At 38.9% G+C, this 72,089-nt stretch overlaps 1 protein-coding gene across 2 annotated transcripts; it reads left to right on the forward strand.

The window, feature by feature from the left end:
• Positions 1-8,128: 8,128 nt before the first annotated feature.
• Positions 8,129-54,102, forward strand: NDFIP2 (Nedd4 family interacting protein 2). 2 transcript variants are annotated; one of them, XM_054271435.1, is made up of 9 exons: positions 8,129-8,298; positions 27,207-27,363; positions 28,810-28,937; positions 32,675-32,734; positions 35,780-35,867; positions 44,232-44,356; positions 47,396-47,462; positions 50,578-50,683; positions 52,551-54,102. In XM_054271435.1, exons 1-8 carry the CDS (start codon positions 8,263-8,265, stop codon positions 50,679-50,681), a joined length of 765 nt encoding a protein of 254 aa, XP_054127410.1. In that variant the 5' UTR covers positions 8,129-8,262; the 3' UTR covers positions 50,682-50,683; positions 52,551-54,102. The 2 variants fall into 2 exon arrangements, with proteins under 2 accessions (XP_054127410.1, XP_054127411.1); XM_054271436.1 differs by lacking the exon at positions 32,675-32,734.
• Positions 54,103-72,089: the final 17,987 nt, after the last annotated feature.

The following is a 72,089-nucleotide window of genomic DNA, read 5'->3' on the forward strand; positions in this document are numbered from 1 at the left end:
TTGGAATTTAAACCAGCTCTCCTGGAACCTCCTTCTATCTAGGGTCAAGGGTCAGAACCTATGGGATTATTCCAAGAAGTTCTCTGAAGAAGTTGGAGTCTGAGCTCCCAAAATGTAGTCTTGTAGTCCTGACTTTTTCCCTTGTCCCTCCTCTCAGGATATTCTTCCCCCTGTATCCTTCAGAATCCTGTTACTCCAGTGGTGATATGCCACTGCAAGTAACGCTGCTCCAACTTTCATATCCCTGACCAAGTATTCCTTGTTTATAACTATAAAGTTAAGAAAAGCACCTTTCATTGTTGGCTCCTTGAGGAGGCTGAGAGAGTTGGGCACAGAGAAGAAAGGCTGAAGGGAATTCCACCCATGTGTAAAAACACCTGCAGGGAGGGAATGAAGAAAAGGTGGCCACACATTTTCCAGCAGTGGCCAGTGACAAGACCAGGAGTACGTATCTTAGAATGAGATTAATTACATCATGAAAGTGCCTTTTTTCCTCCACTCACCCAGATATCTGGATCCAATGCAGCCATCTGTGACAGAAACATCTAAATTCAGGTGAGCTAATTGCTCTGTAGTACAATAAATCAGGGCAACACAGCTGACAAATATTTCAAGATAAGTGTTCCTCCTTTCAATTAGCACATGTGGGATCAGACCCTTACTGAGCTGCTTGGTTTAGAGCCCTTCTGCATATTACCAGCAGCATTTAAGGCTTTCAACCATAGCACTGCTTTCTTTGTCTCCAAATTGACAGGAATGCTGAAATATCATGCCTGAAGCTACCTACACATACCACACAATGGAACAAAAGCTAGCTTCAGTGGAAATCTCCATTGAAGATTATTTCTCAACATTTATTTTTCCTTTCTGCCACTGCAGCCCTGGGTCAAATCAGATGTTGATGGAGACTTCCACTCAGATTCACCAAAGGAAGCATTTTTTCCGGAGCTACATACTTCTCAAAACAAGAGTATGCAAAAGACCTGAGCAACTTTTATGTGTTTGCAGATTACTAATTCCTGAGCAGTGACTGAATAAAATTTAGGCAAGTGTATCTGAAATAGCAGTGTGTATTCTGGCAATGGGACACAATGTTGTTTGACTGTCAGCATGCTGGAGCAGTGAAAAAGAGCATTTTTCTCCATGTTTAAGAAATTATCTGTTGAGGTAAGTGGTCGTATTCACATGCTACCAAAGCTTATGTGGTAAATAATAGGTAAAATCTACGTACATCAGAAATCCTCTGAAAGTCATTTGAGGAGTCATCTGAACGAAGAAACCGAATGCTTACTCAATAGGAAACTCGAGGCATGGGGCCTTAGCCAGAATTTAGGCTGAGTTAGCACTTGCTGGCTAGGTCTGGTTGATGATCTGGTGGTTAACAACACTTCTGTTTTATTCTGCTCTATTTCTGTTTGTATTCTGCCTTATGTTCAAAGGAGACTAAGCTGGCATTACAAGGAGCCACTTTAACAGCTCAACAGCTCTGAAACCACTGTGCGGTTTTTAATGCAGTTGCATTACAAACACACAATACAAGGGGGGGAGTTCATAATAGAAGATGTTTATAATTTATGTGCAGCTGTATTTTATGTAGAAGAAAATCAATTTGGGCACAAAGCCTGCTCAAGAGCTGGATTTATGGAGAACATAAACAGTGATGAACAACTAAATGTTATTTAGAAAAACTCACTAACAGTGCTGTGCGGGGTAGTGTTACAGCACATCTGATTTGAATAGTCAGCATCATTTAGATAACTGAAGAGATCATTTTCATCTTATAGCTTTTTCAAATAGATCTTTATATTGTGTTGTAAGCATTAGGAGAAATGCCAACACTTCAGACTTAACTGATCTAGCAGTAAATTATTGTGAATATATATCCAGCTTCCTTCTGTTCCTGTAGGACAGAGACTATGCTTTACAGTTAATACTTACAGCAACGTTGGTACTACAAGAGCAAGGAGTTACTTGTGTATCTATTGCTTAGTCTATCCTTTTCTAGTTGTATAAGAAAATGATTTTCAGACAACATCAAGTCCTTAACTGATTGGATTTTGCTTTGCATACAGCCAATTTAATATCAAAGTAGCTTTCAGATAACTGGATTAACAAATATTTGAATATTTTTTCCTACAGAATATATGCTAAAACTGTTTTCTACTTAAATTCATGCCATATTGATGTTACAACAATAAAAAGTATTGCCAAGACCAGAATAGAAATATCTTGTCCAAATAAGACTTCACAACAGCATTGGATTTCTTCTTGTAGCATGCATCTATATTGACTTCTGATGCACTAAGCCTACAGCTGTCTGTATTTTCTACCATTTCCTCCTTTTTTTTCCCCCCAACAAATTTCAAGGGTTTGGGGATTGGTTTGTTGTTCATTGGTTTCCAGCTGGAGGTCTTTTCTCACATATTTCCCACATTCCTTCACAGTTTGGTGCATATTTACATCCTTTATTCTGTATTTCAAATTTACTGTGATCAGTTTTATCAACTCTGACCAACTTCTGCACATTCTGTTCAACCTCACTTGTTAAATGAAAACTTCAAAGCCATAGAGGGATTTTTTGTTTGCTAAACATTGTGTATTTACATAATAGCACATGTTGGCAACTGTCAACATCAGGTTTTTAACATCAGATCTGTGGCTGAAAACAAACTGAAAAGCTAGGCCATATAAATTTTAGAAAATTCTAGTTCTTTCTCAGCTTTTGACATATGTGGTTTGTTTAGGTAGTGTCCACCATCAGTGTTCATCACACACAAATATTTAAATTATTATATTCTATTGCAAGGGATTAAAAAATAGTTATAAACTATTTTTTTAAGAGAGAATCTAGTTTTAAAGTGAAAAACTTCAAACTGGCACACACTCATGTGTCTATTCCTGTGATTCTCCTGCTTTAAACTGATTTCTCTCATGTACATGTGCCTCTCCAGAAAGGTGGGACTTGCCAGGTCCTTTTTTCTCATCGTTAGACCCTCTCCTATCACCTGTGTGAAACACCAGCAGCCTTTTCATTCATTCTTCATTCTCAGTGTGCCATATTATATGGAAATATGACTTTTAAGAAGAATCTGCTCTGAAAGACAAGCACACACTGCCTCACACTTTATTTATGGACCCTGTACCATTTCCTCTAGACTCATAGCTTACTGCATGAACTGGCTCAGCAATCATTTTGCAGTGGCATCTCATTATGCTTTTTCTTCTCCTTGCAAAACCATTGAGCTATACTGAAGAAGCTGTACTGCTGCTGACGTGAGCATTGGCTCCCTGAACTTGTCTGAAACTTATAAAAAGATGGTTTTCCTTCACTTCTGTGGTATCCTGCTTTAACTGTGCAGCGAAGTCAGCAAAGGTAATTGATGTAGGCTGCAAGGGAGACAACAGAGATGTAGGGATTTATCCATGCTACCAGCTTAGACAAAGTACAGCTGTGCAACACACAGCTGTGTGGAGCTCGTCAGAATACAGCTGAGCTAGGTCAGAACTGTCTCTGTGACTTAGCAGGAAATAGCTGCAGCAGTAAAGAGATCCATGCAGGCTGCAAAATCTGTCCCAGACCAAGGCAAATACTTGAGATATTTCCCAGCCTGAGCTCTGTGTTGCAGTAATGACTTTTAGACCTGGTTTAGACACACCTGCATGGTATTTGGACATATCCAAAGGCCAGGTTTGAAGGGCTGTACCCATGTATAAACACACTGAACACAGATGATGACAGTGCAATTAAAAATCTACATTGGGCTACAAAATCTTAAAAGTAACCCAGTGTTCCTGCTAGTGCTGGCTCTGGCATTGCCTATGTTGCCTAAAAAAAGGAGAAGAAAACATGAAGAAAACCAAGCCAAAGTCCTGCTGTTTCTTTCTAAGAAATTCAGTCCCAGTGGTTTGTTTAAGCCAACTTCCTGCTTAAAGTAACTATCTAACCCCATACAGGGATCACAAATTTTGTGCAGTTTACATAACCAGGAAAATAGAACTAAAACCAAAGAGCTTATAAAAGGAGCTTGAAAATACAGAGGAAAACAAATACAGTCAATAAATTCACAGCTTGCTTTAGGATCAGTCCATGAGTAAGTTAAGTACATTAATTTCATTAGATTTACATTTGGGAAAAAATATTTATTTCTCACTGACATTATCTGTATTAGACATTTAAAAACACATGCTAAAGGCATAAAACAAAGCTATAAAACATGAAATTTTATTTGTTTCCCAGGTTTTGGAAAGGCATGTACAGCTTTTATTCTTAAATTTTTAAATTATTTATATGGTACAGCAAGTAAACTACTATAGTAACTGCAATATTTACTTAAAATAGTACAAAATTATGTACTATAAGTGTAATATATATATTTGTATATAACCAATATAAGTATTTATTTATGTATCTTTATTAAGATAAAATTAACTTAGTTCTGAAACCTACCTACTCTGTAAGTTCCATAAGAAACCTTAAAAATTTGAATGAAGAAATGAAGATAAATACTGAAGAAGAAACTGGTGAATAAATGTAAAGATAAATACTGTGCCTTTTTATTTGCTGGCCATTGATTGAATAATGAAGGAAAAATACGATTAAAATTTCTAACAGTCCTTGCCTTTGTGCAGTTCAGACTTGTCTGAATTCAGATGCCATCCTTCAAGACAACTTTTCACAGAACTGGGCTTGCAAGAGCTGTTGTTACCAAGAATCTTTTCTTGGCTCATTTTCATGGTGGAACAAAGTTTAAACTATTGTAAGTTTGCTGACTAACAGCAATTAAGTTTTTTTTTCCTAAAAAAAACTGTCTGAAGCAATACTTCCTTTTAAATGTAAATTTGAAACTATTTTGATTACATGCTATTTAGAGCACTATTTCTATTTCTTTAAATACAGTTCTTTGACAGAAAAACAATATTTTAAGGATCCAAAATATAGTCCTAACCATTACTGTCATTGCAGGCCTGCTAAAGTTTAAGGAGGTCAAAACAAAAAAGTAAATTTTAAAACTAGCATTCAAGGGTTTTAGTCAATAGGACAGTCCACATGATTTGTTCATCTAAGTAATAAAGTCCTAGCACTTCTGAAAGACACATTTCCTACATTCAACATGTATTCTGTACAAGAGAGTACAGAAGAAATATGGACTTATGGCAGAGAGTCCAGCAAAGAGCCACAAGCGCGATGAATGGACTGGAACATCATTTCTGTGAAGAAGGTCTTTGAGACGTGGGGCCCTGCAGCCTGGAGCAGAAATGCCTCACGAGGGATCCCATCAATTTACACAAATACCTGAAGGGAACTGCTTAGCAGATGGAGCCAGGCTCTTCTCAGCAGTGCTCTGTGTCAAAACCAGCACAATGGGCCCACACAGAAACACTGGAGGCTCCCTCTGAACATCAGGAGTTTTTGTTACTGTGAGAGTGACTGAGCGCTGACAAGCTGTCACGAAGACTTGTGGAGACTCCATTCTCAGGGATATTCAAAAACCCTCTGGTCCTGGGCAGCCTGCTCCAGGTATCCCAGCTTGAGCAGATGGCCTCCAGAGGTCCCTTCCAACCCCAACCATTCCGTGGTTCTGTGATTTTAAGGAACCCTAGTGTTTGCCAATTTGTTTGCATTATAGATTAATATTATGCCATGGTAAAAAACCTCTGGAATCAGACAATTAAATGAAAATATACAGATAACACTTTTTTGAAAATACACAGATCTGAAAGAAATCCATGATCTGTTTTTATATTTTGATGTTCCAGAAAGAATGAGAATCAAAAGAAGTATATTTAAAGCCCAAATTGGTCACATGGCCTGCTTTTATAAGTCCCATAACGACACTTATATTCCTGAAGTAAAGGAAGTTTGGTCTCTGTATATAAGTTAGACCATCCATCCAAAATTTGTCCCTAAATATGAAATTCCCTCTCCACTCACAACTGTATTATCTCTTCTGAATCTGCTCCTGCCTCTGCTGACTCTTTTCCCAAGCACTATGGAATATTTTCCAAATTTCCTATTAAATGCACTTTTGTTCTCACCTATTGTCCTTTCTTCCCTTAAAAGACATAAATTGCACGAGTTCAAAACTGAAGGTTTCATCTTAATAAATGGGTTACTCAATTTTATTCCGGCATTTGCAGTGTCAAATTCCAGTTTCTAGGATTGTACGGCAGAGCTGAGACACAACACTTAAAAAGCCATGGAGATCAGGTGACAACTTCTTGAGCTGAGATGTCACATGCAGCACTTCAGAAAAGTTTGCTTTGGAGAAAATTGTTGCTAACGGCAGAGAAGATGTTAAACTAATTACACCAATGGTTCAATTTCCATGTCCTGTGAAATCTGGAAATATAATTGAGAGGGTTTGGAAACTGAAACACGCTGCAATACTCTGTACAAACTTTCTTAAACTCAAGATGACCTTTACTAATAACTGTTCCTTAAAGGACAGAATAATTAAACGTTTATTATGTATAATGAAGGAATAGGAGAAAATCCTGTTAGGAAAATAATATTAATTCATTTCTTACCTATAGAATCCCATCCATTTCTAACCAGCTTTGTTTCCTAACTGCTGATGCTTTTGGTGTGCAACACAGTTGTACAAGAAACAAAACAAATGCAACCAACAGAATAGGCCTGCACTTTCCAAACAGGTTTTTCTTTTCATTTGGATAGCTTTAGTAACTGCTGCGTTAGCCAGGTATGGGCTGCAAGCAAGGTCCCAGGCACACATACAACGTCTCACGCTTCCACCTCCTCCTCCCCTATAATCCTGCCTATCTTCACTCCCACCCCATCTAGAGACAGAGCTCCAACAATGGAGCTCGCTCCACTTCCCCGCCCTCCCACACGCACGCAGTGGCGCTTCACCCCGCTCCCCGGGGATGGCAGCCTGCACAGGGACACTCACCCTGCTGCTCAGGGATGGCAGCCTGCACAGGGACACTCACCCCGCTCCCCGGGGATGGCAGCCTGCACAGGGACACTCACCCCGCTGCTCAGGGATGGCAGCCTGCACAGGGACACTCACCCCGCTCCCCGGGGATGGCAGCCTGCACAGGGACACTCACCCCGCTCCCCGGGGATGGCAGCCTGCACAGGGACACTCACCCTGCTGTTCAGGTCAGCAGCCTGCACAGGGACACTCACCCCGCTCCCCGGGGATGGCAGCCTGCACAGGGACACTCACCCTGCTGTTCAGGTCAGCAGCCTACACAGGGACACTCACCCTGCTGCTCAGGGATGGCAGCCAGCTGCCGAAAGGTGCTGATGACCTGAGCTGCAGGATGAGGTCTGCATGCCGGCCATCAGTGACAGCCAGCTCTGCGAGGGCATTTGCCTTGCACATCGGCTATAGAGCAGCACTCGCGAACGCTCCTCTCCGCTGCAGCCGAGAGATGAATCTCCGGCTATTTGAAGTTGCTGCATGCCGCAGGTGCACATCTGGCGGTTCGGGAACCTAGAAATGAGCCAGCCACATCCCATATACCTTTATGGGCGCGGGCGTTTTTAACTGGTTTTACATCCAGGAGGTCATAAACATCTGTATATTTAATTTTAGGAGGAAGAGAGAGGAGGAAAATCACATTTCCTTGCCACAGAACGGTGCTTTGCCTTCACAAGAGCAGCAGGCAAACGGGCTCAGCATTCTTAATCACTTTAGGTAGATGCCAATTCAAAATCGCTGTCCCGGTCCCCAGTATGTCTTCCGTGCCATATTGTACTTCTTCTTGCCCCACGGTGATCAATAGCGATAAATACCCAGGCAAGGCCTGGGCTGGGCAAGTAACAGCCTCACTGCTGCCGAGCGAAGAGCGGCGAAAGATGAAGACCCGCTACCGGCAGCCGCGGTAGAAGCGCCCCGAGCTGAGCGCGGCCGGGGCAGCGGCCGAGGGCGGAGGGCACACTCGCCGAGCCCCGGGCCGAGCCAGCCCCCCGGGCCGAGCCAGCCCCCCGGGCCGAGCCAGCCCCCCGGGCCGAGCCAGCCCCCCGGGCCGAGCCAGCCCCCCGGGCCGAGCCAGCCCCCCGGGCCGAGCCAGCGCGGCTCCCGGCGGGGCGGGGCCTGGGCCGCTCCGCCGCCGCGGGGGCGGGCAGGGGGCGGCCGCAGCAGGGCAGGGCAGGGCCGGGCCGGGCGGCGGCGGCGCCGGGCGAGCGGGCGGGGGAAGGAAGGAAGGAAGAAGGGAAGGACGGACCGAGCGAGCGACGCGGCGCCAGGTCGGAGGAGCTGCGGCCGCGCCCGTGCGTGTCGGCGGGCGGCCAGGATGGATCACCACCAGCCCGTCAGCCGCTACCAAGTGGTGAGTGCGGCGTCTCCGGTGAGGCCCCGCTCGCCTCCCCCCGCCCCTCGGGCCGGCGCGGCGGGCACGGTGCGACCGGGGCGCCCTTCCCCCGCCCCCGCTTCTCGGCTCCTACGGGCGAGGGTCTGGCAGGGACCAGCACCGGGCCGGGGCCGAGCGCGGGCCGTCCCACGGAGGGGCTCTGACAGCCGGGCCTTGCTCGGGCGGCGGGGTCTGCCTCCCTCGGCCCCCGGCAGCCCCGGCCTCGGAGGAGGCGGCTGCCCGGCCTGCTCGGGAAGCTGCCTTTGCCCGCCTCCTTCTCCCCTCCCGCCGGCTCCGCGGCCGCCGGTCCCGGCCCAGGCTCGGCGGATTTTCCCGGGCGCCTCCCCCGGCCGGGAGCGGGTGGCGGCTCCCGGGAGAGCGCGGCCGGGGAGGAGCGGCCGGGGAGGAAGGGACACGGGTCCTTGTCTGTGCTCAGTACGTGCCGCGGAGCGAACCGCTGGAACCTTGAGGTTTCTAAAAGCCCGTAAAGGTCTGGCACGGGGATGGAGTGCAAGGCCTGTGTGAAGATTAGAGGGAGGGAGGGAAGTGTGAAATGCAGGAAGAAGACTGACCTTCAGTGTGTTTGTGTGTGTCTGTGTCTGTGTGTATGCACACGCACGAACAGGCTCTTCTCAAGAACGGTCTGCAGCTTTGTGGGTCACTGAGACCAGTTTTTCTTTTGTTCCTGAACTTAATCATGGAAGTAATCATTTACAATACAAAGATTTTCAACCTGCCCGAATTGATTGTCTTGTCTGTTTCTTGCAGTCATCAGTTTAATGTCATTTACATAAATCTTGCAGTCATTAGCTTAAGGTCAGTTATACTCAAAATATGTAAACTTTGCTGATTATTGGGTGTAAAAATGACTTAGGTGCAGTCATTCTCCTCAAAAGTTTAAATTTTATCCTTAAACTCCTTGTACTTAATAGCTTTGCTATGAATATAAAGATAAAGGAGTCTGAAATCTTTGTTACTCTCTATTCAAATTTCTGCTGCAGTCTTCTAGCTAAATTCTAAATTATTTATCTTAGTGTTTATGTTTTACAGCTTGAGTAGTGAAAAGAATGTCTGCAGAAGTAATCACACTTATGTCTGTCCATATGTAAATAGTGGTATTTATATTCAGATTGTTCCTAGGTTATGATTTAAGAAAAAATAATAGGAAACACTTTTATTGTATTTGGAATATTTATTTTGATATTCTTACAGCACTGTACATTTCTGTGTGCTTTTGGGCACTTAGATACAGGGATTGTCACAGAGGTGATGGACTCACCACACGCCCTGTGACGTATTCCTTTAGGGCGGTAGTTGGTCACCAGCTGCTTTTTTTCTGGCACTGTGCTTCCAAACTTGGAATCAGTAGAAGTCCTAAAGTCATTTCTTCTTCTCTGCAACAGAGAGGAAAAATGCTGGCAGAGCATTTTCTTGAGAGCCTACAAACACTATCTTCCTCGAGGCCTGAGGTAACCTGGGCATGTTTTAAAAGGCCTTGAAAGAGCATATGGTATTAGAGGTCAGACAGGTAGAAGGGAAACTTTAACTTAGTTACTCAAAGGAGTAAAAAAAAAAACCCAATACATGAAGAAATAATTTGTCTCTGTAATATTTTTATCTTATGCTTGTTAGGAGTTTCCAGTGATGGTGCCGATGCCCAGCTTTGGGTAAAAACTATTTGGTGTGGCCTTCCAGAAGGGCTTAGCTTAATGTTTGTCTGCATGAGTTGGCCTCCTCAGTTTGCTGTGTACATTAAATTGTGTAGTCATTTGTTATAAATCAGTCTGCTGTGCTGCAGAGTTTAAAATACAGCCTTACTGATTACTGCCCCATAGGAAGGAGCATATTGTTTTAGTTTCTTTGTTATATCTGACTACTGAAGACTGAGATTTTTGTAATGTTGTTTACTTACTGCTTTGGGTCAGAGAAAGGAAGGACCGAGGCAATTGCAGATATACTTAATTAGCAGCTGATTATTCAAGCATGTGATCTCAAGTGTTGTGATGTATTTGCTTACATAATGGCTATGATAGGTACTGAGCAATAGATTATTGCAGATTTTATGGTTGTGTCCTAGTTTTTAAAGACAAAATGTAGGGAAAAAAGATGACTTAATATGGATAATACCACATTTTATAAATGTTTTATGAATTTAGTTTTGTGAGCTCTGGCCAGTTCTGCTGTGTTCACTATTTTTTTATTTGTTTTGGGTTTTTTTTCTTTCTTCCATGATTAGTAATAAATACTTTTTGGCCCTGCTTGTACCTATTCTGCCTTTACTTCTAGCTAATCTGTTTGAGTCTATTCAGGGCAAGTTCTCTTCTAAATAGAAGGATTTCTAGGTGTGTTTTATTATCAAAAAGTTACTAACTTGTGTTTCCTGGCAGTAGCACTTCAGCGAAGTTGAAGGAGCTATCTTTCTCTTCTTATTTGTGGTTTCTTCAAGTTAGTTAAATTAAAAGACTTTAGATTGGCAGGCAGTTTAGTTTTGAGTTTTAGCACAAAAAGCCAGTTCTGTGACATTTTCTTATGAAACAGAAAATGTCTCATCATAAAGCTAGCCCTCCGCTTTTCGTATTTTTATCTCTGTTGGAAATAGCTCTAAAGCTTCATTCTGTATCTTGTTCTTCTTTGTGTGTCTGCATTTTATTTACCAAGCAGTTCAGAAGTGTTCAAACCGGGCAGCTGTTAAAGGTTGGTGGTTGGAATTGCAGCAAAGTGAGTGTTGTGAGCAAAGAGCAGGCAGAACGTCAGCATTACGTAACTCTGTGCCGCGGGCATGTGTGATTTGTATTGCTTTCTGGCTCTCCTGTTTTGTCTCTCTTCGTAGGGCAAAAAGACAAATAATTGATGGGTAAGAATTTGTCATGCTTCCCTGCAGGAGTATGACATTAGAAGTAAATTAGCCAACCTTTGTTGTCTTGCTTTACTTCCTTTTTTCTTTTCCTTAGTCACTTGAATGACTGCATTCCTGTTGATGAATGTGTCTTAAATTTTACATTTGACATTCCTTGCAGGTAAAAGTCAGTTACAGCTGTATCATTTACTTATTGTTATATTTTTTTCTATTTCTTTCCCTATTCTGCTCTTTGTTGGATAAGGCATCAAGTTTAGGAAAATTATATTAAAAATTCTTCAGTAATCATTCCCCTGATTGTTTTTACCTTCTAATTCTTTGTCATCTGTCCTTAATAGCATTACTATCTTGTCTGAAACGTTTGCTTCTAGTCCAGCCTGTTTGCAGAAAAAGTGATTGGAATGATGCTTTGTGATTCTGTACTGGAACAAAGAGGAGGAATTGCAGCTGTTTTCTGCAGCACGTAAAACTGAGAGAGCAGCTAGGCTTTAAAGCTCAAGGTTGCCTGTTTTACTTAGAAATGTGGCTTTCCAGCTAACTGAGTCATCAGGGAAGACTTCGTGTGCATGTGAGTGATTTAGGCACAGAAATTGTATTGAAGGCTGCAGGACTTACAAGCTGTACTGCTTATGAATTATAATAACCAGTCTTTCTTGATTAAAGTTTGGGGTCAGGTAGTCTTGAGTCTTTGACTTAGGGTTTAGTCAGAGCTAAACAAGTAAATGCTAAAATGGGAAGGTAACAAATCGATTTGGGTGGGGCGAAAGGCAGCTCTCCACAATGTCACTTCAGCTGTTACTGAACTTGCCATGCCACTGTAGCACTTGGTTTTGGTGGGATTTGTAAGTGATGGTTGAGGTAAGACTGATGGCAGCCTCCTGTTGTATGGCACTATGCAGGGGTAAAGAAATTCTGTTTTTTTAAAAGGGATCTTAGTCTTGTATAAGTTGTGTGTACTTATAGAAATGGGGCTAAGAGATGAAAATTTGTTCTGTAAACACTATAGCAAAAAACAATCTAAGATAAGGCTTTATTTTCTGTATCTGTTACCTCTATTGTTGCTGACTCTTTACTGTCCCAATGTTACTTAGTTAAAAACCTTGATCAAAGTCAAGTTGTCTTTGTAACTCTCATGAAAGTCAACCTACGCAGGAAATGTTAACAAAGAGGAATCTCTTCCTTCTGTCTCTTCCGGAGACCAAGCCTAATAGTGATTAGCAAATAAACTCCCAAATGGAGGTAATTCTATGGCTTTGATGGAAGACTGCTAGCTTATATCTGTATATCTACTGTGTTTTCTACAGTATTTATTGTCTTAGGAAAATTCTTATGTAATCGGTGTTACTGAACAGCTTAAGCTAGCTTAGGGAAATTCTGCTGCTTTCCACAGATATGGTGTGGTGTCATAACTGGAAGATAAAATTCTGCATCTGGAGCACTAAGTTGATAATACTGAAAAATACTGAGGAAAGATGCATTAACTGATAAGTGTTACAGTTGTTTCCTTGTGATAGTTGCACAGATATTTTTAGAGGTAGTAGCCTCAATCATAAGAGGATACAGTTTTTCATTGCACTGACTTTTTGCACGTGCAAATACCTAGATTAAACTTTTAATGGCTTAAAAAGCAAATGAGACTCTCCTGAAATGAAATAAATTATGCCTTCAGACAATGGTCTATCCTTGCATCTTAGTAGTTGTTTGGGCTGTAATATTAGCCATTTAAATTTTTAAAATTATTTTTGTAGCACTTACCTGTTAGAAATTTGTCTATTAAACAGTAGTTTCTCTCTTGAATGAACAGCTTTAATATTTTTGTAAACATTTTTTGCTATTTTTTACAGAAGATTCCTGCTACAAACAAGAAAGATTATAACTGTTGAAACATTCACAGATACAGTAGGGATGCAGTTAATACTTAAAGGACTACATTTTACTTTTTTTTCACTTTTTATTTGAATTTATAAGTACTTTCTCATTTTATATGGACAAGGAAATAAATTTCAAGTCTCTCAGTATGAGGCTTCTAAGTAAAGGTGCTGAGGTACTGAACAAATACAGTATTTTTTGTATACATTTAAAGCAGGGCTGTTTAACTGTGTTTTGCTGTTACTGTCTGATTTTTCAATCTCTTGGAGGGCCACAGACATATCACCCTGCTCTGCAGCTGATTCATAGGAGGAAGCCCTGGCTCACTGGTGCCCAGGGATATCAGTGGTTACAATAACTTTCTGGGTTTTTACGTGGGCAGTGACCTTTCATTTTGATGTGGGCATAGAATGACCTAAGCAATTTTGCACACAAATTGGCTTAGTTTCACAAGTTTTACCATACTGAGCAAAAAAAAAAAAAAAAAAAAAAAAAAAAGAGTAAAGGCAGCAAAGTGTACCTGGTTGCTCCACTCTGGTTTTTCACCAAAGGTCTTGGTAGGCCAGAGTCTAAGGTTGGATCTGTGCAAAGATAGCACAGGAGGAGAGGCTGGGAGCAGAACTGGCCTTTCTAGTGGCAGCGAGATCTTGGTGTGGCTGAGCCCATCTTGTGAAACTGGGGGATTTTTAGGTTCTTGGAAGATGAAGCCTGAAAAAAGAGGTACCTGATTTGTGCAGTGACATGAAGTCACATAATGCAAAAAGGCAGCTTCAGGCTGTGGTGTGCATGTCAAATCTAGTAAGTTTTCTAATCATATTAGAAAAGTTCAGTAACGTGAATAAAATTACTTCAAATAGCAGGGTTCTGAGCAGGAGTCAGCTGTGTTATGGCCAAACTAGATGTTCTTTCTGAGGTACTTGAAAAAGGAGAAGCTGTAAGCCTTCTCTCAGCTCATTTGTATCTGAAAAATGTAGTAGGGACCGCATCAGGATAACCTCAGAAATCAAGCACTGCATTAATACAAAATGTTCGTAGTAGTCTTCTAGATGGGGAAAATGAGTTAATTTTGACAAATGGCTAATTACAGGCATATTTTGAAATTTTCTTCCCTGTGACAGTGTGGACAAAACAAGGAAGATGTGGCAACCGGTAATGTTGTCACACCTAACTTTGTGAGACCTCAGTGTTCAACTTAGTCATAGATTCCAGTGTTTTCTGAAGTTTCATAGCCTCAATTCTCCCTCTAGATATCTAGCTATTTTGAAAAAGGGAATGAACATACACCAGTACACTCAAATCAGGGAAGCCATTTTCAAATGAAGAAAAGCAATCCTAAGAGATTGAGTAAAAAAAGAATGAAAAAAATTGGCAACTTATAAAGTTGGAGAGGCACTGCCAACTTTTCCTACTGAAACTGAACTACTGCAGAGCCAAGGCTGTGGGTTTGAGCTGCCTCAGCCTTGGGTCTCCCACTTCCTGGGCAAGTACTGTCACAAGTAGCTGATTTTAGTAAATTGGGCACCCCCTTCACCAGCTGTGTTTTTTAATGAGAATGACTAACTTTTTCTGGTTTGTGCTTAAGTCTTGTCAGGCACAGAGCATGTCTGATTTACAGTGAAAGTGAAAAATAAATTTCCATTCTAACATGTAACTCTTTATTCCACTTACAATACTTTGATATTGTTTCCATTATCGTAGGCTAAGATTAGCCTAAAACTGAGATTGTCTAACTTACTCCTCAACCACTCCATAGCCAAAACATTAGATATTGAGTCATGCCCCCCAGCCTCATCCGTGGTTGTGCCTCCAGCTGTGTTTGGAATGCACAGAACAATTTAAAAAAAGTCCTCTGATCTTTGAGTGGTGTAGATGAAATAATATCTTCAATAAGCTGTATATTGCTTTTTCTTTGTAAACCCCTCTTTATATTTCTTTAGTTATTAGGTGCTTGGCAACACCTTCTTACTTATAAAATGTGCATGTCTTGTAAAAAAATGAAGAAAAAGTTGGTCTCCCCACTATTGCAGCGCAACTTAACATATTCACCAACATGATTTGTCCATTTTAGCTTTGAGCGATATTTACCTCTTGAAAGTAATCTTATAAATGTTCACTGATTGTTCTTGTAGGGGAGGTCAGAGTCATGTCCTTGGTAAAGATGTATATGTCGCTTCAGCTATTGAACATACTTTTGCTTTTCCCTGATCAATCTGAAAAGATTATGTAGGAAAGGGCCTTGAGGAGAGGTTATTGAAAAGAGGGTACTTATAGTAGCAGTTCTTTCCTTTCTGCAGGAAAGAAGTTTAGGGTTCTTTTGAAGTGGTGCAGGCTGGTGGATAAACATTGCTTTGGCAATGGTTAGTTTAATTAATGCTTGTCATCTTTGAGGAATAAGTGATGCCTTTGGTAAAACATGAAACAATTGGATTTGGAGTCTTGGCCGATACTGAGGTCAATTGTCCATTTTGATCGTGGTACTTATGAATCAATTGTTGTATCTTGAAATTTACCAGAAACAGTCCTTAAGGTATTTTTCAAGAAATGTACCGAAGCATTAAGGCTCTTAATTGAATCTCCAGAGTTGTGGTCATAAAATTGACTTGCATCAAATACATGGAATAAATGGTTAGGAAAAAAGACTTGCACAAGCTGTTTGCTCCTTAAAATCTGTTCCAAATTCCAGAACAAGTGCATAATTCAAATAAAGGAGCTGGCCACTAAATCCCTGCAGTGCTGGGCCACAGCTGATGTTGAACACTGGGACAATGGCTTATGTTCCATTCTTGTGTGCCTCTTGTGTGCTTTGTTTTGTTTAGCTGCCTTATAATCAACCAACCTGCTGGAAAGTGCCTGCTTTCAGGTGTGTGCATTATCTTGCTGGCAATGGAGAGGTCCAGAGAATTGTCCTTTGTGCCACATATTTTGTTGGATTGCTTTGAAATGCTCAGTCAGCACTCTAACAGTAGTGTTGAAAAAATTCCTAACTACCTGTTGAGACCTAAACATGCTTTTTTTTTTTTTTAAAGGAAGGACCCTGAATGTTTATAAGTGTTGTGTGAGTTGTAAATCAAAATGAAAATATTTTCACAAGAACTTGTTCTTGAAATTCAGTGTGTTCAGCTGGTGTTGTGTATGTGTGTTTTTTAAGCTGTCGAAATTTGTCTGTATTATCTCTGTAAGTTGAGGAGCTCAACTACTCCATTTCTGTTACTAAGAAAATGGGTTCTACTCAAAAAGTCAAGCATGACTGACCTGCTAATAAGAATAGAGTTTGCTCTTATTGATTAATACTGTCCTCTGATTTATATATTTTTTTTAATTAATGATTTCATGTTGGGCTACTGAGCCATATTGTTGAGTAGGAAACTCTTTTGCTAGGCTGGCTTTATTTGAGTACACATACTAATGTGTAATACATAATATTCCTGGTTTGTCAATAATCTTGAGACTTTTTAAGTTCTTCATATTTTTTCTGAAAAATTTTCAACAACACTTATGCATGGTACAGGAGACAGACACTTGAGTCCTTTTTTCCCCTACTTCTTTCACATCAGAGGCTTGAGGTGAAACTGTATGCTGCTTCTGCAGTTCAGTTTCCATAATACATTTCCAGGAAGAAAGTCTTCTTCATCTTTGTTATTCCCTCTTAAAATAAATTTATCATGTTAACATCGTCCTGCATCGTCTTTAAGAAGTTTTTGTTCTTAAGCTCTCTCATTGTACTTTAACTGAAATATGTATGACATTTAGAGTAATATTCAGCATTTTCAATCAACATTGAATTTTGCAGCCCAAATGAATGTAAGCTAAAATGGAAATTGAACTAATTGTTGAATATTGAGTCTGCTCTTGGTGATGTTTCCTGATTTTACAGGCTGCTCCCTCTACTTTTACAGTTTTCATGTATGTTCTGTGTGACTTAAGAGTGACCAGGATCTACTTTCTGTACTGATTCTATAAAGCTGCTGCTGAGTCAAGACATGACCTGTGACTGGTGGTTTGCTGAAGCTGTTGGTTAGTGGCAGCTGCCAGCAAATCCTGATGCAGCACTGTCCATCATTAGGGAGTACAGGGAGAATGAACAGAAAGTTTTGTATGAGACACAAGACCTGCCCTTGTGTTTGGTACTGTCCACAGTTTTGGTTGCTCACAAGGGGAGCTACAGAAAGGAAGGGGAAGTGGACTTCTTAAAAGTGCTCTGAAATAAGTGGTGGGAATTGAAGTGACCAACACCTGCAGAGTCACCAAGGCAGTGGGTAAAAGCATTTGGGGAGCTGTTATTCACCAAATTGTGCAATATTAAAACTGTAGAGTGTTCACTGAGGTTTGATTTAGAAAAGAAAGTACACAGGAGAAGCAAACACAAGATTATACAGGCAGATGGTACCAGCAGATTCAAGAAAACAAACTCTCATGCGTCAAATCTGTAAGAGATGCAAGTGGAATAGGCAGAGGTGTACACTTCACCAGCTGTAATGGAACTGCTGTGCACACTGGGGAATCTGAGGAAAATGGATGTCAGAGAAGTGATTAAAGCTCATGTGCTGATGATGGTGTTGGAGACAGAACACACCCTTAGACTGACCTCGGGTCTCGGTAGCGTGCTTCTGTTTTGTTACTGAGTTTCTTCTATCTAGAAAGTGTTCAAGGAGGAAAGCCTCATTTTATACTTTGTTTATAGAATTAAACCAGTTCCTCAAGCTATTCTCAAGTTACTATTTGACAAGCAGAAGGCTACATGATAGGTGGTAATGTTTTTAGTAGCTTCTACATTCTGGAGAAGGTCAGAGTTGCAATACCTCATTCTGTACAAGCTTTAGAGTAAGCTTTTAACAACTTCTTTTTCCTAGAATTTTTTTATATCATGTGTGAAGATTTGAAAATGTTGGTCCTGGACATTGTTTTTATTAGTATTTAGTCATATCAGCTTTTTGTCAGCACATTTCTCTGTTAATTCCTATAACTATGTAATACAAAGAACACTAGGAAACAATGCCCAGTTTATAATTTTACAATGAATGTGAAGCATGTATCTATTGGGATCATACCAAAATTCCAGTATTCAAAATTATTGTGGCATTATTCTTTAGTAGACAAGAAACATTCAAGAAAAGGGGATAGAAATGGATATACTTTGAAGAATAACCATACTTTTAGCATGATTAGTCTTAGAACATTTATTTTTCCAGAAGAGTTCTCACATTCACACCAGATATGTTCTCATATTCACTAATACCTCTACTTTTACTGTTAATGGGAGGGATTAGGAGGAATACATCCCAATAAAAGCCATAGGGAATGAATGCAGCTGTGTATGTCGTGCTTCTAAATGTGTAATTAATTGGTTAAATCTGAATTATAATACATTTAAAATGTTACGTGTGAGGTAGTTGTTGGGATATACAGAGAGACACGTCTGTGTAGATCTATCTACGCACACATTATAATGTTTTTATTTTCTTTTCCTTCACAAAGTCCTGATCACCATTGTTTTATTTGGTTTGTGGGGTTTTTTTTAATCAGATTTATAAGACTCTTTTAAAAAACCTTGAAAAATTCAATAGCCTAAAGATCCCTAGCTAAAAGAGTACTAAGATAATTTAAGAGTTGCTTAAATACATGTGAAGCATTTTCACTTGCTACAGATTAGTTAATTTTTGCACAAGGAAGTTCACTGTGGTAGAAAAGCCATTCTTTTGGCAAGTTATTTTCCAACAACATTCAGTATAAATCTTTCAGTTGAAGTTTGCCTCCAGAGGTTCTGGGTTTCCATGGTATCTAATCCCTGTTTAACAGACACACTTGGTATTTCTACACAGCTGTGGAATGGCAGCAATGGACTTCTGTCAGCTTTCCTGCTTCTAGTGCAGATTTACACCTTTGACCTTCTGACATATTAACTACTGTTGAAAACTTTCTGCAGAGATGCCTCGTAAAAAAAAAAAAAACCAACAAAAAACCCCCCAAAAAACCCAAAAACCCAACAGAAACAAACAACATGCCAACCCACTTGGTTATCATGAAGGGGGTGCTGCTAGATCTGGGTGTTGGATGGCTGATGCTTGCCAAGTGATGGGATGGTGAGGAAAAGAAAATTATGTACATCTGTTCTGTGCAGTCAAGAATTCTAATCAGATTTGATCACTTAGTTTTGAATACATAAAAGGAAAAAGTAGCTGAAAATTTCCATACTTCTGCATTTTACTGAAATGCTTTATAAGTTTAATGGTGTAGTAGTTCAGTGTGTATTGATCTCGGGGTTCACCAGTCTTTAGAGGATGGTGTTTCTCTGGAGGGCTTGTGGCTGTGGCCAGGACTATATTGCAGCAGAGCATGCATTTGGTAGAGAACTGGAAATAGTTGCCTTCCTGCTAGCTGGTCTGCATGGGTTCATGGGAGATTGGTGTTAAAACACACATCCGAAGAAAAAAAACATGTAAACTACCGTATTTGTGGAGAAAAAAACCCTGATACTGTGGAGAAAGCTAGTAAGTTAAAGTACAATGTGGTTTGTTTGGCCTATTTTCTCAGTAATCCTTGTATTCTGGAAAACTGTGAAATATTACTTTCAAAAAGCTGTTGTGGGTATGTTTTTTTTTTTCCAAATAAACAAGAAGATGAAAGCATTTATTTTGCAGAAAGACTTATTTTGCTCTTCTGCTCTTAAAATTATTCTCTAAGTGTAATTACAGATTATTTGGTTTAGTTTTGATTTTTCAGTGGCTACTAGTGACCTAAATCAGAGCTAATTGATCTTAGCACTTGCCTTCAGCAAGTTTGCTGGTGACACCAAGCTGTGTGGTGTGGTTGACATGCTGGAGGGAAGGGATGCCACTCAGAAGGACCTTGAGAGGTGGTGGGTGCAAACATCATGAATTTCAACAAGGCCCAGTGTGTAAGGTCCTGTGCCTGGGCTGGGGCAATCCCAAGCACAAGCACAGGCTGGGGATGAACAGATGGAGAGCAGCCCTGCTGAGAAGGGCTTGGGGGTGCTGGTGGGTGAGGGGCTGGGCATGACCCAGCCATGGGCACTCACAGCCCAGAGAGCCAAACGTGCCCTGGGCTGCATCCAGAGCAGCGTGGGCAGCAGGGACAGGGAGGGGATTCTGCCCCTCTGCTCTGACCCCACCTGCAGGGCTGCATCAGCTCTGGGTGGGGTTAGGGTTCGGGTGCCAGCAAAGGAAGGACATGGACCTGTTGGAGTGAGTCTGGAGGAGAGACACCAAAATAATCAGAGGGATGGAGCTGCTCTTCTGTGTGGAAAAGCTGTGTGAGTTTGGATTGTTCAGTCTGGAGAAGGGAAGGCTCCAGGGAGTCCTTTTGGCAGCCTTACAGTGCCTAAAGGGGCTGTGCAAGAAAGCCAGAGAGGGTCTTCTTACAAGGAGATGCAGTGATAGGACAAGGGAGAATGGAGGAGGGTAGGCTTGGGTTAGATATAGGAAGAAATGGTTTCCTGTGAAGGGTGTGAGGCACTGGAACATGTTGTGTGGAGAAGCTGAGAGCACCCCATGTGAGGAAGTGTTGAAGGCCAGGGTGGAGTGGGCTCTGAGCAGCCTGGCCTAGTGGAAGGTGTCCTTGTCCCTGGTGGGGCAATTTAGAACTACGTTATCTTTAAGCTCCCTTCCAACACAGACCATTCTGTGATTCTATTCTTGGTGATTATGGTTTAATGATATCGGTTTTATGTGTTTTTCTAAAAATAAAAAAATAGTAGCTGATAGTATGACCTATTGATATGATTAGGTGGCATTCAGAAAACAGAAGCATCACGAAGTGTTTTTCTAATAGGTTCAATATCAAATTTTATTGCAAGATCTTTTTTTTGCCTTGAAAATCCCAAGATTAAGATTTTGCTATTTACATTTAAATAAATCTAATTTTTAGACTAGTAAAGCTGAAAAATGCAGTATGTGGTTATAAAACAAGCATTAAATTTGCAGCCTGTATTTGTTGAAGTTATTTTTATGTAGCAAGAGATCTCTGCTTTCATGCCTCATTTGTAGAGAGCAGTTTATTGCAGACTTAGTAATCACTACCAGTAGGCAAGTGTAAAAGGACTTGAATTTTTCAGCAAATGAAAGCATCAGTTGAAACACAGATGTGAAAAGCTCCCTGTTAGCTTATTGAAGAGGATAGCTTTTATTTTAACCCGCTGTTTGTTGCACCTATCATATTTATAATGTTATGGTTTCTGTGGAATAAATGTGTGTACCAGTATGGAATATGTCATGAAGCTAATGCAGAAATGTCAGAGTTCTTTTTGTGCACTACACTGGCAATCTTGAGTCTGTCATGCCTTTCCCTCCAATGCTAGAAGCTGCAATACATGGATATTTTTGATTGACCTCTTGTCATAATGTGAATAATTGATAAGAAGACCAAAGTAGCTTCTACCAAGTGAAGATAAATCTTAGTTGCTAAGAGTGTTTCTTTTTGTGAAGAAAATGCATCAATGGACTGTTTTGCATACAAAGGTTGAACTTAGATGATCTACTTGGCTATCTCCACAGTTTTATTTGAAACAAAGTTTTAGGTGCAACATCATGGAATTTCTGTGTATTGTATTAGTTTCAATACAGTTTGGAAGAACCCATGAACTCGCCCTGTAAGGTCAAAACTGGACAAGTCAAAGCTTCCTTGAAAATGTGATTTCATTTGAAAGATAGAAAGAAGGATATGTTTAAAGTGCTTTGTAATTTTTGATTGCTAATGAGAATTTTGTGTAGCTCTGTAGTGCCCCAGACAGAGCCATCACTGTGAAAATTTACCTAAAAGTCACATTTTGACAAGATGAGCTGGTAATAAAGGTATTAAAAGAAACAGGACAAGAAAGCTGGCTAGTTGTTTGAGATTTTGTTTTGTTTTTAACTTGTATGGCAGTATCCCCTGCATAATTTTTTGCTACACTAAAGAAATTATATAAGCAGAGGGAAAAAGAATGTTTATAAGAAAAAGGATTTTAAAAATATGTGCAATATGCTGTTGAAATTAATTGTGTTGCAATAATTTTATAATATACTGATTTCCATAATCATATTTTATGAAAGGAGTAAAGAACAGCTTTTGAAAAGCAAAATCAGGTAAGAAATTGAGTGGTGTTTGTACACTGTGACTAGAATTAGCTTGTGCTGCTTCAATGCACTTCATCAGAGACCATCATTCTGATCTTGTGCATTTTTGGTACAGGTGATAACAGACATCTTATTATATCCTTTTCCTCTGTTTTTTTATTTTGTAATTTAATAACTTGCTTATACCACCACTCTTGTACAATCAGTCAGTTCATCAGAAATGAAGCAAACTCTGTTTAGCCTGGAAAGCAAACATCTGTAGGTCAGATCAAGTTGCTATCTGTAGATAGATAAAAAGTGTTAAGTAGATAATGAGATCTTCCACTTTTAGTTTTTATTTTGATAAGCCTAAACACTTAAAGTATCTGAATCCATCCCCTCAGTAAAAGCTTTTGTTCTAAGCACTTTCTCGTGGATCGTGTTTCTTCGTAAGCTGTCACCTGACTTCAGATACTGCATCTGATCACTTAGGAAATAATTATACAAAATAACAGATTTAAGGAAATCAATTGTAGAAGGAATAGTTGTGTACATTGTATAAGAATAATTTCTTTTAAAAATTAATGCAAAAGTAGAAAATAAATATAAGTGTATTTTATACAATATTTTGGTGCTGAAAGGTCTGGCATTGATTTTAACTTCTGAAATGAAATAGTGAATCACTGTTTTGTAGATCTTTTCTGGAAAGGAAACTGAAGATAGTGTAAGGTAAAAATCATATGAAGGAAACTATTATGTTTTCCTGTGTTGTTCACCCTTTTGTAGCTACCCTGAGACTGAGTCATGGTTGGCAGAACAGCTGTTGCTCCTCAGCTGGTCTTTGAATTCTACGTGTCCTATCATAGATGCTTTTTGAGAATATAAGCCTGTAATGTACTGTAGTTTGAGGGCTGCAAAAGCAGGGATTGAAATACTGGCATTAACAGTTTAAGAGTAATGTGTCTAATAGCAAAGTTCTCACTTTTTCTTTTTATAGTGAAGCTTCATGTAGTCAGCCAGATACCCCAAGTACAGACTAAACCATGAAGGAAAAAAATTTCAGTGTCACCCACTTTTGAAATGTGAGGGAGGGAATAGGGGAAGGTACTAATTTACAGTTCTCTGTGGTTTAATAGGTCTTGGTAATTGTTTTGATCATAATGTTCACAACAGCAACTGTATTGCCTACTACCAAATTATGGTTCATTGGAGGCATGGGAGGGGCTGAGATAATGAACTGCGAGTTCTCCTCAGTCCCTAAATTAAATGTTTGGTGAAACATTCTTACTATTGGAAAAAGAAAATCTTGGATACTATTTACGTACTTTCAATGTAAAATGCTGCTTCAGGTGACATTTGAGTACATAGCATAAGTAATGCCTTGAAACAGACATTTTCTGTTCATTTTTGGGTGTTTTTAGCTTGGTTTCTATGGCAATGAAGCCTATGAAGAGTGTCAGGCCTCTTCTTCCCCTGTCTCCAAAAATAACTTCTAAATTTACCTCCAGTAGAAGCTAAAATAAAATGTGAAGGGGGAGGCTCAAAGGTAGTCAGATTCCTACTGGTTTCAAGCAAGCTGGTGACTCCAGAGAGTCAGTGTGCTGTGAAGACAAGGCAGAGTTGCTACAGGACAAAATGATATAATCACTGCTGTCTGCCCTGCTGGTGTGGGCAGAATTTCCAGTTTACTGGGGCAAGTTCTGCTGCAGTTGGGGGGTTTGGTTTTGGTGTTTTTTTGGGTTTTTTTTGCCCTAGTGAAGTAGTCCTCTGAAAGAAACTGAAGTTACTGAGGAGAGAGTAGGATACAGGACACTTGAACAAGAACTAACAAAAGCTAGTTTGTGTTCATGGAACAACTTGTGTTTATTATTCTAGCTGTAAACACTCAAGCTACTTTATCCTGTTATTGTGCGGTTGTTGTTGTTTTATTTGATGGTGCCTTTTTTTTAATAAAAGGGGTGAATATTTCTTTTTAAGTTGCTGCTTTAGGGTAACCTTGGTGCTTTTCAGAATTTCTGAGAGGCCTCTATGATAAAAGAGAGGATAAATAGAAATATGATTCCTAAGTATAAGTCTTACAAAATAAAGGCACTTTGAGCAGCACTTAAGGGTATAACATGCCTCTATTATATGGAACCCTTAGGATGGGATTTTTCCATTTCCTAATTGCAGTTGCTATAACCATTGAATGACTCATTAACTTTGTCTTTGAAGGCAAGAAGTCTCATGTACATTTTTCTTGTCTGATCTTCATGTTAACTCCATCATCTACTAAAGTACTCCACTGTTAGTATATTACAGATAATTTGGAGTAAAGCAGCTTTCAAGAAAGCATGTAGAAGTTGTAAAATTAAATTTCTGAGGAATGGCAAAGTTTTTTTGTTTTGTTTGTTGGTTTGTTTTTTTTTTTAGGAGTAATATGCTCTTGGACTAATGATGTGCTTGTGGATCTCTGTATCTTCAGAATAGTGACAGCATTTACTGTGGTGTAGTAAGGAAAAAAGTTGCAATGATTGAAGAGGAAATAGGGCAGGAGGGAAAGAATGGAAGTAACAGAGATCCATTTAAGTTTGCTTTAGGTTTTCCCCTGCCCAAAGACCAGGTTGTTTTGGTGGGATAGTCAGAACTACACACACATCCCAAATGAGTGTGAGTATGCCAGCCATTAGTGTAAGAACTATACCAGTAGTGTTTTGTTCTTTATACTTTAAATAATCAAATTCCTTTTATTTAAGAATGGGCTTATTTTGACTATATCCTTTGCAACACTAGATTTTTCTTGTGAATTATTGTACTTAATTTAGAACCATAACATTTATAGCTCTCAGCTTGCTTTTCTGATCTGATCGACCTTTTTACAGTTGTCTGGTTTGTGTTCTCACTTGCTTTCTGTATCCTGGAATATATTAGGTTATTTTGAAGTGCTTTTGTTTTCTTTGGCTTTAACCACTCAAAATGGCTAAAAATATTTCTCATATTGCTGCTACTTCTGGATCGCTGATTAGGCATTAAATGACCTGATTGCTCAGGACCCAGAAACCCTCAAAAACACCTATCATTTTATTTGAAGGTGACCTCTGAGTATCAGGAAACTTTTTTTTCCCCCTTATTTTTAGTAATGTGAAGGTGACTGAGCCTGGAAACATGTTTTCTGTATAGCTCATGTAGTCTCTGTCCTTGAAGGTATTCAAAAGATATTTGGATGTGGTCTCGTACATCCAGCTGTAGATACTTTTCCTTGAGCAGAGAGGTTTAACTAGATGGGCTCAGAGGTCCCTTTCAAGATCAACCATTCTGTGAACTTTGATATAATCTGCATTTTAAAGCAATTTTTGTGTCAGTGTTACAGTGCTTAATAAGAAATTTAGTGTTCTTCTTAGAAGGCACTTTTCCCAGTAACCTGATTGTACTGTGCCTAATAGAAAATAATTGTAGTTATATTCTTAATATGTGTTACTGAAATAATATTTTGCTGTAGGGTGTTTGTAAAAAGTACCAACTTGAGGTTATAGAATTCTTCTTTTAGATATATTTAATAATCTTATTTTTTGTTCTGGGTTTTACATGTGGTGCTTTAGCTGCTGCCTTCTAGGAATCTTATCTTGCAGTTCACACTACTGGGAACTAGCACTTCTCTAATTCTAGTACTATTTCTTTTTAAAAGCTTGATACGTTCTAAGTACTATCAAGTTAGCTAAAATAATAAAAAATATCTTCTCTAAGAAAAGATATTAGCAGCTGGATCTGAATTCCACAGTTTCAATCAGCATTCTTCCTTTATCCAAATTCTTATTTCTATATATGCTTCAGTGGACATGTCTTTTTAAAACTGCATCTTAATTAAGGAAAAAAAATCAAACCAACAACTTGAAGCTTTGTAGGGAAAGGATTGTTTCTAGAGTGTAAAGAAAAGGAGAATATTTGAAGTCTTAGAATTTGCATGGAGAAGCTCTTTGACAAGATGCAAGAGAATGAAGGTCCCAGCTACAGAAGTAGATGTGTGTCTTAATTCTTTTTCTTCAAGATAAATACAATAAATAATAGTATTTCTTACCTGATATGTGTTGTAGCGTGCTGTGTTGGTATGTTCTGTTTCTCCCCTATTCTGTTTTGATGGTTCTGCCCTCCCAGTTTTCCCCGCCTTAGTTTCTGCCTATCAGCTAGTTGCCATGGTTTTCTTTATGTTATATAATTCCTCCTCTCACCCTTTCCAAATATGTATAGTTTTGTCTCCTCCCTGGGCCCAGTCAATCACTCCCCACCACTCCCAGTTTTCTAGAATGTTCACCTCTGTGGGAGCAGTGACTGGCTGTGGTCCCGGGGCCCCTCCTTTACAATGTATCAATTGGTTCTCCCTTCCAGTCTATTATGTTAAGCTCATCCCCTGTTCTCCTGATTGGGTTTCTGTAAATCCCTCCCCCAGTTACCACCTCCCTTTATAATCTCGTGCTCTACCACTGTTTTCGGTCATTCCCTGCTGGTCGCGCCCCGGGCATTAAACCCGTTTGGACCCCAGGAAGTGTCCGACTCTCATTTGCTTCGTCCAATCCTTGCAGCTCTCCACCGAGACCTCGTCCCGCAGGCACAGCCCAAGGCCTCCGCCGCCGAGGGGTGCCTGAAGCTGTCACCCCTGGGGCCCTGCCACCGGGACTGACACCCCCATCTGCCGTGGGCTGTTGGCCGCCCTCTCAGCTAGCCAGGTCATCAGGTTTCAGGCCGCGGACCACCGCTGCAGATATGCTTTAAAATATGCTGATACATTTTATGACTGTACATAAGAATAAAAATTTAATGGTATTAAAATATTAATATAATAGTATTTTGCCATATAGTAAACATGGAAAACTCCAGATTTTTAAGATTGCCTGAAAAATCACTGAGAAGAAGAACATTCCGGGGAAAAAAAGGGCAAGGCATCTAACATGATCTTTGACTGATTGCCTAAAAGAATTTAGCTGGACTACTTGAAGTGGTCACATGCTGTTTTGTAAATAATTTGTTTTGTTGATGAGAGTGATCTTGTCTCTCTTTGAACATGTCTCTGCACGTATTAGGTTGTCATGGGAAGTATTCCCTGAATGCCTCTGAAATGTGTGTGTTTTTCTCCTAAGCTTCACAATGAGGATGACCCCCCAGAGTCTTCAGCAGCTGAGCAGCCATCCACGTCCGCGGAGACTCCGCAGGCTCCGCAGCCAGCAGCCTCACCTGAGGCAGAGACTTCCCCTCCTCCTTACTGTAGCATAGCTGTGGAAGCAGCTGCAACCTCAGGTATTTTTCTCAAATAGCAGCTTGTCAGGGATGAGCATGTATGAATCAGCTCTTGGTTCAAAGTGGAATGATGCTGCCATGTAGGTTTTCTTTTCCATGCACACAATTGCAGTAAAAAGCTGCCCTTTGATGTGCAGCCCTTTGGTTTGTTCAGAAGCAGCACTCTTGTAAATTACGCTGATTGTTCCAAATTGCTAGGCGAAATGGATGGTCATTAATTAGCTTAATAGGTTTTATTCAAGTCTGCTTATAGTTCATTTCCACATTTAATCTACATCTTTGAGTAGTGCTCCATTATTAGAACTCATTAGCAAGTTTCATTGCCTCTTCATAAAAAACTCTTCAGACTTCTTTCGTGTGTGACATGGTTTGGTGAAAATATTGCCGTGAAAAGGTTAATTTTGCTCGAAAGGCTCTTGATAAAACTTCTCATCCAAGATGAGTAATGGGTCTCTTTATTCATTTATTCACTGCTCCTTTTCTTAGGAGATTGTGGCTTTTCTTGGGAATATGGGAGATTTAGCAGCAGGCAACATTGAAGTTCCTGTTTAAGTAAAGTTACATGGATTTGTGTCTCTCATGTGCCAAATAAATGTTTTAGGAGTAGCTGCCAACCTAATTTTTTTAAGTGTTTGTTAAAAGAACAGTTTCCTGTCCCTGTTCTTTGAGACAGTGTTTGCAAGTATAATACATAGCTGTGTGGAATTATCCCTATATATAACATCCTTGTGTTGGTGTGTTGACAAATCTGTTGACCATGTGACTTGTGCTGACAAATCTTTATCATGTAAACAGCCTTTTAACGAGCTACTGCTGGCTGTAGGAGGAAGCTCATGGCATTTTTTAAGTACTTTCAATTAATATTGTTAATAATTCTATTCTGTGTGGTGATGTCTTACTGTTGCAATGCAGAAGAATGAAGTCTGTGGTCCATTTTGATGGAAGAAACAATTTTTAAAAGAATGTGTTGAAATTGACATCTTGGAAAAATTGATTTTCAGAGAGCAACCAGAGTTGGCAACAAGGCCACACTAATTATACAGCATGGCTATTACTGGACTGAAGTAATAGATTGAGGCTGATACTTCAAAACATTTAAAAAAAAAGATTTTTGTGTGTATATCTTTTGTATAGTTAGATAAAAAGCATTTGGTTGGAATGCCTGGGGATATAACTAACTAAATATGATTTTTTTTCTTCATGAATTTGTTGATTTCTTGCCAGCTTCTGTGTTAAGGTTTCTGCCTTGGGTAGCAGCTCAAAGTACCATCGAACTGTTAAAAGTTTTTCTTTTAAAAAGATTTTTAAGAACTTCAAATGCAAATATCCTCAGTTTTAGCCTCTGTAAAAAATATTCTTTAGAGGTAAATAATTATGTGCAAGTGAAAGTTAATATTCTTGACACTTTTCTGGTTTAAAAATTAATAACTTCTTTATTTTGAACAGACACACAGAATGAGTTTTATCCTGTGCCACCTCCATACAGTGTAGCTACCTCTCTTCCTACATACGATGAAGCGGAGAAGGCCAAAGCTGCAGCCATGGCAGCTGCAGCAGCTGAAGTTGCCCAACGAGTAAGTGATACAGTTCTGCTCTGTTTCGGTTTTGTGAAATGTGTTAGGCTACTTATTGGTCACAATTTGGCCCATTTTATGACCCATGACCATAATAATGGTGGATTGATGATTTAAATATTTTGGATGTTTAGGAATATTTGGATGTTTATATCGATAGTGTAAGTTACTTGTGAATACTATAAAAAGCACATCATATTCAGTCTTTTGAAAGACATAGCTGTCTAAACAGCTTTAAAAGCCAATTTTTACCCTGTTTTACTATTTTATCCAGAATTTTGTAAACTCTTAATCAGGTATCCCCTACTAATATTACTTTGTAGAGTTATCACTAATGTGTACTGTTGTGGATGGTAAAAATGAAAGAATTACCAAATACCTTTAGAGAGTAAGAGAGAATTTCAACAGTCTGGAAGAGATATGACCCAAAATCGTGTAGGTAGCTTTTAAAAAGAAAGGTTCCTGTTGTTTGATCTATGGAAACTTAAATACTGAAGTTCAAAGAAATGTTCCGAGTACTTAAAAAAGCCGCTACGTGAGTTGTGGTAAACAATTAATAGGCATATATCCAGTGTCTCTAGTTTTGTAAGAATTAATCTTATGAAGAATACAGTCTTCAAAATAGAAGATTGGTATTTGTAGTTAGTGGTAAATGTTAGTTTTGTAAGCAAGTTTCATCTTTTCTCTGAAGTTCTGGGTTGTGGAAATTCAGCTACTATTGACCATAATATACTATACTCAAAAAGGCCTTCCAGTGCTTTCACTAAAAATGTCTTCCTTGAGGTCAAATGTGATTATATTTGATACACATTCAAAATCTTAGTGTCTGTGATGTGCTTGTGACTGGGAAAAAACCTTTACTTACCCAGCAGGAGGCAGGTCCTTCCTTGACTGCTTCACAGTGCACAACACTCACTTTGAGATATGCACAGCTGATGTTAAAGTAGGTTTCTGTAACATCACCAGTGATGATGTCACACAAAGCTGTTTGATTGAATTCAGTAGGAAACCATGGTGATTTGACTTGCCAAGTTTTAGTAGTGAGGGGATGATCTCCATTGTCACATTTTATCTGCTCTAACAGGAGCATGGATTCTTTATAGTCTGTCCTTACTGCTTGTCATATAAGTAAAACTTTTGCTGAAATACTGGTCTGATTCAAGTCCTTATTCTGAAATTACAAATTTGGAGCATTAAAAACCCAAACTCTAACTTGTAGAGTATCTGTGACACTGCAGACAGGATGTGCATCTCTTGCAAGATTTTTGCTCTCACATCTAGAACCCTATGATGCACAAATTTCAGACATACAAGAAATCTCCCTTGACAACTCAGCCTGAGGTTCAGGCAATTTCCAGAATAAAGCTAAGCAAAACAAATGAAACCCCAAAACAAGAGAGCAAGTATTTTTAGTCTTGTCATTTTAAACTTTTATTTACTCTTTCTTAAAAGTTCAGGTCACTGTAACAGAAACATCTTTTGCCCTTCCTCAAGCAGTCTGCCTGCCTCTGGTCAAACCACATATTTTTGAAAAATTAGTTTCCTCAGTTGATAAATACAGCTTCAAGTTTTGTAAATGCACGGAGATGGTCTTGCATGAGAAAGTTTAGGCTGCTCATAGTTCTGAAGGGGATGGGACTTCAGAGGTGCTGTTCCTGGAGAACATTCTAAATGTTCTGTATCAGAGTAGAATTACAGAACTAAAAGTAGATACAACTTTTGGCTGCTCTTTCCTGCTTTTGGTGAAAACATTGGACCTGAGAAATAGCAGTTTTTGGTGTTCCTTGAAGCAGATTTATTATTCATGGCCTTCAGTTAGAAGGGAAGGGGAAAGCCACTATATTCTGCTCTCTTCAGTGGTGGGTGGGGGGGAAGAAGGACAATTGGGGCTGACCCTGTGAAACTTAGATGTTGTGGGAAGAGAAGTCGTGTTTTGATTGAGTAGGGAGGTAGCTAGAAGGGAGCAGAGTTTAAGTCAAAATAGGAAAAGGCAAGGATGAATGGAAGGCAATGGTATGGACAAGGTAGAAGGACTTAAATGAGAGACAGAAGGGAAAGGGCTTAACTGAGATGGGAGGAGAAAGGAACCCAAGTGGGGACAAAATGTAGTACTAGGAAAGGAACTGAAGCTGGTGTGTGAGAAAAGAGGACCAGGGAGGGAAAAGGAGTCTGGAGATAAGAGGCGAGAGAGTTGGATACAGTGATGAAGTGAGAAATCAACTTTTTCACAGTCTGCTTTGCTAGAGCACACAGGGGATCTTGAAATTCAAGAACTACGTGACACCACAAGAATTTCACTTATGAAAAATCAGTAGGAACACATCATTCCCCCAGTGCAGAGATGGACTAAAAGATTCTAGACTTAATGGCAATACTAAGTTAGTATCAGAACTGTATCTGAAAGTCACATTCTTGCTGACTGCTGAAGAGCTCACGTTTATCAGTAATTCTGCTTAGTTTGCTTCTGGTTTTTGGGTTTTTTTCCCCTCTTTCTTTTTCTTTTTTTAGCAAATGCATGCACACACACAAGCTGTGTTTGAGAAACAGCATTAAGATTGCAAAGTTGGGATTTGGGGAAAAAGTAAGAAATGCTGAAGCTGAGTTTCAGCTTTGTAGATAATATGAAAATTAAGTGCCAGTGCAGTTTTAATCACTGCTGTTTTAATTATCTTACCACGTGATGCTTCCACAAAATCCTTACCTTATTTAATACCTCTGGACTTACGCTGAGATAGACTAAGACTGTGTAATAAGGGTGTCTTAATGTGGCAGGCGGCTGGAATAAGAAAGAAGGCTCTTGTTATAGTTTGAGTGGTGCTTTGCCCTCTTTAGGGGAAGGATTTAGCTCTGAATACCCATGGAAGAACAGATAAGTAACTTAATTATGTAACAGTAGTGCAAAGTTCAATTGTTTTCTCACTTTCACAAGTGACAGCTGCAGACATTATCTGACCTGCATGTTACACACTTTGCAAAACAGACAAATGATGTAACATATAGATTTTTCAGTTTTTATTTTCAGCCTTATGAAATGAGTGCTCTTACAAATGCGAACTCTGCTGTGTTCTAAGCTTCTGGTTTCTTCCTTGTAAATGAGGATATATTGCCTCTTTACAGCAATAATGTAAACAATTGGAAAAAGTTGAATGTCCTTTTGTTACCTTGAGCAATGTGTGAGGGTGATCACTTTCATGGTGTACTCCAAAGTGTGCAATGAAGGTTTAAATCTACTCATTAAGCAAAAGAGTAGAAAATGACATGGAAGGGCAGCACACTTATTACACAGCTTTCAAATTTTTTCCCCCAAATCATGTAGGCCACCTCAAAATATCTTTAATGTGATCATATGAAATATTTCATCATGGGCCTGTATTAACAGATAATACGAAAATTCCAAACTTAACATTTACTGAAACTTTCAATAACTTTACAAAATTCTTTGTGTAGCTTGTCTTGCAGGAGTAGATTGTGTAAAAACGTGTGTTCCTTTCAAATGCTCCCAGAGATCTCATTTTTTTCAAAGAAATTGTACTAGCCCTGTGTCACCAGTGGTGATAGCATTAGTTATCCTGGCTTTTTCTTTTCAAATCCTCAAGGTCAGTTTTGAAAGGGCAATTTAAATGGACAAAAATGCTGCTAACAGTTTAATGACTTTGTTTGTATGTTGCAATGAATGGCTTTTACTTAATGCTTTTCAGTTGCATTTGTCTTATGTTTTTCTGTTTTTACATGCTTAGCACGCCCAGTTTAGGGAATCTAGGAGTCTGTTTGATGAAATATTCCTCAGTCGTCCAGAGGTATGGTATAGTTCTCTCTAGTTTAGACTTTGCTATGAATTTTCCTGCTGGCAAACAAATGCTTCTGGGGTTAATTGTGCCTTTTTTCCCCATTATTAATTTCTCCCTATTGGTTTGTATGCTGAAGATATAATTTATGGGGTTTATTAAGTAATTTGACCTTTTCCTCAGAAGTTTTTCTATGTAAACACTGCTTTGTGAAGAGTTATATCACTCTTTACTTTATTAGGGTGGTTGTCTCCCTGTATGCCATGCTAGATTTCTGTTTGAAAAAAAAGCTAAAAAACACTGAGGAGAAAAAACAGTTCTTCTCTTGCAGAATACTACAGAGAACACTGAAGTTTATGGGGGTTTAATAGATTCAGCTTCAATAGATGCTCTGTACCATTTGATGTTCTTTTGTTTAGAGAAATTACTCTGTGTGACATGCCATTTATGTTGATAATATAATTTGCTGTTCAGATGTTTCTCTGGTCATAGGAGCAGTAACCTTTCTGTTCCTACAGATGTCAACTTATTTAGAAAGCAAGGATGCTGTCCATCTTCCTTAATTTGGCTAAATTTGCCAAAAACCAATGGTATACCGAAACAGTGTTACGTATCTTACAGATTTGTGTGTGTTGTGTTACATTCTTCTCATTAAAAAGAAAAATAAATATATAATAAAATATAATAAATATATAATAAAATACATGACCTCATTGATAAAAATGTCACTATCTAACAGAAGCATTTTGTAAAAATCTGTTTGACTCTAAGCATCAGCGTAGAGGACAGTTGTTCTTCATTGCCCGTTTTCATTCCTCAATACATGGTGGCAAACAATTATATTTTGCAGAAAGACTAGGGTAATTGACACCAACCAGATCAAATGAGAGCACTGAAAGACAGTCAGTATTAGTGGGGCTTGAGCAGTGGTCAGTTAGTGTTTTCTGTCTGCAGGACTGCTCATAAAACCTCAAAATCCTCAATGATGTGGATATAGGCTGATTTAATTTCTTAGTATTCTAAGTATTTAATATCTTAAACACTTATAATTTTTGTACACTGTTTTTTGTAGACAGTAAAGAGAACTCACTTTAATCTTTCTTTTTGGCAAGGAATGTGATTAATTAATACTTATTCATGCTTAATACAACAGCGCTTCTTGCAGATATCTGCTGTCATGTTCCTGAGCTGTATTTATTGACCTGTGTTTCTCACATGTGTAAGCGTCAGAGAAGCCTCTACTAAATTTGTTACTGTCATTGAGCAAAATTTCCTTTTTTCTGAGGCAGCTTTTACATGGAGCACAATTCACTAATTGTTTTGGAAATGCCAGTATGAAGTACAGTAGTTAGCAGACAATTTTTAAAAAGTCCAAAATTATTATGTATGGGTTTTGTAGACCTTGTGAAATTAAAATTGAAATTGCTTTTTTTTGTCCGACTTGAAAAAGGAAGTTTTATGGCATGCATTTCAGAGATAAACACATTGAAATGCAACTCTTTTTTTAATGCTTTTTCAGCCCTTCTTTCCTTCCCATTCCCTTCCTCTCCATCAGTCTTGTATCTGCAGCAAAGTTGAGCTGAACAAACTGATGCTTTTTTAGTCACTTAAGATGACCATTTAGGAATGCCTGAAATTATGTGGAGCTGAATTACAGCCCCTTAGAATTCTTGCTTAACTGGCTTTTTGTGCTTCCATTGGAATTGTCTGTGTGAATAGCAGTGTTTTTTAAGTAAGTTATCTGATACAGTGTCTTGGTTAATTAATCTGAAATACAGAGCACAGCTGGAATTTCATAGCCCTATCACTAAGGGTTAAGCTGACTGCTCTGAGTTGGTACAGCAGTCATTCAAGGATGTTTTTAACCTAATTGCTATACCCTGGTGAATTATTTTGCTCTATTTACAAAGGGGAACATGTGACAGAGCTTTAGGTCACTGTGGTTGTTTAATGCCCTTTTAGTCATAAACATTATTTCTGTAGTAAGTGCTTGTGGGTGAAACAGCCAAGTAAATTTCCCTTGATCACTCTTGATTTCATTTATTTTTATAGGAAATTTCTTATGTCAGTTCCAATACATTATGGTAATAGGAGGAAAAATTAGGAAAAGAATTACCTGTGCTTCTGTTTAGACCATTTTACTGCTACTACTGACAACATTATTTAACTTGTATCATCCTGCATTGTTTTGATGTTACTCATTTAAGTTTAAAAATGGTGTTTAATTGGTGTTAGCACTTCCTAAAGAGCCTGATGAAAACTGTCATTGTGAAAACTTGTGTTTGCTGGAGCAATGTTCCACCTGTTCCTAAAACTGCATATATAATACCTGCCAAGTTCTGTTCAAAATCGAGTGCTGAGAAACAAAGCAGATCTCACTTTCATTATTTTAAGGTCCATTTTGACTCAATGGGAGAAATCTTTGGATCGTTTTGACTGACGTCTCTGCTTTTGTTGTACTTCAAGTGCTGTGCCTTTTGAGTTTGGAAACCTTTCAGACACTTTTAATGTGCTCGCGCCCTCTAGTGACCCTGGAGGTGTTCTTTGCCTTCCTTATGTTTTTCTGTGGGTTATAAAATTGGTTAGTGCAGTGCTGTTGCATCTGCACTTGAACTTAAGATACTAACCTTATTCTACAACTTTTATTTTACATTAAGGAAATTATTAGAAGACCTTTCCAGCAGGAAAAGTATAGAGCATACTGTGTGATGTCTTTTCAAAAAAATATTTAATAGTTTGGCTACGTACCAAGATAGTTACCTTAAAAAAATATATGTGGGTTTTCATTGTCAAAGTACTAATCTGGAATAATTCTAGCTTCATTTAAGATGAACAGACAGTATGTACATATCTTCTACAGAAAATTTGGGCTCTGTCAGTATAAACAGCAAATAAGATTTGTTTTATACTTATAAATTATTTTTTTAAAACTTGCTTTATGTGGACATGTTAAAGGAATGTCAATTTTCTTCTAGCTTTAGAAACATGATTAATACTTTATCCTATAGGTAGTTATTCCAAACTTTTCACTAAATTATCACTAACCTGTAAATCCAGGAAGAAGAGTATCCACCACGGGATGATTTCAGTGATGCAGATCAGCTTAGAGTGGGCAATGATGGCATCTTCATGTTGGCATTTTTCAGTAAGTTATCTTGTATCCCAGACCTACTGAGGTATATCTTAATTGTGCCTTTTTCCTATGGAGTATAAAAGAGCTGTGATAAATTGCAATAATGTACTGTAATGAACAGATTTTTCTGCCTGTGCTCAAATATAAACACTTCCTGTTCCAGATACAGCAAATATGTTGCCTTTTTTTTGGTAGCGTCTGTCACAGATAAGGAGACAAAGCAAAATTATAGTAAATGCTTGAAGGTCTAGCACTAGAAATTCTATCATCTTCTGGTTGGACCACCAACGTGAATTAAAGACCAGATCACACAAATCTGGCAATTGATTTTTAACTAGAAAAAAATTGAGAGAGGTGATGTGCTGTATAAAAGTTACTGGTGTTAGTGTAGTGAATTAAACAGACATGGATTGATTATTTGGAACAAATCCAACCCTACTCATTTTCAGGTTGAACTAACCACTGTTTATATAAAAATGCATTGTTTTCAGGTAATCTCTGATTTCAACAAGCCCTCCTGAAGCTCTTTGTCATGTACTGTGTGTACACTGTGCATGTCTTGTAACTTGTGTACTGCATTAAGCAAAGTTAGATTTAGCAGCTAGAAGCTGTTTCTACGAGGAAGCTGCGTTAGTTTTACAAATTGTTTATTTATTCTGAATTTCTGAGGGTTTTGCCCTTTCTGAAATAAATGTTTGGCAACCTGGATGGAAGTTTGGTATTGAGAATACACCAAATGTTCTGCTGAGAATTCATCATGATTAAAGCTGATTGATTATCCACTGAAGCCTCAATAATGTCTTTTACCCTAGGTTTTGCGGAAGTTCTTATGTAGTCTTTTTTGCAATCTCTTTAACAGTTGCAGATGCAGGTTACAATGCTTTCACAGAAGGTTTTTTTATGTTGGTATATGATGTGATGTTTGCATCTTGGGATCAAAATATATGTGTCTGCCTCACAAAACAAATCTATAAAGATGTTTATAGAGTAGCAAAGTGAGTTTTGTAGTCTGACCTCTTTCTGTATTTGGAACATAGAAGGAGTATATTCTTGGGGTCAAAGGGAGGTATGACTTAAGTTTTCTTTTTTACTTTATTTTCTTTTCCCTTTTCTATGTTCTATAACACAACTTATTGTATTTAACCTGTTTAGATCCTTTATTGTGTGAACTTGTTCTTCCTTTTAAATTCTGGTTCAGGCCTTCAGTAGCACTGCACTAGGAGACCAAGGGAATTGTTTACTTTAATATGTCTTAAGTCCTTTAAGTCACAGATGTCCAAAATTGCATTCCCAGAACCTGGTGTCCACCTTCAAAAATGCAAGTATGTACTTGGATAAATTGGCAACCTTCTCTTCAAATAGGTATTTAGCTGAGTCTGACTGCACAGAACAGTACTCTTAAACATTGGACAAAAATACTGTGTAGATCATAATTTTTCATGATTGTTCTGAGACTATTTTGTTGCAGACTTTGCTTGCCTATGAAGGAAGTGCATAAAATGAGTGTGTACACATTGTAAGGTATTTATGCAAGTGTGTATTTAATTGGAATGTGTTGGTTATAATGGATACTGGTTACACAGGGAAATTGATAAACTTTACTTGCTGTTTGTGCTCATAGTATGAGGAGTTCACAAAACCAGTTGTAGATAGTAATAGACCTGAAATGTTAATTTTTAGTAATTTTTCTTGGGAAATTGGTGAATTAAATGAAAAATGATCTTAACATAATGAGGGTATACATTGTGGGGGTCATGTATTCCTGCTTGTCCACTAAGGAGATAAAAGTCTCCAGGAAGCTGATGTAAGCAGATTTAGGAGAGCAGCAAGTAAAATGAAATTTATAATAAGGCTGTCTTTTGGGTTTTCCCCCAGAGTGGGATATCTTCAAATGCAAGTAGAGGTGGCAGATCACAGAAAGCCTCAAATAAACTCCCTGGCATAGTTAAAATGTAAGAGAACTGTATCAGGAACTGCTCTCTAGTGAAAGGAGAATGAACAAATGTCTTGTTCCAGATATGCTCTCCCACTTCCTCCCTGACTGTCAAGTACAGCACTGGAAGATCTTGGGGATGGAAGCAGGGGCAGATAGCTTTAAGTATAAGAATAAGTTAAATTCTTTAATTTCACTTTATGCAAGTGAAGTGTAGCAAAACAAACTTTATTCTGAGCTTACCGGCATATTGCAGTCACTTAGCGATATGTATCCACCATCTAGTGGTAGCTGCCCACGCTGCATAAAATTGCTATCTCCAGGCCATCTAGTGGCCAGATCTGTTTTTTGGGGGGTTTTGGTCGTTTTAGGAGCCTGCTGCATGCCTGTTACAGACCTGTTTCCCATCTAAGCTATAAAGTGTTGTTCTGTTTAGCAGGATGAAACAGAATAATACAATACACACTCAAGAAGTGAAGTTCTTTGCATGAGGAGCTGGATTTTTTGGCTTGATCCAGAAACTTGGTGAAAAACCTTTGAAAAGCAATACTTTTTATTTCTGATATATGGTAAAATCATGTTTCAGGAAATTGGTGCTGCCCTTAATCTGTGATTATGTTGATGAGCTAAGAATCTGCTCTCCAATGGTCAGGATGGTGTCTGTCAGTTTCTTATTTTGAGGGAAATGAATATATAAGCGAATATTCATTTTGCTATGAATGCAAAATGGAAAAAAAAAATTCTATTGGACCACTTCATATTTTTTTTTCTATTTTGTATTTTTAAGTGCCTTGTACAGCATGATAGAAATTTTCTAGAATGCCAGAGGAAGTTAGTGGGTGAGTTTCTTGGAGTATTTTTTTTTTTGTATCAACAACCAAAAGGAGGAATTTCTGAGCTGTATCTTCCCAATTTGAACACAGCTGTTATTGTGATACAGTAAGTAACTGTCATGAACAAAGGGTTTGGTTTTCCTGCTAATCTGCCTGTAGTGGAAGTCTTTTGAATTATGTCTGATAAACTCATACTGGTATGTTATCTGAAGGAGATCCTTTTGGACGTTATTAAAAGGCTTATATGGTTTTCCTTTATATTTAAGGAATGCTTTAGAACCAACCTTTTTTCCTGTGGACCCCAAGAGGAATTGTGGAGCTTATCTGAATTCTTTGAAACCATGTAAGGGAGTTTTGGGTTGTCCCTGCAGCATAGGCAAAATGAATTTGAACTTCACGGATAGGTTAATAAGGAGATAAAAATGGAGAAAAGTGTTCAGTAGTACAAACAAAGCTTAAATTCTCATACGTAAATCTGACCTTTTAGAACATCTAGGCTATTTAAGCACTGTATAACTCACTGCAATAAAACCTGGTTTTATAGGAAAATGCAAATGTACAAAGTGTCCTAGACACTATACTGGAACAGAAAGTTACCGTACCGAAGTTTTGTAAATAAATGTTCATACAGTTTTCAAACCTGTTAATTGTCTCAAGCAGTCAATAAACTGCACACAAGCTGGGATACCTTCTTTGGGCGTTTCAAGGGGGTCCAATTTGGAAGGCAGAGTTGTAGCACGAGTTCAGGGTGAGCACGGTCTCCTTGTAGGTACTTCCTGAGGAGTGGTAAGCATGGTTGAAGTTCCCATGGGAGGCTTCCTCTGTGTTACTTTAGGAAACCTGACTTCTGCACATCTATTTCACAAATGTTCTGCAGGTTTCCCTTAGTCATGCAAGAGAAGCTGAGGGGAAGTTACTTCATTAAAATTTTAAATGTTGGGAGATAGGGAAACTGTTTTGAGTTCTTATTTCTCTCTGGTTATTAGGGGAGGCAGACTGACCTTCAAACACAGTCACTTAACTTCTTTCTTACTGCAGAAACAATTTGACTTACACAGTTTTTCTGTATTCATTAGATATAAAACAAAACAATTGGAATGAGGGAGCTTCTACTTGGGTAGTAAGAAAAACATAGCAACAAGAGTAATGAAGAAGTAGGAATAAATTGTCAAGGAATGTTTCTGAACATGAATTACTTAGGAAACAAGTTATCTGTTTTCTGTGGAAGCTGACAGCCAACACTTCAAGTGATGATCATCAGTCTGTAAGTGAACCCTCAGAATGGAGCAAAGATCTGTATCCCAGTTAAAGAATGGAACAAATTGTATGCAGGAGTGGGAAGAACAATTCGTGCCATGAAATCCTGGAAAGAATTATTTATTATTGCAGTATGTTTAGTAAGTCTAGGCCAGGTATAAAGCATTAAGCTCTTTGGTGTTTTTCTATATATTAAAATAACAAGTAAATGAACAAACAAATTGTGGAGTAAAGACTATAACGGAGCATTAGTTGCTTTTTGTATATGTAGTTGCCATTATAATCTTTTTACAGGCTTGATTCATGGCTAAAATTTGGAACATAAAGCTTCCGATCAGTTTTACTGCCTTCTTTTCATGATACTTAAAACGTAAGTGAATAATGTGTAGTTGTGGAAAGCTAAGTAAAAAAGATCAGCAGGTGAAGTGCTGGAGCAGCTGAGAAAAAATCACAATGTAATGTGATTGTCATTATTGTTTCATCTGTTGTATTTCAAGACGTACAACTCAAAAGTCTTGTACTTTGTATTTTGGCTGGGGTTATTATACTGAAAACCTTGAGGAGAAATACAGTATAAATGTAGGGATTACATTGCATCACAAACACTCTATTAAAAACATCTTGAGTGCAACCCTCCTTCTCCCAAAAACCCATTTCTTATGTGAGTCATTATCACCCACATAGTTGTTGTCATGAGGAGATAATGCTAAAGCTTATATTCTTCTTATATGAATTGCATTTATATGGACTTTTTCCTTTTGTAGTCACCTCAGGAATTAAAAAATTCAAAAACCATACTTCTATCAGTCCCAGTTCTCTGAATGGTCTAGAGTATTAAAAGTAGATACTGAAGTCATGATGCCAGTGCAGTCAGCATGAGTTTAGTCTAAATGTCTGAAATATGTTAATGGAAAGGTGACAGTAATTGAAAGCTGGGCTCAAGTAGGCATGTAAGCACTTTTGGGATAGAAAACAAATCTTGCACAGTGGTTTGATTTGCAGAGGAGATCTACAGGATGCACACAGAATCTGGCTGCATGTAGAAAATGGGCAAGCAGAAGTTAAGAATTCTCTTTTAGGGTCATGATGTGGTTGTAGGAGCTCACCAGATTTTTTCCCCCTCAGTTTTAGGAATGGCTTTCCTTATGACAGCCCATTATTAGTGTCATGGCAGGTACATTGTGCAGGAATGTCATGGAAGCTGATGTTGTATGATGGATGAGATCATCTCAAGCAGCTGAGCAGTGTCACTTACATTACACAAAGTGGATGCAGAAAAGTAGTGGAGGATAGCATTTATTGCAGCAAGGAGCTTGTACAACGACTTAGTTGTCTCTAGTAGCTAGAGAAGGAAGTTGGTAATTCTAGAGAAATTAGTGCATAATTCCTTTTACTGATCACTCCCCTCACTGGTCAATTTTCTCCCTCAGCGCGATGGGGGAGCTTGTGCTGTGGCTTCTCTATGACAACATAGGGATGAAAATGACGAAGAACTTTCATTGCAGTAATAAGTTGAGACAGGAATTATGTAGGAATTTATTGCAGCAACTCTTACCAGATACAGTGTAAGCTGGTAAAGCTCAGAGCTTGCATGGCTGACAGAAGATACACATGGATGCACATGATGAAAAAGATATACAGATGGGCAAATGAGGCTGATCTTGATGTAGAGAAAAGCAATTGGAGGGAATTGCAGTCTGCTCAGAAGATGCATTTCTGAAAGTAAATATTGTATTTCATAATCAGAGTGAAACAGGAAAATGATTTTCAAAGCAGTGGTGGGACATGAGATGTAAGAGAGAAGTAATGGCAAATATGGAAAACATGTAGACATTATAGTTGCCTTTCTTAAGTTTGTTAAAATGATGCAACACCAAGGCACTTTGGGAGAATCTCCCTGATTGCCTGTGTTTTAGAGCAGTGGAAGTTACATCTTCCTTGTGCTGCTGAAGACATAGATTTTTGCTTAGGTCCTGACTGTACAAGTTTTCTAGCAAATGGTTGCAGATAAAAACTTAAATAATGAGATTTTTCTTCTGCATGTACTTCAGTTTTATTGGAATATATGAACTTGCATAGTTTACAATTTTTATAACATTGTCTTTTCTGCTTGTATTAGCTACTTATGTAACTTGATAGAACAGCAGACTGATTAGAGAGAAAAAAACCCTACTGTGAACAGGACTGGAACATGCTGATGCCTTTACTTTCAAGAGTTGGGCAAATACCTTGATGTTAAACATCCATCAAATACTTATGCATTCTATTTTGAATATTCCTTTAGTTCAAGTTGAAAGTAAGGTAAAATGGTTAGTGCTCCTTTTTTATTATAAAAAGCTATTTTTTTTCCCTCCTGTATTTATGATTGGAAAATCTATGATTTTTATAATGCATTTACAAATGAGTTGAGGTAATTAAAAAAATATATTAAAATTGTACATATTCTGAGAATTTCTCTAGTGCTCATAGACCATTAGAAACATGTGAATCTTGTGTCCTTTCTAAGATACCTGTCATTAGGTATGCCTCACCATAGTAAAAGTCACCCTTGGTAGCTTGAGTAGTGGGGAGAAAGAGCAGTGAGCTCTTTTGCTGAGGCAGGATCAGAGAATGCATTGAATAAGGAGCTTTTGAAATCTGTTACTGTTAAAAGATGGTGGGTTTGGAGAACTTGCTTAAAATAGGGAAATCAAAACAATTTGTCTAGGCTGTCTCAAATGTAAATGTATCTTAGAAAAATAGGTAAATGTTGGGGTCGCAATGTTGTTTTGTAGGGGTGTTTTTTAGCAGGAGTTGGATTGGTTTTGTTTGTTTCCTCTGCATATGCCAGTTTGGATCAGCATTTGCTCAAAGTTTTGGGTTTTTGCTCAATGTTTTGTTTCTTGGGGTCCTTTTAGATTTAATTGTATAAAAGTAAGAATTCTTGTTGCCGCCATCTTTTACCCATGCCTCTGAGCAATGCAAGATGTTTTCTCACTTGAACTAAATGACTATTTTGATGTGAAGTCCTCCAAAACTTTTGGAACTTCCATGTGTTTAAAGTTCATGGAATCCTGCTGCAGTTTCACAGACTTGATTTTGCATTTGTGAGCATATCATTGCATCTTCATGTAGATTATTGGGAAAATTTTAATAAGGTTTTAAAGTATAAAAATAATGGGGTTTAATAGATAGTATTTCAAAATACTTTAATTAAAAAAAAATTGAGTAATTTTCTGTTCCTAGTTGTGTGTTCAAACTTTAACTGAAGAGACAGACTCATTTTTCCTCTGACGATTTAATGTCTGAATTTCATGTAGCTAAGTATGGGATTTTAAACACTGAGAATTTGTTGGCAGGGGTTTTGTTCCATGCTGCCCCTCTTCCATACCTTTTTAGCCTCCTCTGTGATTCTTGTGTTTACTGTGGAGCTCCCTAATGTTTTCAACTTTCCACTGTCATGTTCTCTCCAGAATCCCTAAGTTACCTTCCTCTTACCAGTTTCTCCAGCTCTTCTGTTTGGTGGCTCTCTTTTTGGATGCCCTCACTGATTTCTAAGCTGGGTCATTCCCCTAATTTTGAATTCTCACAGTTTGATATAATGCATGCAGCCTGAAGTCAATGCAGATGATGATGCTGATTGCCAAGTACATATGCAGATATGAAACTTTAAATTGTTAAACTGGGGGTTGTGTAAAAGTGTTAATTGAAGCAATAGTGGTAGTTATGATCAATGTTCTTTTTGTTCATTGATTTTTTTAACTTGTGTAAAGCTGCCAAGGCTACTTATGTCTTATGAATATAGAGCTAAAAGAGAAGGCATAAATATAGATCTAAGGGACTCATGAAACATCAGCTTCTCAACTTACCTTCATTTCTACACTAAGTTTTTGGAGCAAGAGTGGATACTTTTATTCTGTTAGATCGAAAATGGATAAAGCTAAACATTGCAGCCTTTATACATGCACATATGTGTGCGTGTAACTATATTTTTGGTTATAAAGGTGCAGAACGGGTTTTTCTTCTTTGTTTTAAGCCAAATCTTGTATGTTATAGTCCTTTTTGTGAATTTACTTTTCATGTCCAGTATAATCTGGTTAGATGTCTATGGCAGTATAATACTTTCTTTTATGTTGGAATTTTCTCTAGTGTAAAGTTGTAGGTTCCAGCCTGTTTACCATTTGCTTTGTCATTAAGTGACTATACCAGGGGGAATGTCTGGGTTCAAAGTCAATCTCTGAAAGCCTGAATTACTGGAAGAGAATTAACTGACTGTGTAAGCATGTCCTTAGTAGTTTAAAAGTGAAATTAGTGTGAAGTCTGTTTGCGTAGCTCTACAGATTAACAGAAGCTACTGTTTCTTTTATTTTATAGTGGCATTTATTTTCAACTGGATTGGATTTTGTTTATCCTTCTGTATAACAAATACCATAGCTGGAAGGTATGGTGCAATCTGTGGATTTGGTCTCTCCCTGATCAAATGGATTCTTATTGTACGGGTATGTTTCTTGATTCACACAATACAGACTCTGTACAACAAACACATAATTTATTCAAGGATATAATAAGGGAATTGAAAACCACTATTTTTTCTTTTTTTTACTTGACATAGCATTTGATCTTCACATTTCTAGTAAAATAAATACCAAATTACTCATTCCTTTTACAAGTATTTAAAATTCTACAGAAGTGGAGCAAGTACCTAAAATATCACTGGTATTACAGTGTCATGCATGAAAGATTTATAGATGTCTTAGACTGTTAGGAAAGGAATGTAAGAAAGCATTTCTTCCTTGTATTTGATTATTTTATTCCTTGTAAGATACATATGGGACCAAGTCCAACTTAAATATGAAGTTAGTCACATTTTTACAATATTAAATGCTTGAGTCTTGATGTTTTCTCTGCAAAACTCGATACTTTTCCAAAAGGCACAGTAGCTGAATGCAAGTTACTTAGCTAAGTGGATGCTAGATGAAATGTAATGGTGCTTTCTGAACTTGAATTTGGCTTATCTGTGAGACACAACATTTAAAATCCTGTCCCATTTAATGAAGAAAAAGATCTTGGATAACCTACATATCTTTCATATTCTGCCACCAGTAATCTTTTTTTAAATATTTTTTTCTCAGTGTGTGTGTTAGTAACTTGACTTAGACTTAGCATGATAGTAAAAAAATTGTTGGAAGATTGCATGGTCCTTTCTGCATATGTACATTCATCCTTAGAACTTTTTTTTTTAATTTCCTTTTTGCTCGTTCAGAGCAGGGAAATGCTGCTGGACCAGATGTGATTCTGGTGTATTTGTTGGAATTCAGGGGCTGGGATAGAATATATCTTAATAGAGAGAGAAGACATAAATTTTTCAGCTATGTGTTCATTTGGGATATTTTCACCTTCCCTTAAGGCATACTGAACAGAGGGCAGAAATTGCTTGTTGTGTCACTTTTATTATTTCCCTCTGCTGGAAAATGTGCTCAAAACAAATATACAAATTAATTATATGCTAAACTTCCTTTAGAACAGAGAATTACTGTGTTCTAGACTATAATTAAATTATTGTATGTAATCCATTATTAATTCTGAAATATTAGAGCTGGCCAATTTCAAGACCTCAGGGATGGAGTTTTTCATAATGAAGATCATAATGTTCCCCTATTGTCTCCCTTCCTAGAGACAAGAGCAGAAAGCTCGTGAGGTGTGTGCTGACAGTCATTTTAATGGTGACACACAAGCAGGCCTGTGTGCACCAAATTGTTCTGTCCTTTTCTTTCAAGCTCTTTCTTTTTCACTCAGGGTCAGTAGTACAAAACTATTTAGCGTCTAAACAGCCTGAATTCATGTATGCTTGATGTGTATCAGTTTTTACTGGGGAAAAGGAAGGCGGTAGGGGGAACAAAAGCACAATTTTGCTGTTGGGGAGATTCTGCAGACATGGCTGATTCTGCCCAAGGAGAGTAGGAGAGGAGAGCAGTGCATGTGGGCAAGTATTTGATTGTTGGTTTTAGTGAATCTTCTTTTCAATTAAATGAAATTGTAACTATTGGAAAAGTATCTTGATATGTTTGTGTGTGTATGATTATAGATATATATTTATAAGCACACACAGATATAATGTTTAGAGAATTGAAAATACTGACTAACAAGTGAGATGAGATCAATGTCAACATGTTGTCAAAATCCTAGGAATTGCGTATTTATATATGGATAATGTAAAATACCAATTCTTTAGTTCAATTTAGCAATTCTGTTTCTTGCTTTTTTTCTTTGATTGATGGTCAAAATGAATACTTGTACTTTTATATAAGTATACTCTTATATACTCAAAGAGTTCACATAATCTGGCTCAAAGAATTCACATAATCTGGCTTTATTCTGGAGCAAATATGTGGAAGAAAAAAACCACCTTTATCTACAGTTCTTTATATGTCTTAGATTTTCATCTGGTTGTATATGAGGCCCAGTATCTTTTGTTTGGTTGGGATTTTTTGTGTTGGGTTTCTTTGTTTTGTTGTTTTTGTGGGGGTTCTTTTGTTTGTTCAGGGTTTTTTATTTCCCCTCCCATTACTTCTTGTTAGATATACTGAAATGTCCTAGAAAGGGCAAATGGGAAGCACTAAGCACAAAAGTCAGGATGCAGTAAACATAATGAATGATAGCAGGGTAGAAGCGTATGGGAAGTGTGCAGAGCTGCTGAGTAGGTTATTTTCCTCCTTTTGGCAACTCTTCACTCATCTCCCCATTTCTACTTTTTGTGGGGGTTTTGGAGACTTTTGATTAGCCTTTTTATCAGTGAAGCATGAAGTCTGGCGTCTGGTAAAGGCACAGATACCTGTCTCCAGTACGATCACACCCTGCCCTCCAGCTGCCTCCCACATCACAGGGAGGACAAAACTGTCTGCTGTGGTCACTCGCAGGAACAGTTGAAATGGCACTTCAAGGTTCATTTAGTTGCGTTCAGCTCACTGCTGGGAACTGAATGCTGGTTTGAAAATGAAAAGACTTAAATGAGTTGGGGGTCTTTATGGGGCTGGTATTCATGGCAGCGATTAACAGTAGGGGGTATACAGAAGGTCAAAAGCTCCCCTTTTGTAGGGTCAGCAGAACATCCCTGTCTGATAAGATTAAACTAATGTGGCTTTTCGTGTTAATATCTAAAGCAGCAGGCTGCTGTAATGTGTTTGGGATGGCAGGCACTGAGGGGAAAAGGGGAAAATCAACAAGTGGTGACTCATTATAATAAAAAATGACAGATTACTGGCAAGTAATACAAGAGTGTTTTCATATATACATATATATTTTACATGGGTACACACACGTATTTTTTAGAGATTTTTCATTACTTTGCTGCAAACCAACTGATAATAGAAATGTTTTATTTGTGTAATAGACTGCTGTACATATACTAGTTTTGAATTTTAGTAGGATACATTTATTTTAACTTGCTCTTTCCTCCTTGCTTTCTCTATTTGCATAGTGCATTAAATATGTCTTAGTCATCTATCTTACTGCAACTAAGCCTCCTCTATGAATTTCAGTTTTCAGATTATTTTACTGGATATTTCAATGGACAGTACTGGCTTTGGTGGATATTTCTTGTGCTTGGTAAGTGGCAGTTGAATTCATTTCTGTTTTGATGTGGAAGTACTCAAAGATGAATCATGTAGCTGTAAATAAGAGTTCTTTAACATGTTTAGCTATGTGCTTTTCCTTAGCTGCTGATAATTTTGTTTTGTTTTTATTTCCATACTATTCATGAGGTTATTGGTTACCGTAGTGGTGTTATTGTGTGAACTGTGGACTATTCAAATACCCTTCAGCTCAAAAAATTTTGTTCTGCATAAGGGATTATGTGTAAAACCAAGACTTGTAACTTGTGCTTTTTAAATTGCTTCTACTGTTCTAAGGGTGCAGAACTGTGTAATGAAACTTTGGCCTTATGTGATAAGTAGTAGTTACATGTATAAACCTATATGTCAAGTATTAAATTTTAAGAAATGTGTCTGAGCCTAGGAAGGTGGAGTCTGCTGTCTTGTGCACAGGTCACAAAATGTCCTTTTTGAGTCCTTTGAAATGCAAACTGCATCAGCAGTTCTCAGTAGGATGAGAGAATGGTTTCATGCTTGGTGATCACAGTGGTCCCATGATGTCAGCTTTCTCTTAAGAGCTCTGTCTGCCCGTGTTTCAAGTCTGATGCACATCAAATTGTGCTCTTGTGTTTGTTTTTAATGAAGGTATACCAAAGCCCAACCACTATAACTTTTCTCCAGCTGTGGATTTTGTAATTTGGATATGGAATCTGGAATGATTTTCTTTTACAGAAGTGAATGCTGCTATGCATTTTAATTTCTGTTTCCAGCTCTGGAAGCATGGTAAACTGTTGCTGGTTCAGTAGGTGGCACTCTTCCCTTTGAGTCAATTGATTCAAGTGGCTAACAGCAAATGTTAGAATGAAGCATTGAGTAAGTTAAGAAAAAAGACCAACTCTGAGATCTTCACTGTGACTCACTATTTATCTTGCAAGAAATGTCAAAAATCTTAAACAACATTACCCAAAAATTTCTCTATCTGTCTCTTAGTAGCATTTGAGGGCATTCATCAGACTCTCTAATGTCCACCTTTCTCTGCTATTGTGCACTTGGTTGCTTGATATACATAAAACCTGCAAATGTTTAACAGCTCACAGCATCAGTCCCTGGAATGCTTTTGTATTTTTTGAGGTTATTGTATTGAAGTAGGTGAAATGACTCTTTGCAGGCACAAACATCTCCAGATAAGTCTTTAATTAAAACAAAGCCCGTGGTGCCTGAAATTGAGGTTTGACACCTTTTTTCTTTAGCATAAAAATAGTGTTCCTCCCCTAGTGCTCCCTCTATGGAAAAAGCTGTCATTTTTCTTTTTACTGGTCTTTTGCACATATTCAGGAAGTAGCTCACTTTTATTTGGGAAAGCCTTATTTTTGGTCTGAAGTGTTTGAGGATTTATTTTTTCTTTAAATCACAAGTTGGAATAAAAAGCACTCTGAGGTATAGAGTGTGCATCTGGCAGTCAGCATTCCCTTGCCTTATGTAGGTTTTGCATAAAGTATGCCAACAAATCATTTTTAAAGTGATGAAGTGGCTTTATGGTATTGCTAGAACACCATAGAAGAAGTCTACCTTAAAAAACTACTTACAATGACATGGAGGAGTATTATCATGTCATGGGAACACTGCCAACCAGATCTGTGTTTTGTTGTTTTGGATAACCTTTTGTTAGAGCACACAAAGTACTATGTCCAGCTTCTGTCCAGAAGTGAATGAGTTGGAGTCTTTCTTTTGCATAGCCCTTTGACATCCTTCAGCCCACCTACTGCCATCTCCTCTCTTCTGCTGTTCATCGATCGTTTCTGCTCGCTTTCCTTCTTTCAACAGCTGGAAAAATCTGCTTGTGCATCACGGAAGAGCAAAGTGGTCTACTTCCAAAGAGCTGTCATGTATCAGTGAAGAAATTGGAGAGACACATTTCTAAATTTCAAATTTAAGTGTCAGCCAGTGTTTCTTATTGAGGATCACCATGGAAAGTGGAGTGGTTTTTCTTTCTTCCTTTAACAGAGAAATGTAAAATATGGGTTGAACTTGGACTGAATTTCCAACATTTATAATGCCGAAAATACTCTATCAAGCACCTAAAGAGCTGCCTGCCCCCATTTTGCTGTTTCAAATTCTTTTCAGTTGAAAGGGGAACTGTCTCTGGTAGCTTTTGGGTAGCAAGTTTTGTAACAAACTTGCAGTCAAGATCTTACTGAGGAAAGTTAAAACAATCATAAACAAAAATCATTTAGGGAGGAATTGATTGTTACAAAAAATCAAGGGCTCATCCAGGATAGCAGGATGGAAAAGTGCATCATATAAGAAAGAAAATAATTAAATCCTTTACTGAATTTGTAGAACCTCAGTTTAGATTGTCATTTGAACCTTTGGAGTTTTAATGCACATGTGTGTATTCACATAAGCATATATCTTCAAGGTGCCATTATTGGAAATGTAACTTCTCTGTGACTATTATCTACATCTTTTTCCTCTTAGCTGAAATATTCTTTCAAATGCAGTGAAATGTAAATAATGTAAAAGATTTTGAATAAATTTAGAGTTGGCAAAAACTGTAATATTGACATATGCTGAGTAATTTTCTTTGGCAATTGTTCTTCCTTCTCTTGGACTGGTGTTTTTTTTACAGATAGTTAAATCTCAAGTCCTAATCTACTATAATTCATTACTGGCTTCTTGCTAGAGCAATCCTTACTTTCTTATTTTTCCCTCTTTTGACTCACAGTACATTTATTGTGCTTATTGCTAAAGGTACATTTTGTGAAGCAGGTACTCTTCTAACACACTAGTAATTTATTTTGAGAGCTCTACTTGAAAAGAGTTTGCAAATTTGCAAAACAGATTCTTTTATGTTTCAGGATTTTTTCCATCTTTGTAAGTATTTTCAAGCAGTCTTTTTAGCTGAAGACATTTGAAGTCTAAATCACTAAAATTGGTGGAAAACCTTTCATAAAATTGAATTCTTCCGTCACGAGATGAAAGCTGACTTAGTTGTTGAATTTGTGAATGATAAATGAAGACTTCAATTTACTTTGTAGGCTAGGTTTTAAAAATTATGCGAATAAGAATAATGTGGGATAGTGTGTATTTATGTTAATATACTTAATTTTGTGCATTTTCTACACTTCCAGGACTCCTCTTGTTCTTTCGAGGCTTTGTTAATTATCTTAAAGTCAGAAATATGTCTGAAAGCATGGCAGCTGCTCACAGAACAAGATTTTTTTTCTTGTACTGAAGGTAAGCCATTTTTAGTGATGAGGTTATCTTTTCCAGGAAAATGAAGAAAGAAATATTAGAAATAGATAGTCAAACTTTTGTCATAAAGCAGATGTTGCATGGTTTTTGAACATCTGTCACGAATACTGTGTATATATTCTTCATGGACTTGGAGATGTGTGGAGTTTCTTACTTGAAAGCATCCTCAATGCCTCTAGTTGGTCCTGGAACTAATGTTCAGCAGCAAAAATTAGGAGGAATGTGTTTTTCCTAAGAAACAGTATCTGCTGCTGTCAGGATACTGTCCTTTGTGCTGGAAAAACTGGCTTTTGTAGTCAACCTGTCGTCAGCAAGTTAGGAAGCACTCATCTGCCTGCATATTAAATCTGATTGACATGGGTCTGAACATGCAAACAATAGTTGAGTACTGTCTCTCTTTACATGACTGGATTAAGACAGTCATGTACAAGTATGATTATTGTGTATGCAACAATGTGCTTTATGTATCCTTCAGGTAGCTGACTAATCAGCCTGGCATGTATCCACTCTTTTTTTTTTTTAATACTATTTATCCGTTAAGTGGATTTATTGGACTTCACTATGTAACTAAAACCAGGGGTCTTTTTTTGCATTCAACTTTTTTTAAATTTAAATTGCATGACAAGATAAATTTAGCCTAGAAAATGTATTGCAGCGTTTTCATTGCTCTGCACTTAACTAAAAATGCTTAAAGACTATATTTTGACATACATGAGAAACTATGTTTGCTGTAAAAAAAAAAAGTATTTTATAAATTTTCTTCAGGATTGATCACAGGATTTGATCAATTTTTTTGAATTAAGCTGCAACACGTTTTCAAAGCCTGAAAGCAGACACACTATTTGACAGGGGGAAAAAACCCTGATTCTTTTTATATAAGACAAGCATAAACATTTAAAAACAGCTAATGATGAATGTGTGCTATACAATATACACTTGATTATGAAAAAAAAAACCTGTTAATGTAACTGTGACATGATATTTCTTTTAAATTTAATTTTTCCCCCCAAATTATGCAGTAAGTTAATTAACTGAGATGTGGATTGCTTTTTAGCATTCAATATAAATTAGCAACTACATGGCAGCATTGCCTTTTTGCAACAGTTAGATATGGCTTCTTTTCTTAGTGTTTTGGTAACCTCTTCAGAATACTGTAATTTGTAGATGTGACTGAAAATATCTGTTAGCTTTCAGTACAGTAAAGCTAAAAAATACTGTTTTTAAAAATAGTTGTTAGGACTAAACGGTATTTGAGAACTGTAGTTTGAAGAGAATAGTGAAAGTGTAGGATAATGCCATCTGGGATTCCTTACTCTTCTGCAGTTAAAATTTTGTGTTGGGAAGAAGCACTGTTTAACCTAGGACTTACTGAAGTTAATGAGCTGTCCTATCAGAGTTCAGTGGCTTTGAATTTTTTCTTTACCTGTAAGCACTGCTGAGATGCGTGGGTTGTGGGCTTATAAGGTCTGTGGGTTGTTTAGAGAGAGGAACACATAAATATTATGTTTTTGAAGCATCTGAAGTACTGGAACAAGAAGTTCAAATTAATTGCTATCGCATTTAAATGTCCTTGTTCTTGCATAGACAAGTAAGCTCCTCTAAAGTGACTCCTCTACACTAATTCTTAGTTTTAATAAATAATAACACCCCTGCAGTTTGAAATATTCTCAGGTGTTCTTCTGAAATCATAACTGAATAACAGAAAATGTTTGTGGTTTTTCTCCCATCCTGTCATGGGGGGTAGGGAGGCTTCTGTTTTGCTTGCAGTTCAGGTTTGCTGGTCACTTAGCAACACTGCTTCTGGTGAGTCATGGTGATGAACTGAAGTGCAATTTTTCTTTATCTCCAGACTGCATCGAACAGACATTCCTTTCCTATGCTGGTGTGAAACTTCCAGATGATCTCTAACCCTTCAAGTTAATAAGATAGAAGACTACTAAAACCAGAAGACAAATTAATGAAAATATGGCTTCAAAAATGAATGACAGGATGGCTTTATGATCAAGTACCAGTTCTGGTCATTCTAGTAAATATTTATAATTGCTGCCTTTTGTTTTAGCACATTTGTATATGTGCTTGTTAAAAAGATAGTATTGAAGTAAGAACAAACTATCTGTAAGTATAGATTAGGTGCAGTCAGACTCAGTTAATCTGTGCTTGTTGTATCTGAAAGATTTGAGTGGTAACTTGTTCCACAGCTTGTGTGTACCACTGACTTGGTGATCTGAACTTCTGAGTACAATGAAATGCATTAAATGATTCAGATTAACCAGTTTAGACAGGTTTTTTATATAATTTAGATTCATCTAATGATTGTATAGAACATTTTTAAGTTTACTAAACCCCAAAATTCCTTGTCACAAACTTATATTCGCCAATGTTTTATTGAATTCAGCCCAATATACTGGTTTGTGCTAAAACTGATACACTTTGAGTCCCCTGTAAATAACTCTGCATAAATGACTGTTTTAATTGCTTCTTAGGAAATATGTCAAAATATATTTTGTAACAGCATATTCTCTAAATTTTGTTTAATCCTAGAACTATATACATATTTTTTGTTAATTGGCTATTAAAGGTTTAGTTAGTAGTAGATGTAATTTCAGAGGTTTGCATTCTTGAGGTCACTATAAATACAACATCCACATTGAGTGCTTCTCAAAAAAAATCTTACAACTACTTTATAATGCTTGTTTAGAATAAATACATTGCCATTTCATAAGAACAAACAAGTTTAAATGCAAGGTAATTTGGGAAGTAATCTATGAAGGGAAAAAAATCTTTTAAAGCTCTGAAAGTAGAAAATGTGTTTTACTTCTCCTTTTATTCGTTTAAGGTATGCCATTATGTTCTTATAAATATCATCTCTTTAAGGGGTACTGTCTGCAGTTCATGCATGTGTAGTTTCTTTTAAAGTTTGTGAAATTTATGCTTCTTCTTTAAATAGAAGACGACATCTCAGTCCTTTGTACAACTGGAATCTCAGTTGCAAAAATACATTGGCTGTTGGTTGCACCTTTGAGGAAAAATGTACAAATAGTTTCCTCCATTTTTCTTTTTAATTACAATTCTGGTTTTTTATTACTAACGTTAAAAACAGTGAGGTTTATGTTGTGTTAAGCTAGTGCTGTATTGAGTTTTGTATCTATAATTAATGTTTAAAATATACATATGTAAACATTTTCATTTTCCTAATCTTTCAGAGATAACTGTTAGTGACTAAAACTTTAGGGGCACCTCTACTTCTCAGCTTTTTATGGAAGAAGAAAGTTAAGTATTATGTTCAATATCCTATTGGGATTTCCTTCTAAACTTCTGTTTGTTTCTGTGTTCTTTTGCATTCATTGTCCAGAAGAAAAAGAAGCGAATAATAAAGCATTGCTTTGTTTTGCTAATTATGACTTAATGCTTTTTTGGGGTTTTTTGTACTCCGTGTTGAGAAATGTATACTGCAGTATTTGTGTCAACATGGAATTACAGACAAATTACTTGGCAAAATGGGTACTAACCAACCCTTCCTGCTCCTTTTCATTTCTTGTTTTATGACAACAGACTGTGAGGACATTTCTTATAAAGAGTTAATGCAACCTTGCAAAGCAGGCAATATTTCTTCGTTTTCTTTGCTTACCAAAATCAACTAGCACTATTTTTCAACTATATCAATTTTCCCATATTAAGGAGCAACTTCTGGTAGAATTACTTCTGTTTGGTCCATGCATTTTATAGGAAGCTTCATACACATACTTTGTGCACTACCTGGGAAAAAATCTCATTTGGTCAGAAAGAATATGCAGAGTTAAAAATGTACACGTTATCTAATCCTCTGTAGTTGATGCATTGGTTTGGAAGCCTGAAATCTCATCAGCAGGAGGAAGGGAACTGGGACAGTATTTTCAAAGACTCTGCAATCTATTCCAGATGTGTCAAATTCTGCATATTTTCCTTGCTATTTCCTGTGAGCTTGGTTTGGAGCAGCTGGCTCTGTGGTTTAGGGACACCTGGCCAGCTTTGCTTTGTGTCTTAGGGGTATGGGGGAGAAGCTCCAGTATCACAGTGAAGTTGACTGTAAATAGATTTTGCATGAATGCAAATAAGGCTTTGAAGCTTGGGACTAAAAGACCTGAAGAAGGGAGGTGAGGAGAGAAAGTTCTGGTTTATTTGAGCAGATGGCAATGAAATGTTCCTAGTTTTGTCATCTACTTCTATTGCCGTAGATACCACAGGAAGATTGACATTTTGAATGTGATTCAGGTAGCCTGTGGGACTCTATTAACACATTTCAGAAATGATCAGTCACTCATGCTTTCAGTCCCCTTACCAAGCAGAGATTGCCTCTAAGCTTCTTTGACTGTCTCACGTAAGGTATGGATACAGTCCTCATCCTGCAACACCTTTCAACGTGATTTCAACACCCTGTTCTTTCTGTATCTGCTTCCCTCCCATTGAATGATGACAACAGGTGAGGAAAAGTGGCTTTATTTGTGTGTTATCATAACATCAGAAAGCTTTTAATCTCTCTCCCACTTTTTGAGAATGTTTTCCCATAATACTCTGCATTAGTCCCTTCTGTGTCATTGCGTGCATTGTTCACTTGAGCAAAAAACATTCATCTCATGAAATGACAATATAAAGCTTCCTGGGCTTTTGAAGAGAAGGTGAATAATCTCTGATATGGGAGTAAATATCTCTTACTAGGGCAAAAGAATATTTCTAATCACACTAAAACATGATTAACATGTGCATAGCTACCCAGAAGCAGCGGTCCAGGCTACTGTTTCTCCAATGTACGTTATTCTTTTCCACCATCCAGAGATCCTTATCTTTTTTCTTTATAATATGTCATGGACTCAACTCTTTCAACACTCAAATTTATATGAATGAAGAAATCAGTATTTTCAACTTTGTATTTTGTCACAAATCTCATGATGCTGGTGCCTTCCTTACCCTTTTGCTTAGTGTGGTACTTACAAAAGTTTAGGGTTGAAAAAGGTGTGTTCCCTCCCTGAATGCTTTTTAAAATCTCAGAAGTGGATGTGATGCATTCATTGACACTTGTTCCTGACCTTGGCAGGACTTCTCTACAACTACCTGGTGCAAAGAGTCAGTGAATTTTGTGACAAGCTGCTTAGGAATTAACATTTTAGTCATAAAATTTGCACTTTTAAAAAGGGAAACTGCTGTGTACTAGAAATGTTATCTTTTCAGTAACAGCAACAGCTGTAAGGGTAGCATAGACCAGAACAATACCACTTCTTACTAATCGTGTCCAATATAACACATTTTTCAGTGAGTGAAAATTTTTGAGTACCATGTTAAATAATTTATGTTGCAGTGTTATTTTACTTCTAACTTTGATTTTCACATTTATTGTGAATGGTGAATGAACACATCTAAATGGTGAACATTACAGTTGTCAGACTGAATCACTTTGTTTGTTCTTAGAGGCTTATGCATTTTTGAGGTGGGAATCTGAAAGTTTCAAGAGCAATGAAGTATCAAGAATTTAAGAGTCAAATTGATCAAGGAAGTATACTCAAGAAATAAAGCAAAAGCCACTGTGTGTTGTTCTCTCCACTTCCTCAAATAAGTCTATCAGTTTTTTTACTTTTCACCATTCCTGGGTATGAAAAAGTATCTTCAGTTCTGCAATATCTTGCCTTGCACATCATTGGCCTTGATAAGAACTCAGCAGAAGAAAGTGTCCTTCCAATTATGCCCTTATAGTTGAATTGGTATTTGCAGTCTTCCCACAGGGAGCACACATATAATTCATGATATAAAAATTCCCTACAAAGAAAATTTTGTTAGTTGAGAAGATATCTGTCCTATGATAATTATTAACTTGAAATTTTGTGCACTTGCTGTCACTTCTAAGGAATGTCTGGGATAAAGGGTTGATGTGATTCTTTTTTTACCTCCATGATCAGACTCTTCAATGGGTTGTCATGAAGCCAGTACAATCCCTAAGGCAGGCTGTAGGTGTTAAATCTGAGTGTGTGTGATGGAAGACATGCCCCTCTGCTCTGCTCTGCTCTGACCCCACCTGCAGTGATGTATCCAGCTCTGGGGTGCCAGCACAGGGAGGACATGGGCCTGCTGGAGTGACTCCAGAAGGACACCAAAATGATCAGAGGGATGGAGCAGCTTTCCTATGAGCAAAGAGCGAGAGAATTGGGGTTGTTCAGCCTGGAGAAAAGAAGGCTCTGGGGACCCCTTATGGCAACTTTACAGTGCCTAAAGGAGGCCTACAGGAAAGATGAGATAAAACTATTTTAGCAATGTCTGTTGTGATAGGATAAGGGGTAATGATTTTAAATTGAAATATGTTAGATTTAGACTAGATCTAAGAAAGAAATTTTTTATTATGAGGATGATGAACTGCTGGAAAGGTTGCCTGGGGAGGTGGTAAATGTGTCATATATGGAAATGTTCAAGGCCAGGTTGGAGGATGTTCCTTCTTACTAGAAAACCTTTAAAGGTTTCCTACAACTAACTTCATAAATGCTATCACAGCATTTTTGGTTTCTTGTTATTTCCCTGTGGCTTTTCTAAAGACTTACTCATGATATTTGTGCTATATAACTACTTTATATAGAATTTGATCTCTGTCTGTGGTCCATGCTTATGAAGCAACCTACTATATTTTGTGTGTGGGCAGTATACATTTAAGTTATCAAGAGAAAAGATGGTTTGTGGGTTTTTTAAATAAAAAGTGTAGTGGAGTTTGCTTTTGTTTCACTTCAGAAGTTTCAGCAGACTGTTTATTACTTCTGCATTTCAGCCCTAAACTGTTAATTGTAATGGTGATTTTTACATACTTATTTCCTTGGATTTCCTTGGATTTTTTCTCATCCTTTTTTCATGCCTGTGTTAATGCTGGGCAAGTGTTTAGCTCAGTCCCACTCCCCATCTTTTTCAGAGCTTCTAATTATAGACCATCTGCGTTACAAGAGTGATTAAACAGCTCACGTTACAAATCACATGTGTGATTTAATCCAGATTTGGAACTTGTGAAATGCATAGAATTCAGTCTAGTATTATTTGTACTCCTGATTAGTACGGAGTTGTTTTGCCCTTCAAATGATAGATACCATCCTATTAACTCTCAGCTATCCAGAGGCAGCTTATCTTCATGGTGAATCCCATGGACTGACTCCTGCCCTGGTCTTGTTTGGCACTCAAGTCTGTGTTTGGATCTGTTTAGTCACAGCGAACATGCTGAGAGCTTGGCTTTAGGTTTGAGTTGGAAAAGTTACCACAGTGACCCAATCTCCCTGATCCTGAGCTAATAAGACCTTTGCAACTGATCTAGCTGCATCCAGAGCTATCTTTAATTTCCTAGACTGTGACTAGTATCATCAGGACTACTGGGAATTATGGTGCAGAAATTTAGATGTGGAGCCAGCTTTGGTTTGACATGGCTGATTGTAATGCAAGTAGAACACATTTGGTGAGGCTGAAACACTTGCCTTTGGGGCCAAGTTGAGCATGAGCATCACTCTCTTCAGCACACTTGACTATCTATTTTAACCAGTTCTTTTTTAATGATAGTGAGAAATGAGTATTAGATTGATGTATTTAAGTTCCTTTATGAAGCCAGGTTTAGATGTATTGCTTGGTTGTACAACGGGTTGGCCTGAATTTCTTCTTTCAGGATTATTTCTACATTTATAATAAATAAATGTCACCTTTCCCAAGAATCCCAGCTCCCATATGAGTGCTATTTACAGGGTTGGGCAGTTTCTTACCTGCCTTCCTTTGGAGCAGTAATTTCCACACTCACTGCACAGTCAGTCAGTCATTCAGGTGGGAGGGGGACCACAGGAAGTAATCTGCTGTGAGCTCCTGTTCAAAGCAGGACTGGTGCTGAATTCAGACTACGTTGCTTAAGACTGTGTCAGATGGATCTTAAAAACCCCAGAGCACATCAATTTCCCACACACCGTGGGTGACTTGTCCCAGTGCTTGATTATCCCCGTGTGTTGTCATCCCTGACCAAATATTGATGAGGGATGTGCTCAGTGCCTCCTTCCACAGCACCCCAGAGCTCTGAGCTCTCTCTTGACAGGGGAACCCTGCCAAAGGCAGAAATGTAACCCAGGTCTCTGGGTTACTGAGCAGCCCCGAAAACTGCTCTGCTGTCAAGTGACAAAGGGCAGAAAGCATTTGGAGGGAAAGAATGTTCAAATTCTAATGAATTACTCACATCTCCAACACTGAAAAAAGGATTGTGGGTCTCCTACTATTTCCTGCCAGCTTGTTTAAGCATTGTAGCACTCAGGGCACTGGATGCTGTGAATAATCTTAATTGCTCCTGAAATTATCTCCCTCATGAGGCCTCTTCCTCAATACATGGCATCTCGGTATTCTCTCATGATTCCTGCTTCTGACTAACTAACTGTAGGTTTAAGTGCCTGGATCACTTGCCACAGCACTCATGTAATGTAATTTCATTTGCCTAAAAGTTTGCATTCATTTGCCATCTAGTCTAAGCTACTTACCAAGGATTACTCTGTCACCAGATCAAGAAGTGCAATTCCAAGTTATACTTATTTCCAGTTAAAGCCTTATGTCCATGGAGTCAATGGAATCAGCATTTAAAACATTGGGACTATAAACTGCACCTTTCAATACCTTTCAAAAAACGTATCTAAGAAAACAATAGCTTTTGGTGTCACTGGGACTTGCTGAAGAGTTCCTCAGTTATAGGAAAATTGCTTTTCTTTCTGTGAAATTCAATTGTGCAATTTTCCACGGTTTCCAGTGTTCCTGCCCTTGGGGAACATCTGTCCCGTGGCTGAGGATACCACAACTTCCAGAGTTGCCAGTCCCCTGGGTTTCTCCCGGATCCAGCCTTGTGTTTGGCAATAGACTTCACTCTGTGGTGTTTCGAATGGAATGGTTTGGGCTTTGTGAAATCCTGTTTTCCTACAGACTTTGTTTCATAAGCAAATAAGAATCAGCTGTTTGCTCCCTTCTGATCCAAGAGTTGTCAGGACATGATGAAGCAAGTATGCAGATTTCAAAATTTTTTCACAAAACATACCATTGAGCTGTGGGACTCCTTCTCTCAGTATTTTGGTAATTTTTATGATGAAAAGTGGCTGAGTTCTTTACAAAGACCAAAGAAACCAGTTTCCACAGCCAGGCTACTTTTTGGTGTGGCTTGTGGGGGCTGTATGTTTCCATGATAGAGCTGGCAAGGTGCATTAGGAGTGCCACACAGCAAGCTGCTGCTCAAAAATTTTCATGTTCCCAGCTCATTCACTTAGTTTATGAACAATCTTTCTGGAAGTTATTTTGGGATTATTTGCTACTTGAGTGATTTTGAGGGGTCACCCAAGCACTCTGAGGCATACAGCTCCATTTGATTCTTGAATCCTTCCTCTGTAACTGCAAGAGCTCCCCCAATTTTGAGTTTTACTTAGACACAGCACAAAGAAGAACAATCCTGCTGCAGGAGTGCTGCTCAGCTGCTAGACAGCACTTTCCAGATGGGAAAAGTTAGGGACTGGCACTGGCATGGATTGAACTGATTTTCAGAGGCAGCCTGGGACACTCAGTGCTGTGTAGCTGCAAAAAGGGATCCTTGACACCCAGGCCAGTGGTGCAGAATAGCATTTGTGCAGATACAGCAGCCCTGCAGCAGACTGACTGCATCCATGCTGCATATATATATAATGCTCAATTGTCCTAAGACTTCTGAGATGATAGTGTTTGGAGGACTGAGACAGTAGTAGAGGAAAAAGAGTTCAACCTGGTGCAGTCTTAGTCATCCTGCCTGTTGGGAGCCTCCTCTAGAATCATTTCATGCCTGAACTGCATCCAAGTCCAGTCAATGGGGAGAGAACTTGGAGCAGTCCAAAATAGCACCAGAGAATGACCTAACAACTCCTGTGAGCAGAACACTGGGGCTCTGGTGGTTGCTTTCAGTCCATGACTCCTTCATTGAGCAATGTGGGCATAACCTTAAAACCTATTTTCACAGCACCACAAATTTACTTTGCTATGAGCTCAGTCAGGTAAAGCCTGAGAAAAGCCTTGATATTATTTAAGTAGTGGAGACTCCTTCTGTCAGCTCTAGAAAACTGAGTCAGTTTTCTTAAATAAGCAAGATTTTCTTGTGGTTTGGAAGGTTAAGCCAGAATGTTTTAATCTGTTACATGACATGAGAAGTGATCCAAAATGGAGAATGGGAGAGTCTAACACTAAGCACAAAGTTACCCTCACCACCACTATATGAGTTAAAATGTTGTGACTGTGTGATTTACAGGCAGGTAGCAGAAGGAGCATGTTAATATTTAATTTTCATTCTGTGTGACATAGGAGTGCCTGCCTGCTGCCACCTCCACTCCACATCCCATCTTCTGGCAGGGCAGTTTCCACACAAAGGAAAGCAGTTTCAGAGAGCTCTGAAAATACCCTGAGCTCTGAAAACACCGGGTCCAAACAATCATGAAAGGAAGGTGTGTTACCGAATACACAGGCAGGGAGACTACCCTTTGGGTAGTTTCACAAGTTGTAAGGCCTCAAATCCCGCTGACCTTAGCACATAATCTTCACTTTGCATTTGTAAGTGGTCCATTTGCTCTTGAAGAGTGGGGGAGTTTAGAAGGGACGCTTTTTGTTGGGGGGTTGAGGTTATCTCCGATTTTTTTAAAATCTCAATATTTTTGGTTAAGGAACAAATACAGAAAATGTGACTTGTTTAATATTTTAGTTGTGTTTTTCCTCATTTGGTTTTCATGAGGTTCAGAGAGGATGGCAGAGCTATTGGCACAAGCATAAAGGTTAATCAGTTGCTCTCTGAGGGGCTGGATGGGTATCTGGAAGGTAATGCTTCACCTGGGCTTTGTCTTCATCCCTGGTGGTTGTGCCCACCCAGAAGGCTCTATAAAAAACAGTTTTGTTGGGTTTTTTTCCTTTTGCCATTGTTCTAGTGAGAAGAGGCTTCCTGAATTCAGCCATATAAAGTTTTAATGAGTCACCTATTTGTGAGACTTTTTCTGCATTGGCAAACACTGTGGATGGGAGGCAGCTCCTTGTGCTCTCTGCCCTGCAGCCACCTCCTCCTTCCCATCCCGTCTCCATGGGGCCTGAGGCAGTGAGAGCTTGACCTGAACTCGCCACCTGAGAAGTACAGCAGCTGGACAAGGCATTTCTGCACCCTGCTGTATCGACACCAAAACAAACAGGGGCCTTGTGGTGAAACTGGTGGTGTGTGCTGTCTGCCCCGGCTGATGAGGAACTCCTCAGGTCCAATGCAAACATCTCTTGCTGAATGCTGGGGCCCACACTGTTGTTGACATAGCGATAAAATCGCGTTTGCACCGTGCAGCCTCCTTTCTTTCACTGCTTGTGAAAGGTGAGGTGCGTCCCAGCACCAAAAAAGCTGTGGGTTGGGATCTGGTGTGTCATGCTTTGCAAGGAGAGATCCCAGCCTCTGTCTGGATGGGGCATAACATGCCCTGCTTCCTCCTCCTCCTCTACCTGCTGCTCTCAGGTTTGGGATTCTTCCTTCAAACACAAATTCTGGATTAATTTCTCCATAAAAAAAGAACACAGTTCCTTGAGATAATACTTTTTGCGTGCTGATATTATTTAGGTATAATGCATTCCTGAAAATGGGATTAAGAACTAGAAATGGGGGAGAAGCCCAAAATCCAAAGCAAAATAATTAATAAGAGTGATTGAAAAAGTGAAGATGTAACTTTGCACATTCTTTCAGATCCAGATGGATTAATAGTATGCAAGACAATATGGCAGAAGTTTATAATGAATAATCCGGCATATGATGATATGCTATTCCAGCAAATGCTGAAAAAAAAGAATTATTGCTCAATACTAGGCCAGGTACTTTTATTAAAATAGTACTGAGTTAACTTCCACGGGCAACTCTGGCCAGATTTGTTCCACAGATAGTTAGCAAAACCTTCTTAAAGAAAATGCCACCAGCTGACTTTAAATACTTAACTTTTGCTTTAACAGAAAGGAGTTCATAGACTGCACTGATGACGGCCTAGTCCTCCATCTCTGACAGATTTGAAAGGTATTCATACTGCTACAGTGAAGATGAAATATGTACATTACATATGTTATAAAGAGACAGGATACATAAAGAGGAGACTAAGCAGGCATCAATTAACATCTGGTTTCACCTGAGGCAGATTTGGGTTTCACAGCTTGGATTTGATTCCATTTTACTGTTCACATCCAGGCTTTGTGAGAGACCAGATGCATAGGTCGCTTGCAAGCAGAGTCTATCTATCTATGTGCCTAAGAATGCAACACTTAATGCTGTATGCAAGGAGAAGGACAAAACCATCCATGTTTGTCTTGAAGTTGTACTTGGAAAGTGAAAGAAAAAAGCCCATTTCAAGTCTGCAGCATTGCTCCCTTTTCTTTGGTTTTCCAGCAAGCTGCTCTGTAAGTCCATATACAGGTCTGTACAAAATTGTCATTACAGTTTGCATCCCCAGTATTTCATCTGCTATTTCTCTACATTAAGTAATAAAAGCTACAAGAGTGATATCCAGTGTCCTTGAAATGCCCAAATTTGGTTGCAACAGAGTTCAAGGTTTGTGTAAATATCTTCATCCTGGAACTTGAATTCAAACATTGGTTTATTCAGCCTGTTGGATAGTTTATTTGTATGCATCTGAAAACCACTGCATAGTTTGGCATGGGAAGGGAGCAGCAGCCAATTGGCATGTCAGGAGTGAGGTCAGCTGGCAAAATGGTGAGGAAGCTGGCACACTACCTGCCTGCCACTGGTTTTGCTCCAGCTGATACTAATGCTCCATGCCATCAGGAGCCCTGAAGTCACCCACAAGTCAAACAACATTAAAGAAACATTGTAGACGTTTATATAACATGGTAGACATGAATCAGTTTTTGTTAATGGAATGTGCTTTATCAGTGGAAATGGGAATCTAGATTTGGGGGAAAGGAGACTAGTGGGAGGTGGGGTGAGGAGGAGTCTTTTCTTTGAGAAGAGTGAAATTCTTTCCTCTGGAAGGTCCCCACCAGGTGTTTTGGTGAAGTCCTGTGGAGGAATGTGCAGTAATAAAAAATTGAGATTCAGTGAACAAACCAGGAGGCAAGGATAGATTTATGTCCTTGGCAACTCAGGCCAGTCTCCATATGTTGTTAAAATTAGATGGCGAGAGAAATTAACTGTATCATACAGTATTGCACAGCCTGCATATTAAGCCTCTCCTGTTTAAAAACTATTTAATACAAATGGAAAAGATAAAATGGGAATTTTTCTCAAGTGAGAACAGATGGCAAAGATTTTAGGCTCTGGAAGTCAGAGGGAGACTTCTCCATGGCCAGGAAAGAGGTGGGACAAGGAGCTCTCCTCAGGGCACTGTGTCACCACTTTCTACAGCAGGAGTGTCTAAATCCTCCAACAACGTGCATTGTGTCACATTAGCTTACCTTTGGAGCTAGCTATCCTCCTTTTCTTTGCTGAAGCTGAAAATACTGTGGGCATAAAGTTCTAGGGCAGACATGGTCATTACTCCTGATGACACTTGATTTATTGAGCTGCATTTGCCAGTTCCTGCCTCAGCGAGACTTGGGGAGTATGATGTGGCACTGTTGAGCATCTTGGTTGTCTTCCTTTCTTATATTTCAGGAAATGCAGGAGCTTATTATTAATTTTTGTGGTGTCTGAATTGCTCTCAGACCATCTGTCTGTCTCCATCTCTTCCTGGGCTACAGTGCCAGCGAGCAAAGGAGCTGTGACAGACATTTGTGGGACCCAGAGGTACCCTGCCCAGAGTCCAGAGCCCACAAATAAAGCAGGGAGGATGTGTTTAAAACAATTGGTACAGGAACTCTGCAGTTTATTTAATTTATTAAAGATGTGGTCTGACTTGAGCTCCTTAAAAAACTTAGTTCCAATTCTCTTCTTTTAAGATGTGAGCCTTTTCAAGGCTCTGAAACAATCTCCACTTCCCATTTGATCCAAAAATTGTGTCACTAAAACACCTGCCAGGGAAAGCTGCAATTCTCATTCTACCTGCAGGGGATTTTTTAAATCCCTGTTCATTCAAAACATGACAGTTATGCCATGCCAAAACAGCACCCCCAAGTGACAAGGTATCTGGGGGCTATTTTCCCAGTCCTTGATGATGACTCTATTCTTACCCAATAAAAATTTATTAGGTCTCTGAAATAGCAACATCATTAATGAATTATTTACTGGTTTGCTTTACCTCCCAGCAGAGTGCCCTAACTGATAGGCCTTAAAGTAATTTCCCTCTCTCTTTGTTCAATGTATATTTAAGTAATTACTTTATACAAAGGAGTGGAACAGCTCCAGGAGCGGAGCTTGGCAGAACAGGGCTGCTTTGTCAGGGCAGGCAGGATCCTCTCCCATGAGATGACTGCTAAGGATTCCACATCCTGAACCAGTATCTCTGAGATCCAGCATGCTAGCTGTTGAATAAAAGCACTACTGCCTTAATTTTGCAGATAATGCTGAAGCACAGCCACTTGAGCATTTCATGTGCCCCAAAACAATTTGGTTTTTTTTCAATGTCATTAAGGACACTGCTCTTCGAGTCCCATTTTGCTTTGGAAAAAATCCTTTTAATTTCTTTCAGTGGTTTATTTTCAAGACTTAAGTAAAATGAAAAAAAAACCCAAGGAATTTATTGACACATCTATAGCTTGCTGGGCCTTGCAGAGAAAAAGCAGCGAGGGAAGTGCAGCTGCAGGTTGATCCCTGCAGGGCAAGGAGATAACTTTTCATTTTCTGTCTGCCACAAGATGATGAATTTCAGTTCATCTGGAAAATAGTCATGGCTGCAGGATCTCAGTTCAGCTCTGACCTCCTGGGCGGTTCCTATCATCGCAGAGCCCGGGGCTTTGGTTGGGTTTGGAATCACTTTTGCACTGCCTTATGCTCAGTAAACATTTTGAAAGCTGACTGCAGCTCTAACTACTGGAGACTTTATTTTCCAGTGTAATCTGAGATCTGAGGCATGTTTTGCAGAAGGTTGAGCTATGGACGCTCATGAAATATACAGCAGAGACTGCCATCGCTCATGCCTGTGTTCCTAATTGCTGTCAAACCTGGTAGCAACTAAATCACTTTATAGCCTCTGCAAATAAGAACAACTGAAATACCAGGCCTGCCAAATGTTGTGGTATGACTGCAAATAAACTACAGTGTCTGGCTGATTTTGGGGTGAATTATCTGACTGATCAAAATTTGTAAGGTGTAGTGTACAGCACAGAACCTGAATTTCTCAGCAGCAAGTCATCAAAAAAATTGAATGATTGGCCAGGAAGTTAATTGTTTACACTAAAACAGCTTTCTTTCAAGACTTGGGTGTGGATGAAGCATAATATTTATTTAAAGATGTAGATAAAAAAACTTTACCATTCTCACATAATCTTGTATGTACATCTCTGATGTAAATACCTTCTTATCCCTAATGCCTCTGACTGCTGTAATTGTATATTGTAGTATTTATATAACCAGGAAGAGATGAGTGAAAAAGAAAATGCTGTACGTCTTTTAGGGGTACACAAAAGCATCCAAATCAGGGAATCAGAACCTTTATTTTCATAGGGATTTTGTGGGTTTTAGCAAAGAAAAAGGCTTCTGAGCACATGCATTTTCTTCTTGCCACATAGCTTCTAGCAGTTACAGTAGTAGTTTATGCCTAGAGAAGATCAGTCCTAGACTTTTGTCCCATCTTTGTAATAGCAGTACAGCAGAGGCTTGTGGGTTTGGTGTTCCATCCTGCACCTTTTTGGGCTACAGGCAGGGGCTGAGAGCTACAGCAGCCCTGTGAGCAGTGAATGGCACAGGGATTGCTGCAGTCAGGAGGTGCTTAGCGGGCCAGTCCCAACACAGCCTGTTTCTCCCTTACCAAGGATTCCAAACTTGTTGACTGGGAAAACCCTACTTGCCAGAACAAGATCTTTTTACACACAGCGAGAACAATCTCCTATTGTCTCCGGGGATAAAATGGTGCCAATAAAAGATAAAAACCCCATGCCAACACGGTGATGCATAAAACTGTGTTAACTGCTTCACTGCTATATTTAACTAGGAGGTAAAAGCCTCTGAGAGAGGTGGTTTTTGGTCTAACAAATCCAAATAAATGGAATGGAGTCAAGATTTAGACACTGAAAGCTCCCAAATGTTATATTCACAACTCTGTAACTATGAATATTACAACTTTTTTGTTTGTTTGTTCTGAGTGGGGCAGTAGTGAGCATTCAGCTGTCCCCTGCTGCCTTCCCAGCTTTGTGGGGCTGCTGTCAGAAGTGAAGCATTCATATTTTTGTTCTCCACATCTGGAAGGAAGATGCTGGGACACACTTCAATTTTTCATGGGAATGTGCCATTTCTTGTGCCTCTACTCATGGTGTTCCTTCCCTCTACAGGAATAGAGGCTGCCTTAGTTTCCCCTTACTAGCCCAGCTCTGTATGGGCAGCAGCTCCCTGAGGGTTACCTGTTTGGTATAGCTAGGAGTTTTTAGGAAATGGAAGGAGACTGAGGATTGGTCTTATCTAAGACATACAGTGACTCAAAAACTATGGAAGCTGATCTGATATTTCTGATTCCCCCTTCTCAGCTTTATGCCCTGACAATGAACCTGAAGAATAGGGAAGTTTTTTTGCCCCCAACTCCTCCTCCTCCTCCTCCAGCTCACTCTTGACAGCCTGTCCTGCCAGGTAAGGTGCCTAGGGAGAACGGGAAGGCATTTCCAGTGGCAAGGTACTTCTTTCCACCATGGGCTCTTTATGTAAGCTCTGTAGGTAAAGCCTGAATCACTCTCTCCAGAGACATTCACAGAATCACAGATCATTCTGTGTTGGAAGTGACCCACAAGGGTCAACTCTTCAACGAATGGCCCATACAGGGATTGAACCCACAACCGTGGCATTATTAGCACCATGCTGTGACTAACTGAACTAAAACTGTGCACAAAGGGCACCAGAGGTGTGCTCAGAGGGGACCCTGGATGCAGCAAACACCTCTTTCAACATGCAGAGCATTTTAATATCCCAGGTCTGTTACATTCAGTGGTGGAGGTAAGGTCTGCAGGATGTGAAGCAGCAGCTTGTGTGGAAGGTGAGTGCCTCTTCACAGACAGGACTGTGCTCAAGGCAAGGGATTCTGGAAACTCTCAGGCTCACCAGAGGGGCCCTGGGGAGGATCCTCAGGCTCCAGTGCTGCTCTCTTGTACAGGCTTTCAGGATCCTTTGTCTACTTGGATATAGGTAGCCACAAGGAGAGTTTGGTGGTCTAAATCTTGACTGAATCTTGCCTTCACCTGATTTTCCCTACACAAAATGATAATTCTCTGACAGTTTTGAAACCCATATGCTGCTTATCCTTTGATCTTCCATTATTCTTCTTGTCCTGCTTAAGCCCATTCTGTAAATTAGCTGGATCAAGGGGTGGGTTACCTTGAACCATTCCAAGGTATGGAATGGTTCTTTCTTCTCTTTCTCTTCCTCCCTTCCCTGCTCCAGCTTCCCTTCACTAAGCTCAAACAATGTGTCTCCTAGAGATCAGGTAGAGAAGCAGTTTGTATGGTATGAATATATGTGTACAGTGCACATATATATGTATGTGTGGGTAGTGCAAATGTACACGCACAGAGCATGTATGTATATATGTATGTATATCTATGCATTTATAGAGTGCTGCAGAAGAGCTCCAAATGCAGTGCAGCCTCTAGATGCTACTGCACACAAACAACCAGCCCCTCTTTGAAAATCCCTTTTTTTAAGTTTGGATGTGCTCATTGTGGAGGGCTGGCCCCATTACGGGGCTTGCCCTTTTCCATTGATTACATGGCGCCAAAATGTAGAATTGAATGCAAGTCTAGGTTCATGCTGAGAAAACCCTGCTAACCTCAGGGAGAAAGAATTAGTAGGTTTTGGAATTTTAATTTGGTCCCAACTGTATTTCAGCTTTATTTCAAAAATTTGAAAGCATAACAATCAGGAAAAACATGATACATAGACCCATGCCATTGAGTTAAAATGTTTATTTGGAATGAATGAATGGAAGTGCAAACCATTGCAAACAATCTTGTTGCAGATTGTTGTCAAAATTATATACACACGTGTATACATTTTCATTTCCTTCCTTCCTGAGATAAATTATTCTTTAAGCTTCTCCTGTGGAACACATGTGTCTCTGGAATTTCAGGGGACTAAAATGTATGGAAATACAACATGTGAAATCAGAATTACGTCTGGTTATGTACTTTTTTGACTCTATTATGGCTAAGTCCCTTGTTTCCCAATGATGTTTAGATTAAGCCTTCCAAGATGAAAATTTATTTTCTTTGTGTCTCTGAATTTGCAGCCATGAGAAAAAAAAAAAAAAGAAAGAAAAAAAAAAGGGCAAGGAAGACATTTTCTGGTGTAGTGTTTTCCTGTATTGCTCTATTTTTTTTCTTTAATTGGTAAAATCAGCTGTTATGACAGAGGCAGCATGATAAATAATAAGCAGAAAGCTTTCCAAGCAAGAGCTTATTTCTCACGCTATTTCCTGCAGAGTCAGATAGTATGAATGCCTGCAAATATCTAAACTTGGGGCAGTATTTGAACATCCCTATTACCTTTCTGAGCTTTAGATCCAGCTCTTTGATTTGTTCTCTCAAGCTCCTTGAAGCTCCTTCTCTGCCAGTTTGGATGATGTGTAGGAGTCTGTAATGAATACGCTCATTATCTAATTCAAAGTGGCATAAAACACTCATGCCATGAACCCCGCCACACAGCAATGCCCCACTGCAGCTCTCTGATTCATGCTGTACGAGATTAATAGCATTTATGTTATTCATATATCTTGGTTGACCTTGATCTGTTAGAAATTCCCTCCTTTTTATCTCTGTCCCATACTGGGGAGGTTTTGTCCCACATTAACAATGGAACTTTTGTACTTCAAAGCACGTTCCCCCCACGCCCAACATCCTGAGTTTTAATTTTCCTTACATATATAATATCTGTTCCCTTCTCTTTCCCTCTCATATTCTTACCTATGTTTAATGGGCTGATACTATCTCAGGAGCTGTAAGCTTTTATTTTATTTTATTTTTTTTACATATCATAGTAAGTTAACCCTTTGAAATCTAATTGCAGAAAAATACCTAAATTCTGCCAGAAGAAACAAAAACATGCTCTAAGAATAAACAGCATTTGTAGCTTTTCTCTGTGGCATTTGTAGGGCAAATACTATCATTTCAGCTGTGACAACACATAAGGAGGTGTGTGTATGGGGAAAAGATGATACAGAGACTTGAATAAGGGAAAGATGGGGTCCATAATTATAGATATGATTTCTCGGAATGCTTTCAGTTTCTCCTTGGGCATTTGCACAACGGAGGCATGTTCCTGCCTCTTGCATTGCTCCTGCACTCAGAGAAGTGAATTGGCCCCCGTGATCCCCCACTTCTGCTTCCCACTGCAGCACACTGCTCCCTGCTCAGGGTGATGTGAGAGACCCTCTGTCTGTGAGAAAATCTGGGCTTTCTGGAAAAAAGATGTCCCATGAGAAGCAGGTGTCTGGGGTCTAATATGTCTCAGTCAGCAGGTCTGCCTTTGCTGTCTGCAGCCTCTCACCACTGCTGGTGCTCCTCAGGGAGGTTGAGCAGTGAGCAGGAGCTGGGAGGAGCCGTGCCCTGCAGGTGAAATCCGTCCTTCCCTGTGCCCTGGCACAGCAGCAGTGCCTTGAGGACAGTTTGCTGCCATGCTGGTGGGGAAGGAGCTCTGGATGGGCCCAACAGCTCTTGTCCAGAGCTGGAGCAAGAGCTAACAGGGCTCTGGGGTGGGAGTGCTGAGGAAGAGACAGAGGGACGAGAGTGGAGCTGGGCAGGGGCTTCTGGCAGTGCATTGGGGCAGGGAAGTGCAGAGGAGCATGCAAGCAAACTCAGAGAGAAGGCAAGATAACAAAAAGATCACAAGAGGGATGTGGTGACAAGCATGAGTGACAGTCTAGTGAGGAGAAGAACAGAGCCCCTACATACAGTGCAAGGAGAGATGCTGCCTGAAGCACAGGGCCAGACACACCACGAGGCGTTATGGCTCTGCTGTGCACTGGACATCCCATGTCCTTACTGTCCTTCCTGGCCATCTTCCACCATGGCTGGAAGTGGGATTCAGCTCTGTCTGCATTCTAGTCTATCAATTGCTGTGACACCATACCAGGCAAGCAAGGAACTCCAGCTACCACCTTTTCTTTTTCTTTTCCTCAGCACATGCCAAGACTGAGAGCTGTCAAAACAGGTGTATGCCTGAGTCCAAAAACTGCAACTGGCAAGGACCGTGTGGTTCTTAGGCTTATAACAACTTTTCAGTCTGTTTGTTTATTTACTTCTCCCTCCAACTTGTGATTGGTGGCTTTTTAATTTTTATTTTCCTGTCAGCTTTCTGGAAGGCTGGATTAGAAATGTAAAAACAAAAATCACTGATCTGGAAATACTTATGAGCCAAGACCCGCAGGGAGAGGCAATGTCTTTTATTTAGACACCGATACCGCTGAAAAAATAGGCAACTTCCAGATATAATGGCTCAGCTTTAGGTCATGAAATCTTGTCTTTATTTTTTTCTCCAGTGGTTAGGCCTAATAAAAGATATGATGTCTCCTTCCAGATCCTTCCTCGCCTGTGTTCCTAGGCCATGATAGCTCCAGCAGCACTTATCAGTAAATATTTGTGGCCAGAGCTGTGCTGCTGGGAGCTGTTTCTCCCTCCAGCTTCCTGCCTCCCCAGCTGCTGTCTCCTGCTGCCAGCCTTCAGCCCCTGTGCTGGGCAGCAGCAGCCCCAGGGGCACAGAGGTGTCTGCCTCTGCTCCACAGCCCTCACTCTGCATTCACTCACAGCCTCTTTTAAGGGGGTTTGCTGAAAGGGAAAAAAAATATTGCATTTAATGCCGAGTGAATAGAGCAGATCCTACAACCTTTCTTTGTGATGTATGGTGAGTTCTGTGTATTTTTGCATTGTGTTTTACAGGTTTTTTTACAGTTATCAATAACCATGAATCAGTTTTGAAGCAGACAGTGCTCAGAAATACTTTTTCTGTGTGTTGTTGCCCAGGTCTGAAGAATGTTAAGATCCATCTATGTTATAATGCATTGAATTAGCTAGGGGAGAAAAAAGGAGCAACCAAGCATAGTTTTTCTAATCTTTGCTTTAATCTTGCAAAAAAACTTCTGACACTTTCTAATAGAATTCCAGAGTGATAACAACCTTACTGCTATTAGGCCCATGGTTTAACTATACTGTACCTGTGTTAAAGGAAAGCTCTCTTGACTCTGGATTTGTGACAGAATATATACTACTACTTTCATGGGATTAGAAGCCTGCAAACTCTGGCCTTGTTTTGCTTTCTCTGCATGTTCGAACT

Source organism: Melozone crissalis, unplaced genomic scaffold, assembly GCF_028551555.1.
Source record: "Melozone crissalis strain CALT ecotype California unplaced genomic scaffold, PUWL_Pcris_2 ptg000013l_1, whole genome shotgun sequence".
Taxonomy (NCBI): Eukaryota; Metazoa; Chordata; class Aves; order Passeriformes; family Passerellidae; genus Melozone; species Melozone crissalis.

Coding starts and splice junctions, on each gene's coding strand:
- NDFIP2 (XM_054271435.1), top strand. CDS start 8,263: ATGGATCACCACCAGCCCGTCAGCCGCTACCAAGTG. Junction 27,364..28,809: donor GGAAGCAGCTGCAACCTCAG/GTATTTTTCTCA, acceptor TATTTTGAACAG/ACACACAGAATGAGTTTTAT. Junction 32,735..35,779: donor TATTCCTCAGTCGTCCAGAG/GTATGGTATAGT, acceptor CTGTAAATCCAG/GAAGAAGAGTATCCACCACG.